Raw genomic sequence first — 72,089 nt, 5'->3', positions numbered from 1 at the left:
AAGAGTTCTTGAGGAAGCAGAACAGCTTTTCTAGAGATTTACCGCCTGGTATGTCGAGAATGACTCTGGCAAAATCGCTGAAGATACTGACTGGTCCCACTGGGGAGGCCAAAGAGAACGAATGGACAGTACTGGATAACACTAGTGTCTTCTCTGCTGACATGAGTTGTTGTTGATGTGGATGTTCGCATCATATTCAGAGGCAGTGCGGCTAACTGTATTGCTAGAAATGTGTACTGTTCGGGCACTGCGAGCAGTACAGTAAGAGGCAAAATGGGCAATGCTGAATTTCGGGTAATCGGACATTAAACACAAACGTGAACTCCAGATCCGCTAGATGGCATTCCCAGTAAGTTTCTATGCTACGAAAATATATGCAGACATGGAGTGTTGCTTGATTCGGCGTAACAGAATAGAAACAGGGGTTCACATGTCTGTGAAGAGTCTGGACCTTCTGGGGAGAAGGCAGTTAACCACTCGATGATATAGATTACGCGGGGTAGTGGATAATGATGTAGGGTCGACAGGTGTAGTGGTATTAGGTATCCAGGTTGGAAGAAAAAGGTTTCCAGGGAAGAGTGGAAGGCTTGCAACATGTAGGAGATGGGTGCTGTTCAGTCCTAGCGTTAGATTTCCTGTACAAAAATCATACTAAAATTGATCAGAGACAGCGCACAGGGGTACACGGTGGGACGTAGTTCCAACTGGTAGAGGCTGCTGCCAATGATGCGCCACTGCAAGATTCGTTCATCAAGTCATTAATGATTGATTCGCATAATAAGGTGCTGCAAGGCACAGGGAATTACTTTATCTGAGTGTGGGAACGGAACTACCTGCAAACATTTAGCGTAGTACGCATTTGTGTCACATCCTTACAGGAAATGGATGGTGGATGAATGGTTCCCTAGGGTGTGGGTAATTCTGGTGTTGATGATATAAGTTTGTCAAAAGGGTTATTAATAGTCAGTTTTGAATTTTTAGACGAAGATGATCTAGACAGGTGAATTTCAGACCCGACCCATGAGCAAATCGCCAGAGCGACTGCGTTATGGTCAAAAGTGGAGCGTTTAGAAGGAGAAGAGAGAGTAGCAATAGAAAAGTTATTATCAGAATTGAGGGACCTATTTAATCCTCGTGGCCCACTGCCAGTAATTCCGGTGACGCAGCACAGAATTCCAACCGAAGATAAATTCAATTGTGTACCGTAAGCTGTGTAGAGTTCCCCTTCATTTACAATCAACAATGGAAGAAATAATTAAACAGCAATTGAACAATGGCATCATTGAGGAAAGTACTAGTCACCATCATCTTGAACTTTCCAGCTCCATGATGGGTCAGTTTTGAACATAAGCCTAACCATCTAGTCCTGTTTTCCCACCATCCTTCTGTTTTCACTGTGGTCCATTCCTCTCCTCTTTTCTCGACACACTGCTCCACACCTTTCAGCCATCCATCCCTTGGTCTTCCTCTTGGTCGTTTCCTTTGCATTTCCATTTTGCGTATCCTTTTAGGAATTCTCTTGACTTCCATTTCCTTCTAAGTGTCCACACAGTCTTAGTCTTGATGTTTCTGTGCTGCTCTGCAAGGGTTCCTTTTTCACTGTTTCACTTACCTTTTGGTTCCTCATCTTAATCTCCCCTTGTTACTTCTATCCTACTTCGGAGGAACTTCATTTCACATGCCTCTAATTTGCTTACACCTCATTTATTCATTAATCATGTTTCAGTTTCAGTTTTGCTGGAACCAATCTGTCTTATTTCCCATTTTCACACAGCTCAGACTTCCATGGTGCATATCCTCTACTCTGCTTATTGTCTCTTTTTCCACTCCCTTCTTTTCTAAAGCTTTCAAGACCAACCTTCTACACGCACTATCAAATGCCTTATCATATCGAGGTTTTCCCCAAATTCAAAGTGGTGCTCCTGCAGCTGCCTCAGTGCAAATATCAGGTTAACAGTTGATCTCCCAGGTCTCAATCCATGCTGTTCTTCTCTCAATTCGTTCTCAATCTCTGTTCAGATTCTGCTCTGCAGTATCTTTTCATATGCTTGGCATAATGTGATAGGTATCAGTGTGAAACCCGTGTAGTTTCTACAATCCTTCCTACTCAGTTTCTTGAATATAGGTACAATTCGTGGCCTTTTCCAGTCTTCTGGCGTATTATTCTCATTCCACACCACCCTCATCACACTATACAGCCACTGTTCCACAACCTCCCCTGCTGTCTTCACCATTTCGACTCTTACTTCGTCCATACCTGGTGCCTTTCCTCATTTCATCTTGTCCAGGGCCATTTCCATTTCTTTCCATGTCAGATCCTCCTCCCTCCCCCTCCACCCTCCATCCCAGAGTTTACCTTTACCTCCCTTAGTCAGTTATCTTCATCTCAAAGTTTATTCAGATTTAGCAACTTCTCAAAGTAGTCCATCCACACGATCTTCAGTTTCTCTTTGTTATTGACCTTTTTCCCATTTCTGTCTGTCACTGTTGCTTTATCTCTCAAACCTTTCCTCCTACTTTTGACCATTATATGTTGCACTTTCTTACTGCTTCTGCTATCTTCCTTCATCATCTTTGTCCATTCTTCGATGCACTTTCTTCCCTCATCATCCACTGTCTTATTTGCCTCTTTCTTCTTTTTCTTATGCTGCTGTCTTCCTAATTCGTTCCTTTTCGTAATCGCTGTTTGAAGGCCTTGTTCTTCCTTCCCTCTTCTCTTTCATTCCACCGTGATGTCTCCTTCCACCGTTTTCTGCCACTTGTCCTGCTGCAAACAGCTACTTCATCTTCTACCACAGCAATTTTAAATTGTCCCCATTCCTCTTCTCCTGTTTTAGCTCATCTACTGGTAACCTTTGCCTTATAATGTTCTGGTATTTTCTCTGCCTCGTGATGACTGGGTGTTGTGTGCTGTCCTTAGGTTAGTTAGGTTGCAGTAGTTCTAAGTTCTAAGGGACTGATGACCATAGATGTTAAGTCCCATAGTGCTCAGAGCCATTTGAACCATTTTCTTTTTTGTTCTGGTATTCTTTCTTGACTTCCTTTTCATTCAGTTTCTCTACTATAATTTTCCTTTCATCGTTCTCTGTCTTCTTCCATGCCTAGTGATTCTCATGCTCATCATCAATAACCAGTGGCCGCTATCCAGTGCCTCTAATGGTAATACCTTTACATCCGTTACAGTCCGTTTTTGTTTCCTAGACATAGAGCATATAATCCACCAAAGATTTCTGCTGTGCTACGTTCCTTTGTGGCTCCCTTCCTTCTGCAACCTTGAGTTATCCATCACTACACCACTCCTACTGTAGAATTCCAGCGATCTTTCCCCTTCTTGATTTCTATTTCCTCTCTTACTACTTGCAGTACATTTTCATACTCTCGTCCTTCACTTCCTACATGTTCATTCAGATCTCCCATGACTATTAACCTTTGCTCATTCAACTTCTTTTGTAGTTCTTCCTCAAAGTCCTCCTTTCATTGTTATGTACAGCCCAATAGAGGAACACACACCAGACTCACTCCCATACCCCTCCTCTTTGTTATTATTGTGGATCACCAATCATTTTAGTGCCATAAATTCATCATATGATACAGTGAAATATAGATTCTGTTCTGATTATAGTTACTTGAGAAGCAGGATGAATGTACATGAATCTGATACCAAATATTACAGAATCCCTGAATTATTTGGTGCCGTGTAGAAACTTTTACACAATAGACCTAAAACTGGATACCACTACCCAGAAGTGGAGCTAGTGATCTCACCAAAGCCTACATTTACAGTTATTTGGGTTCATTACCAGAATCAGAGAATGCCGTTAAACTGTTTCGTTTAAAACACGCACACGCTGCATTTCAACAGTTTCTGGATGTAGTATTAATGGGCTTGAAGCCAAAAAAATCTGTGGTGAAATTCGACGATATTGCTGTGCTTTCAAAATATGTGGAAGAACATGTGCAAACGCTGAAGGAAGTATTTAGAAGGGTACGTTCTGCAAGCATGAACCTCCACATCAATAAGTGTCATTTTGAATTGAAAGAAGTGAATTACTTGGGGCATGTGAATGGCCAGGATGAAGTAAAAATGGATACCAGATGGGTACATGCACCGTGATATTTTCGAACACCACAAACAACTAAGGAGTTAATTATTCATAGGATTAGCTAATTACTGTATGAAGTTTGTTATGGGATTTGGGGATATTGCGCTACCATTCAGACATTTTTTGAAGAATGATTCAAGTTCCAATGGACAGCCGAATGTCAAGCCATGTTTTAAAAATTGAAAGAATTATGAACATTTAGTTACACATTAATTTTTCCAGATCATGAAAAGGAATTTGTTTTATTATATCAAGCCAGCAATCATGTTCTAAGTCAGGGAGTGCAAGGATAGAAACATCCACTGGCTTACACTTCATGGCAGCTGAATAAGACTGGAGAGAATACGCTACCACTGATAAGGAGATATTAAGCTTCATATACGTCTAACATACTTCTGGCATTGTCTGTATGGGAAGAAATTTAGGGTAGGTAACACTCCACTCAGGTTTTTGTTAGGTTTGAAGCATCCATCTAGTAGACTGACATCGCGGGCGTTAAAATGAGAGTAATTTCACTTTTAATTGATTCACAAAGTGGACAAGAAATGTGGTAACACAGACATTCTTAGCAGAAAGATTGAGGTAGTGTAATGAGTGGGTTGTAATGTAGTGGTAAGGCAGAGATCACAAGATTCTGATGTGGGCTGCAAGATATTCACAACACATCTGCAATTTCCATTCATGTCAGTTTGTTATGTAGGACAATGAGGCTATGGGCATCTGCGTGCTGCACTGTGGGATGAAGTATTAAAGGAAGCATATGGTCATGTATTATCTGGGAATGGAGCTCATAGAACCTCAGACTGGAGAGTAGCTGAGCGTTATTGCTTCAACCAAGGACAGAAGAAACAGATGACTGCGTGAGAAACTGTGTGCGACGTGCACAACTTCCAAATTTAAGTCACTGATTAACGCTATATAGACAGCTAAGCAATTCAAAAAGATAAGATTGGATGTTTTAAAACATTTTAGCCAGACAGCGAGAAACTACTACTTTATGACTGTTACAGAACATTTCTCCCAATGTATGGCAATGATCAGTGTTCCGAATCAACAAGCAAACAAGGTAGCACAAGCAGTGTCAAATGATTACCTACTAAAATTCAGTGTTCCAGAGATGATAATCACAGATCAGGACACAAATTTTATGTGAGACATGATGAAGAAGTTATGTCGTTCATGTTTTCATAAACTGGAAACGAACTCATTACATCTACAGGCTAACAGAATGAAGGAATGCATTTATCACACGATCACTAAGAAGCTGAGCTATTACGTTAATAGCCATCATAACAGCCGGAATGCACTCTTCCCATGCAATGGTATCAGCATATAATTCGAAAATACATGATAGTATAGGTCTAGCGCTATATGAGGTAGTGTATGAAAGGAAAAGATCTCCACCATTTGAGGTTGCCGAACCGAAAATGGGGAAACAGAATTTCCCTAAAACGTTGAAGAATGTGTGGTAGCGGGTGAAAAAAAAGGGGACTCTAATATATTTTTAAGTACATTAATTGGATTGCCTTAGCAAAGGGCGTCAGGTTAGCTGTTGAAAGTGTATTTATGGGACTGTATCACAGACAACGAATCTTACAGAGAGGGGAAGAAGGGTGATTGCAGCTTCCTTTCACCATGAAGCATCGGCAGAATCGTATTACAAGAACACAAATAATCAGCTTCAAGTCCAATGTACAGTACAAGTCTATAATAGTCCTGTTATAAACACTGTCCGAAAGCGTCCTTCTTCAATCCGATGCATGATGCGGCTAGAGCTGGTATGGTCAGCTTCATACCCACTCAAACACGTGTTGGAATACCTCTCGATGAAGTCTCGGCTCCTGAACTCCAGAACAGCACACGCGAACTATTCTTCAGAACTGACACAGAAACTGACTGCCAACTAACTAAGTCACTCAGGGCGACTTACAAAACAGCACAAAGTGATACTACAGCTCCGCAATATTGGCTACTTGCACAGAGTGATACCACATGTGTGCTCTATTGGGTGCTAGTGTGGAGTGCTGTCACATCTCCGCACGATTGGCTGCACCTGACAATTGACACTCAACGCATCTCTTGTGGCTAACGGGTGGACTACGCACGGGGGTTTGTGAAGCAGGCTACAACATCCCTCCTCCCTGCTTCACCAAAGGAAAGAGGCGAAGCCTATTCTTCCTCTGTAGCTAATCTGATAGGAGTCCGAGTTCTCCTTCCGCGCTGGCTTCTGCGCTGTCCCAACCAAGCTCCGGTCGTGGCTGCAGCAGTCTTGGACGGTTTTGGTTCTGCATCTCCACCTCCCCTTTCAGGGTAAATGGAATGTTTTCACCTGCAACTGAGAAAGGTGTGTAGTTTCTGGAATGGGAAAAGGTATCATACCATGCACAGTGCTAGTCCACCTGTCTACGATTGGTATCTGTATCTGCGGTCAGTATGGCACACATTCCTTTTACCGCTCTACCGATCGCAGTCCGAGGATACCATGCATACTGTGCCACTCATCTGAAGAGGTTGCCTTCACATCAACGTCGAAATATCGCTTCCTGCATCCAAAATCTTTGAACATGCTTTCTCCCTGTACACAAGATTCAGTGAGGGAACGGAGAGTCTTCATCCTTCTACCATGAAGCATCTCAAACGCGCGAGCTTTAAAAAACTTTGCAATCGAATAAGGTTTCAACATAATATGTGCTTGGTAATCAATGACACTGCCGTGGGTGCTACTAAAAAGTGCTTGTACTTTGCACGGAGTTGTGCGCATTAAACATTCTCGGCGGATATTTGCATTGGATTGGCGGAGTCCTGGTTTGTGAACCTTATTTTCTCGAAAAGATCAAGTACCATGATGTTGGCAGCCACATGAGACTGCGTAACCAGCCGTATTGCTTGCCCTACTTTGTGCCTTTAATGAACAATTAATGTACAGTCGTCTCTGATCGGTTCATCTGATCACTATATCTTGTCAAAGTACCCTGCAATTTGTGTAGACATCTACCAAACTTGTTTTAGTACCACTTTATACAACTTTGTAAATTCTGTTTCTAAGGTCATCGCCAACATTTTCCGTGGCGTCTGTGCGTAATGTGTACCTAACTGGCTGACGTTGTTTCTGCAGACGTAACAAGTTCAATAAAACATTGAACAGCAGATTCTACCGTAGTTGGTCGATTAGGTAATATCTTACCAGCGAATTCTGACTGTGCACCTGGTTTTTTGGGTGGTTTTTCAATTCTGTCTACTAAAGTTTCCTGGAGGTTTGACCGGGGCTTCGAAATGCCGTTTTGAAAACACCATCCGTTCCTGCTTCGTCTGTTCAAACACCTGAATGACTGAAAAACGTTCTTCGAGTTTGGGGTTATTTAATTCAACTAGGTAATTTCGTAAACTGGTGTAGGAGCATGCCCTGACCACCGCATCTGTATAAGAAAGATTACATTCCGGATTTTCACACTTAAACGTCCAGTCCCTGGTGAGAGACTGAAGCATGGACACTCATTCCTTTAAAAATTTGCCCGGGTTTCTTATAAGCTTGGTAAAACCTAAGGTGTGTTGCCGCTACGAGAACTTTACTATCAAAATAATTAGAAAGTTTGTCCTTATTCTCTACACTACCAAAAGCACTCGGGTCACTGCCGGGAAACAACTGTTGCGCCAATCCGAAATGTCTGCTCCTGTAATGGGTATCAGAAAGGTCGTTGGCTAACATTACGTGTTGTGTTGTTAGCCGCGAAGCGTTGCTCCATTCGGGAGATGTAAGTAGTGTAGTTTTCCTTTGTTGGATCAAATGGACGGAAAAAAAGAGGTATCTTCTCGTCTCGCTCTTGCCGGTGGTGCCTTTCAGATACCCATTATAGTAGTTTTTCTGAATGTTGCTAATGCACTGCCGGAAGCGTACGATTTCTGCCATAAGATCAATTTGCTGGGGCATCTGAATTTAAACTAGACACAGATTATAATCCTCAACTAGCATTCCTAAAAAAAGTTCACATGCTAAAAATAAATTTCTGAAACCAAAGATAACACGCCAAAAACGTTCAATAGTTCGTGATACTATCATGTCCAAAACCAGTCAGTCCACACCGTTCTAAATACACCCCGGAGGATGTCACGCTGGTTTGTGTATAGACGATGCCAAAGTACTAATGCACAGATTCGTAGAAGCTCGTACTTCGAAAATCCCCATAGCCATTCTGAAATGTCCGTTTTTATATGCGTATTCCATCAATGTGCCACTAATGTCAGTTTCACTGGGGCGCTACTCCCAGCTTTATATCAGGCATGCCTTCTAAAAACTATCTGCCGGTATAATAACAGTACCGTGTTCCAAAGCCATGCTTTATTTCAAGAACACAAATACTATGCTTCAAATCCGGTGTGCAATGCAAGCTCGTAACATTCTTGTCAGTGGCAAAGTCCAATTTCACAGTGCAATATCTATCCTGTTCTAAACACTGCCGAATGTGTGGCTGGAGCTGTCGTGGTTGGTGAAACTCATTCGAAGACACTTGCTGGAACAACTCTCAGCAAACCGTCTGCTCCTGAATTCCAAAACTGCACTCAAACTCCATGTCATCACACGAGTGGCTACATGTGTCAAGTGACGTGCAGCCCTTGCTGCTGGCAACCTTCGGCAAAGCTGCCGAAATATTGTCGTCCTAGCATAGCCTGGTGCACTTGCAGTCCTGGTTAGTACCCGCGGCTGACAGTTGGACTATGCGAGTACAGGCTTTGTTAGGAGGAAAGGTAGATGCTTTGAGGTGCAATAGTATTAGTGACTCTGAATAAAATAAATCGTATGGAGATATGCCCTATTCCGAATGGTTTTCCAAATATAACACATTTCATATTTTTGTACGTTTTTCTGGACTTACACGAAAGCTGCACGCTCCAGCATAAACGTCTCGCAGTACAAAATTAAACTACATTAAATTGCCTACAATAATGTCCTATTCAATATTCATCGACGCATAATACTTTGCAGAAAGAGAGCACCAGAATACTGCCAATCTCACACGACGCACGTGCTTTGTAACTTAGGTAGTTTTGTAAGCCGGATAGAGGTAGTTTCCTGACTTGATAATCAACGACTGTCCTGTATCATCTCATCGTGTCAGATTCATCCACACTACTGTGGTACGTTGTAAATAATGACGATGTTTTGAATAATGCAGAAACTAAATAACAATCCACATTAAATGTGTTTATCTTGGTAACCGTATGGGATGGGGCTTATGTGGATGTAAAGATTATTGTTCAAGATGGCTGTTACTATCAGCCCTGATTCCCCCTGTATTTAGTGTTTTACTTTTGCAGACCAATCTGCTGTTTGACTTGATTTTGTCTTATGCTATAGTGCACTGATCAGCCTCTTGATGCCAATTGAGGAGCTACTCGACCGAATAGTAGTGGTTCCGGTCAAAGAAAACCATCATAACGACCGGGAGAGCGGTGTGCTGACCACACGCCCTCCTATCGACATCTTCAGCTGAGAATGACACGGCGGTCGGATGGTCCAGATGGGCAACTTGTGGCCTGAAGACGGAGTGCCTACGTGCACTGACGCAAACATAGAAGATTAATGACTTGGTATCTTTAAGCAAGTCTTTTGTTATGACTAGTAAGGTATTGACACGATTTATGACACGTTGAAAACTTTGTAGTTGTTATGTGTAGAGAAGAGAAGAGAATTCAGGGGAATAGTCGCTAACAGCTATATTGCATTTTGAGTATTTTAATTTTTCTGGGTTATTAGGCTTGTTAGTGTAGAGAATTAGAGGATTGCTTTTTTTCGTTTGCCAGTGCACTTTGAGATGGTGTCTGCTGTAAAACGATAGTAGGCAACAATTAACTATCGTAACTCAGTGTAGACGGAGGTAATTCTCCTAGTAGCCTTGATCAGTTAAGATCGGAACCTCGTTACCTGTACGTTAGGTGTGTTGCATACTTTTCGTACGTTATCTCATTTCGATCGCTTTTGCGTAAGCTATCAGTGACTTACCAGGTTCCTCTAGAAACAGGACGCGGCGAGCTGTCTAGAAACCGAGTGAAGATATTTAAAAGGCCGCGTAACCTATGGAATATTTATGCTCTACGTAGTTATCCTCCAGTCTCTTACTTAAAAATAAACATTAATTATAGTAAAATTGAAACTGTCAATGCTTCATAAAGATTTTATTCGAAAATTGTTGATCTGTAACGTGAAACAGGGGATGTTGTAGCAAAAATTAAAAAATCCATGTAGCGCTAGGAGATACAATTTCCCCAAAAAAGATAAAATTAAAAATCACACAACAAAATATGTCAAACGTTACTTCAGAACTTCGTCGAGCTTATATAAAACTGTTTCTGCAATTCATAAACAACCGTCACATTTACCAATAACAAGAGGAAGCTCTTACCTTTGATCCTGATTAAGAACATTCCATTGAATATAAAATAGCAGCAATAATGATATAGATTTTTGTTACGTTTCTGCATGCAAACTGTACTTGCCGTAACAATGGTTACATAAAAGGGGAAAACATACGTGACAAATTGATTTTTCTTACTTATAAAATGAAATTTATATGCTGCAAAGAAATAAAAGATAGAATGAATGAACACTGAACGATGTGTGGTTTTAATCATGCGCAAAACAAGCAAACAAACAAAAACCAAAGAGAAGTCGTTGGTTCCCAGTTACTCTCTTATACATTCATTTATGTTTCCCGCCCCCCCCCCCCCCCGCATCACCCCCCGCATTCCCCCCCCCCCCCCCCAAAAAATGCTACAAATACTCCCGGTAATTCTACCAGTTAACAACGTCATTTATTTAATGCATCAAGACTACCTAACCGTAGTGTGGGTATAGCGCAACGCTTGTGATTAGTAACGTTTTAACCAGTAAACAACGATTTTAATTATTCTGATCAATCTTTTACTGGAAATCAAGTATGAACGAGGGACACTGTAAAAAATTTGATAAATTCGGTAAGGTATAATGAGCTCACTTTAGATCAAACGTCATTATGTCAGTCCAACATTCATTTGTGTTTCCGTTCCTCCCAAAGCTACCAACACAACCGTTAATCCTATCATTCACTATGTAATTTATTTACTGTACCGAAACCACTGAACGGCAGTTTTTGTAGAGTGCAATGATTGTGATTAGTAATGTTTTAAGCATTTAATAAAGATCTGAACCGTTCTCACCAAGGTTTTATTTAACATGAGCTCTGAAAGATGGACACTATTCTGAATTTGAATAATTCGCTAAGGTATAATGAGCTCGCTTTAGGTCAAATATCACCATTACAATCCAATCTATGAAACTCACTGGCATAACTGCACCGAACACAAGGTTATAAATGCATTGAACATCTTGAAGTTCGTTAATTACGTGACACGTTGAGTAGACAGAGCTCTCTACGATTTTTTCGAATCCCAGCTCGACTACAGAGTCCGCAGCTCGCGGTCTAATGGCTAATGTTGCTGCCTCTGGACCACATGGTCCCGGGTTCGATGCCCAGCCGGGTCGGGGATTTTCTCCGCCCTGGGACTGGGTGTTTGTGTTGTCCTCATCATCACTCTGGAAGTGCAGAGACTGGTGGGATTAAGCCGGCAGCAGTAGTATTTAAGGCCTGTTTTACGACCAGCCTCTGTCCTCAGACCGACGTGTCACCATCTGTCATTTGTTGATAGCTTCTCACTTTACGCCATGCGTGGAACCTATTGCCCATCTCACAATCACTAACTTCTGATACTACTGCTTGCTCTGCACTTGAGAGCACCTTTAGTTATAAAGCGCGACTAGCGAAGCCTTTCAGGTTCCCGGCTATTTAGAAAGTAGTGGCAGTTTTTCGCGCCAAGTTTCTGTCGTAAATTGGAGATGGAATCAGTCACGATGTTCGGTTCAAGAGACCCAAAGTAATCTTTACAGTTATTGGAGTATAGGAAGAATGTTACAGTGCCTATGGTCGATCTCCTAATGGTACCTCTAACTGGTGGTACCCACTTCACATATTCATGGTGGTAAACTAACAGCATTGTCCCAGATTTTCCAACGTGTCTCTAATGTTAGGCAGTGCATAAGCATCTTTAATTGTCCGGTGGTATAAATATCTATGACAGTAGCAAATTTGTAAGGTTTACTGCCAACTGAATACCTTCTTGGAACGATGACTACCAGTGCATCGTAAGGCCTAATTCTCTCTTCTATTATTTTCTCAAGAAGCTGCTAATTAATAAATTTCTCCATTGCTGGTTGTAAATGGCGTGGAACTCGGTATGGCTTTTTGTATAAAGGCAGCTCATTCCGAGAGGGAATACTATACTGCAGTCGTGGCACAGCTGGCGATGGCCCTGGTGCATTAAACAATTTCTCGAGTTCCTCTAATAAGTTCTTCATATCCCGCCTATCGTGTACAGAGCGAGGTGGCGCCATGGTTAAGACACTGGACTCACGCTCAGGAGGACGACGGTTCAAATCCGCGTCCAGCCATCCCATTGTAGGTTTTCTGTGATTTCCCTAAATTACTCCAGACAATTTCCGGAATGGTTCCTCTAAAAGCACACGGCCGCTTTCCTTCGCTATCCTTGAAACAATCCGAGCTTGTGCTCCGCGTCTCTAGTGACGTCAGTGTCGATAGGACCTTAATCCCTAATTGTAATTCATTCCCTATCGTGTCCTTCCAAATGCGACACTTTCCTCCTAAACATAAATAAATCGATAGCCTGTACTTTCTTCGAATATTCTACAACGAGATCCCTTTTCAACTCGTCTTCCTCCACCACTTGTAAGTTAGCTATCGGAGAACCTCTTGTAAGCTTCACTTATTCCGGACCAGACTGATGGGCACCACCCAGCTTCCGTCAATTTCCTGTAGATATGAAAAACATCAACATCGTCTCATTTAAGGTAGGGGTGTGAGTGTAGCCCTGATTCCACCTTCATGACGCCTGCGGACATTTTTCGTAAGAGTGCCCTTACATCTTTGATATTTTTGCTTCTTGCAATATCGCTGACTATGAGCCCGACGACCACACCTCTGACATATGGCCTCTGCATTAAAGATTTCTCTCTCTCGGCTTAGTCACTGAGTCAATCGAAGGCAAAGCTGGAACAGTTGCTACTCCCTCGTCCCAAGTTTCCGGTAATTCCACACGCACTTTACACGAAATTCAAGCCGGTACGCCGAGCAAACATGCATCAAGCAGACTTTGCTCCACTTCCTGCAACATGGTCTTCTTGGCGCTGTCATCTTATATCAATTCATACGCATCAATACTGATTTTCCTGATACGATCTACAAAACTTTCTACCCATGTCCCTTGTTTTTGAACTTCACGATTAAGCTATTCTCAATAAAGTCCAGATACATTTTTCCTTCGGTAGCGTTCTACAAACTATCTGTGAAACTCGTCTAAGGACAGAGCATCCCACAACTCCTCATTACACGTTACACAAGTCCTTATATCCCCTTTTAATTTTAATAGAGCCCAACTTAACAGCTGAGCCTAGTTTCCTGATTTTGCTGCTTTATGTGAATTATATATATGAAACATCTAGTCCAGATTTACCTCAAATGTGGCTACCATAGAGGCCGTACTAGCATCAAGGATGGATGGGGATATGCTACGAGAAGATTGCTGCCTACTCTCCTCCCTTAAACGTTCTACTTTCCCATGCAACCTCTCATTATAAGCTTGGAGCTTAGCTACCTGGTCCAACAAATGCCGAATCACCTGGTTTGCCATTCTGCTTAACTGCTACCATGAAAGCGCACAATGTAACCAAACATAAAAGAGAGGAGAGTGGAAAAAGGAATTTTTGCACCGACAGATATTTTGCTTAACTACTACCGTCAAAACGCACAATATAACCAAACATGAAAGAAAGGAGAGGGAAAAAGGAACAGACAATCTGTCCCGAAAAATTTAACGTGTGCACCTTCTTAAATTCCTGCACTGGACACCACTGCTGCTTAATCACTATCACTGCTTCCCGCCGTTGTTCAACCATTTAAACCGTCAAAAGCTCTTTGACAGCGACCGGCTCGAGTAGCCTGAGCAAGGCCCAGCGGAAGACTGCAAAACTCTACAGGGAGAGCGCGGCTGGCGGTATCGGAAATGGTAGGTCATCAGTCCAGGCCTCGGACCATTAGGCTGTGGTAGGGTGCCCTGAGGATAGTCTCGTGTCGGCCGTGGCAGAGTGCTTGCGGCCTAATTGGGAGGCAGTCAGGCAACATTCATTGGTTGGCCACCAGTCTGCGAGGAAGTTAGCTGCATCAATGATAATTTGTCAACCCCACAGTTGAGACTGACATAACTGCTCTGGTAACCCGGGGTTTATGTACAGGCAGAGTGGGCTTGTCAGTGTGGAAGGCCAACTGCGCCATATATTTTTAGTATTGTCGAAATCCGTTGCTAATGTGGAAGACGGTACTGCCACATACAGTAGGGGGCGCTGACACTTATTGAAGGCTGGGTCACTGCCATTAAGGTTATATGCTGTATCGGTTAGCTGCGGCTAACGTCTTTGGTGTGGCACTGTGCCCCTAATTCAGCCTGTGATGTTACATTTCATAGATGACTTTTAACTGGCAAAAGAAAGAAAAACGCAGCACATCCAGTGTTATATTCACAGTTCTGTTCGAAATTAAACGCAACGTTCTTATAATGGAGGCACGATTAGTGAAGCAGAAAAAATTTGATTTTCTGGGACCGAGTGTAGAAGCTATTACCTCACATTCACAATACCTTAAGGAAACTGGATGCAGCTATCATTATGATCAGCACGCAGTCCACGGCCAGCACAGTAATACACTCAGACTTATTTGCTTTGTGTACTTTGTTTACTTTGTGACCTGTGGAATACTGTTTTGCGACAACTAAGTCCTGGGAAAGACATTAGCCAGAAAGCCGTGAATATGTTAGATACTTTGTAGTAGTTCATGAAATTAAGGGAGACCTCTAGATAGCAATTGGTATGTCATAAACTGTTATCACTGTACTATGTAAGATTTTTGTTTGATAATATGTGTTTGTTTGAAAGCAACAGCAGTATATTTTCAGTTACCAGTAAAGGCCATCAGATCTTTGCCTTCTGCTCAAAACTTGACAGCCCTCTGCAACATACTTTTTACTAAACTTACAAGAGATTTAAAAGCAGAAAGGAAAAGGCTGCCAACCGTAGTTGAAGGTGTAACGATATCGTGATTATTATCAATTATGTGAAGTGGGCGAACGTTTCCTAGGTGGCGAGGATACACTCCCACTTGGACGTTGTGGTTTCAGTGCGCCGGTAAGAAAGACAGGAATCCGGCGAACGTGGGGATGGTCGTAGCTAGGTAGTCGGAGTTCAGGAAAAACTCTTTATTATTCATCAAGCTCGAGTGCGCAGCGTGGCATCGATCCACTGTGCATTCGCACCGGTGCAACAGAGACGGTCGTCGCTAATGGACCACTGCATCCGCGTGTCCGAACCGCTTGAACGAGGCTCGAAGCCAATCAGTCGCTTCGCACACGTGGCAGAACTGCACTAATGGGCCCGACAAGCGTTACAATTCATACAGAAACGGAATTTCTGTTTATCTGTCAGTTTTCCATATTTTATATGGGGAAAGTGCATGTTCCATAACTGAGATTCACCAAGTATTACCAGACTGGCAGAGTATGATCATGTATAACGAAAAAGGAAGTGATAATCAAGTAATGAGTGTTACTGAAGGTCAGTGATTTATCTTGGAACTGTAAATTTGCTCGAACTGACACTGAGACATATTTTGGACAGAAAAAATGAAAAAGATTTATGTTAAGGCACGTGACAACAGATTAAAATTGTCGCCTGTGCGTGTCCGAGAAAATATCAAGAGTTGAGTGGAAGACTTTTCTGCACTTCTAAGCCAAGTGAAGTTATTGAAACAATGTCTTACCTACGATTTAAAAGCAAGTGCGCCACCTGTATTGCAGTCCATGACGGAGGGCACCTTACACGAAACTGCAGACATATAACAGATACAGAAATATCGAAGAATTCAGGTCACGAGATTCGGATAATGATATGACGCAAGAAGAAAATTTTATTTTGAATTTAATTTGGAAAGTACTGCTGATAGGGAAATACTACTAATTTTATTTGCCAAAAACTGCAGCGTAAATGATGGTTTATCAGTTCTGCAGGAAGAAGGTTGTGAGTTGAAAATAATATGTCCTTATCATGAAATAAAGACGAATTCCGGAGAAATAACGCACCAGTATCCTCTTTGCATGTGTAGAACTATTTTCTTGAATATCACAACGCCATAGGTTCGAAAATCAAATAAAGTTTCTGATGAACGGTTTGACGGAAAGAGTTGTTCCGAAAACTAATTTAAAAGCAACAAGAAGTACATTCGATTAATATAGGACAGAGAATTGGAGCAATAAATATTGTTGCAGAAAACGTTTTTTTAATTTCTATATTCGATTCGAGTACATTCTAGAAGCACCCACAAATGTCAAGAATCACTGTACTGGAATGTTCTGTAACTGTATATATACCGTATGTGTTCTGGCCGGAGGTAGTTCGCTCCGAGTTCTTGTATGTGAAAGTGCTGAATAAATCTTCGTTAAGTGAAGTTAGTGTTCGTCATTCATCTAATTACACATTCTTCTACGTGACATTATTCTGGTGGAGACGCTGGGTACTGGAACTTGCGATAGCGCACGTTATCCACGATACAGTGGCCATATGCAGCCCTTAGAATTCATCGTCATGGCGTCATTCTCGGATGGGACTTTTTGAAAGCTTCTGAGGCAATTATAGACTGCGGTCGCTCAAAGATTATGCTAGACGAGATGAGATACTGTGGACAGGAAGATGCGCATCCGAGTCTGTGGAGACTATGCGTGCTGGATGAAGTGACCAATCCTGCAGTCAGCGCTACAAAAGGTAACTGTCACGTTTCATGAAATGCATCAACCCATGGATCTTGTAGTGGAATGTAAGAGAACTATACCACTGAAGAATAACTTGGTCATCCCAGCCTCTGTCATCTCCTTTAAGAACGAATTCGGTGAATTACGGATACTTGACTGTCGCAGAGAACCGCAAATTCTTCCAAGACGCAAGTGTGTAGCAAACGATGAGCCGTTAATTGAAGAACAGCTGAGCGTCATAGAAACCTCTCATGCTGAGTCTGTGGGCGGAATTAGCGCTACCACTACGAGACAATATCTTCTAGCTCGACTATCACCAGATCTCACTAAGGAACAACAGAAGAAGCTACTTGCCATTCTTCAAGAGTTCTCTGAATGCTTCAATCCACAGGTGAAGAGCAAATTAGACAAATCGACGGTGAAGTGCCTGTTTAGCACTGGAGACCATTAACCAATAAGCCAGAAAGCACACCGTGTGCCAACAACGGAACGTCGAATAATTCGCGACGAGGTACACAAAACGATAAAGAATGACATCAATCAGCCTTCGTAGAGCCCGTGGTCGCCACCAGTGGTTCTCGTCAGGAAGAAGGATGGCAGTTGGCAGTGTTGTTTATAGGAAGCTTAATAAGATAACTAAAAAGGGCATTTAACCCTTCCACGAATTGACGATACACTAGATTGTCTGAAGGGGCCTAAGTTTTTCTCAACCACGGACATGTACTCGGAATACTGGCAAATCGAAGTAGATGAGGTTGATCGTGAGAAAACTGCATTCATCACCACTGAAGGCCTGTATGAGTTTAAGGTAATGCTGTTTGGTTTGTGTAATGCCCCAGCAACTTTTGATCGGATGATGGATAATCTTCTAAGTCACTTGAAGTGGACGATGTGTCATTGTTATTTAGAAGACATTATAGTGTTCTCAGAGACATTTTATGAACACGTAAAAAGACTGAGGGCCGTTCTTAAGTGTGTCCAACAAGGCGGACTGAAACTTAATCCAAGAAAGTGTCTCATTGGAACAAAATAAATCTGAATACTTGGACACCTTTGTCAAACGAAGATGTGCAGCCAGACTCAGAAAAGGTGAGATCTATAACGGAATTTCCTATTCCTAAAAGTATTAGAGATGTGAGAAGCTTTCTCGGATTATATTCTCATTACCGTCGTTTTATCAAAGGCTTTTGTATCAAACCCAGGCCACTCCAAGAGTTGTTAAACGCCGATGCTAAATTTATCTGAGGGGAGGGGGGCAAGATATCTCAAATTATGCTTCCCTTAAATCGGTCAGAGGATGTGAAAGGACAATTTAAGACAGTTAATGGATTACTTTGCAAGAAGAACTTTGATCCATTTGGGAAGAGGTGTCTACCAGTGATTCCTAAACACACGCGCTTAGATGTTCTACAGAAATTCCATGACACACCTGAGGCCAGACATTTAGGATTTATTAAGACATACGGTAGGATCCGCAAGGGATTTTTCTGGCCAGGTTCATTTAGGAGTGTCCGTCACTATGTGTCGCACTGTCGAGAGTGCCAGAGGATAAAGGCAGTCCTTCAGAAACCACCTGGCCGACTCATACCAATTCCATCAGACTACCTCGTCTGGATCTTCATACCTGTTCGGAAGTTTGGTCTCTCTGAGAACGCCTTTCCTCGGACGATTTCCAACGTCTGCTACTGGAAATAGATGAATTATTGTTTGCATTGATTATTTGGCACGGTATGCCATTACAAAAACGGTGAAAACAGCCGAAGCATTCGATGTTGCCAAATTCATCGTGGAAGACATTGCATTAAAACACAGTGCCCCAAGGAGGTTAATTACGGATCGAGGGACAGTTTTTCAATCGAATCTTGTGACAGAGATCAACCGTCGGTGCCCCATTACTCATCACATGACTGCTGCCTACCATCCGCAAACTAACAGGCTTACTGAACGCCTTAATAAGACCTTGGCCACCGTTTTATCAGAGGAAAGGAGAAGAAATTTTCTTAAAGAAATCTGAAATATAAGAATGATACACCAGAAATTTCAATCAAGTAAGTGTAGTCATTTCATTTCTATTATTGTATCTACATTTGTCCGCAGCTCGTGGTCGTGCGGTAGCGTTCTCGCTTCCCACGCCAGGGTTCCCGGGTTCGATTCCCGGCGGGGTCAGGAATTTTCTCTGCCTCGTGATGACTGGGTGTTGTGTGATGTCCTTAGGTTAGTTAGGTCTAAGTAGTTCTAAGTTCTAGGGGACTGATGACCATAGATGTTAAGTCCCATAGTGCTCAGAGCCATTTGAACCATATCTACATTTGTGGTAAGTATAACGTGTAAACTATGGAGCCCTACACGAATCGGGTTGGGACTGGTCATAGAAACAGGGAAAACAAAAATTATTTCTACATACTTGTAATGAACGTCAAATCTTTGCATGTGCATGATTTTTTAAAATGTTAGTGTTGTAGAATACACTTGGTTTACATTCGCTAATGGCTGTCGGTCACCACACAATTTCGTGGCGTATCATACTAATCCGTCGCTAGAATTTCGTAGGAATGAGAAATAGGTGAACCAGTAGCGAGAATCGATTTAGGGATCTCACGCTAATGAGACAAAGCGCTTGCTCGATCCGTTTGGGAATCAGTGATTACTATTGACCAAACGAAGTTTAAACTTGATTATCTCGAAACTAATTAAGAGTTGCGGCTTCCTATTTACATATTTTCAAGTCCTGGTCGTGTCCTATACACCTTACCAATATGAATGAAATCGGTGTGAGGAAATTCGTGCGGTCCCCCAGTGAGTGGCACTGGTAGAATGGGCGGTGGCCGCAGCCACGGCTCAGCGTTCTTGCAGGCCGGAGTGACTGCGTTTACCACAGCAGTAGAGGAAAGCTTCACTAGATTCCATGGGCATCCTGAAGTCGATGAACCTCGGATCCCGAGGGACGTGGGCGACGGCTTACTGGAGGAGGCTGTCCAATACGACACAGTAGCTTACTGTACTCTGGTGCTTATCTCTTTGGTAACTCCCACTCTCTCTACACTGAGCTTGACTGCTGGCAGGCAATCGGGATTGCGTATCTGCAGTGTTCCCGCACCAAGTTGCTTTGCTGCCTGGGGGCAACTGTATGCACCGCCGACTGACGCAATGCTGCGTCGATGAGTGTTAGCGGAGTCTTGCCACGCGTTGACGTGACGTGCGGGTTTGTGTGCAGGTCCCAACGTCGTCAAACACGTTGTCTTTGTTATAGTAAGTGGATCATGTATCTTGAAATTCGTTGGCGTCCTGCCATTCCGTCCACACTGTAAAAAGGGATTATGTTGATTCAATCACTTCTATTCACTGCAGTAATAATGGAAATCGAAGTAAGTGTTTTTCGCTGAAGTTATCGTTACTAGTAAACGGATCACAAAGCAACACCACTTAGTTGTATGTACACTCCTGGAAATTGAAATAAGAACACCGTGAATTCATTGTCCCAGGAAGGGGAAACTTTATTGACACATTCCTGGGGTCAGATACATCACATGATCACACTGACAGAACCACAGGCACATAGACACAGGCAACAGAGCATGCACAATGTCGGCACTAGTACAGTGTATATCCACCTTTCGCAGCAATGCAGGCTGCTATTCTCCCATGGAGACGATCGTAGAGATGCTGGATGTAGTCCTGTGGAACGGCTTGCCATGCCATTTCCACCTGGCGCCTCAGTTGGACCAGCGTTCGTGCTGGAGGTGCAGACCGCGTGAGACGACGCTTCATCTAGTCCCAAACATGCTCAATGGGGGACAGATCCGGAGATCTTGCTGGCCAGGGTAGTTGACTTACACCTTCTAGAGCACGTTGGGTGGCACGGGATACATGCGGACGTGCATTGTCCTGTTGGAACAGCAAGTTCCCTTGCCGGTCTAGGAATGGTAGAACGATGGGTTCGATGACGGTTTGGATGTACCGTGCACTATTCAGTGTCCCCTCGACGATCACCAGTGGTGTACGGCCAGTGTAGGAGATCGCTCCCCACACCATGATGCCGGGTGTTGGCCCTGTGTGCCTCGGTCGTATGCAGTCCTGATTGTGGCGCTCACCTGCACGGCGCCAAACACGCATACGACCATCATTGGCACCAAGGCAGAAGCGACTCTCATCGCTGAAGACGACACGTCTCCATTCGTCCCTCCATTCACGCCTATCGCGACACCACTGGAGGCGGGCTGCACGATGTTGGGGCGTGAGCGGAAGACGGCCTAACGGTGTGCGGGACCGTAGCCCAGCTTAATGGAGACGGTTGCGAATGGTCCTCGCCGATACCCCAGGAGCAACAGTGTCCCTAATTTGCTGGGAAGTGGCGGTGCGGTCCCCTACGGCACTGCGTAGGATCCTACGGTCTTGGCGTGCATCCGTACGTCGCTGCGGTCCGGTCCCAGGTCGACGGGCACGTGCACCTTCCGCCGACCACTGGCGACAACATCGATGTACTGTGGAGACCTCACGCCCCACGTGTTGAGCAATTCGGCGGTACGTCCACCCGGCCTCCCGCATGCCCACTATACGCCCTCGCTCAAAGTCCGTCAACTGCACATACGGTTCACGTCCACACTGTCGCGGCATGCTACCAGTGTTAAAGACTGCGATGGAGCTCCGTATGCCACGGCAAACTGGCTGACACTGCCGGCGGCGGTGCACAAATGCTGCGCAGCTAGCGCCATTCGACGGCCAACACCGCGGTTCCTGGTGTGTCCGCTGTGCCGTGCGTGTGATCATTGCTTGTACAGCCCTCTCGCAGTGTCCGGAGCAAGTGTGGTGGGTCTGACACACCGGTGTCAATGTGTTCTTTTTTCCATTTCCAGGAGTGTATTTCAAGTCTGCTCGAGTCTGATATTTTTATTGTAAGTGCAATATTTGTTCATGTAAGGGCGTGCAGAGCTTATGTATTTCATCCAGGCACTGTGAATTCAGTTTTCATATTTTTCCCAAATGGTTGGAGGTGAACGGGGAATGGTTGCTACCATCATGCCATGACCAACGTCATCTGTCCTCGATTATTATACACACTTGAAACTTAACTGCATTTTTAAACTGTGAAATTATTATTTTCTTTACTATATTAATCTTTGCATTTTACGTACCTTGTATGAACGGTTTTTAATGTTTTATATGTGTACGTTATATTATACTTCCTTATGTCACTGAAGCATATGTCTAAAACAAACACACTATCATTGGTCTACCATTAAATATATCTATTTGAAACGTTGCAAAAAATACTGCGACTAACAGCTTATGTGGCTATAGTTTTGTTTGGAGACGGGTGATTGCTCCAAGAAAACACTCACATTCTTTGATACTTATTGCTTCAATAGAGATTATTGTTGGCAAATGTGCCTGGTTACCTCAGATTTTATTCATAGCTCACGAAACGCAAACACTCCTGATCTAGCATACATATTTAAATTTTCGAGATGTCAAAATTTTATGTAGGCGTGGACTAGCACTGTACGGGTATAGATGAGGCCATTCGGCAGAATTATTGCAGGTGTCCTTAGCTCTGTGTCCTAAATGTTGGCACTTGATCGAAGTGTAAGGTTTATGCAGAAAGTTAATAATAATAACCTCAATTATTCGATTCTGTTGCTTGTTCTGTTTACCAATAGACAATAATTAGTTATCGCGAGGAAAGTGTAAACAATTAAAATCTAGTGTGCAGAAAACAGATTCATGTACTTCTATGGGTGCACATTAGCCATTTCTACAGGCATCTTTAAAAAAGCTCATTATATGATTGTGGTGAGTGAACTTAGTCACTGGTTTATGATAGCCAAAAATAGTGTTAGCATGTAATATCACTTTAAAAAAATTATGCTATGTAGTGATAGAAGTTCACACGCACATACCATTTTTTTATGGTTGCTGTATAATATTTATGGCGGTACATTCAGCTCCTCTACATGCCATACTAACACTGAACAGTGTGTAGTGTAATTAACTGTTTATTTATATACTGTGCAGCAATCATCAGTATCTCAGCGTGTTTAGGAGTTCCTACGAACTATCTGTGTAACAAACGGTGTTATCGTGTGCGTATGATATTCGTTCCTTTTTGTGGATGGTCGAAGCACTCTATAGCTGCATATTTCCCTCGTTTATGCACCATGCACTGAGCAATGTATAATGGAGCAAATCGTTATTAGTGTAGTAAAATTTATGAAAAAAATTGTTATTTCTTGAATGTAATTGTAACAGACAGTTACAATCTGAAGCAGTATATTACAGGGGGCACATACTCTGCATCAATGTAGGCTATGCCCAGTGAGGGTACATTAAAACTTGTGGGCAGACTCGACCCCATCGTGTGTGCTTTGTAAGGCAACGATCAACAAAACATTGGGAATAGCTGCTTTTTCTTCGAATAACATTGTTAAATCAAAATGGGAGTCGCAGGCTATACTTCTGACTGTTGCGCCACAGAATTCTGCTATTTATGCGACGCAAAAGAAACTGAAGTTACAAAGTTTATAAGATCTATGACACACGTCTTTCAGTTCAGGTTCGTATTGATATGCACAAACTGTTTCTCCTTTCCAAAATTTCACCTTGTGGGTTAGGCTACTGTTAAGTCGTCTCCTAACTCGATGAAATAAAGAATTTAATTTATTGAGTTTTATCCTGTTTTAGTCGCAGGCCATTTGCAGTGAATCAGTTCATAATTACTAGAGAATTTAATTTTCCCTTCTGTACAATTAATTTGTCAGATATTACGAAATATCGCAGCCCGACAAGCCGTTTGCCATTTTACAGAAGAAACTTCCATGCGGCTGCAGCAGTTTCTCAGTGCATTTGATAAATTATGTGCATGATAAGTCGTAAAACAGATTATGTTTTTACAAGTATTTTGTCATTATAAACTTGTATATGCCCTGATTCGTTTCAGTTATTACGTTACTTGTCTGATCTCCTTTCTTGTTTGTGTTGAGAGAGTCATTTGACATTATTATTGTCCTCTTTAGTGAAAGTGCTTTTATATGATAGCCGTTTGTTAAGGGAATGCACATGCAGCACCATCATAACTATATTTACATTAACGATGACTGATAGTCATTCGAAATTAGATCGAAATAAAGTCATTGAATTCGAATAACTTGGCTTCACCTGTATTAGGGATATACTTTATACCTGTTGATGACGTATGAAAATCTTTGCCGGACCAGGACTCGGCTCGGACATCACACTTATCGAGAGCGGTCACCTTACCAGTAGTCTGACCGTGCTCGCCTCCAGGACCGATCCATACCACCATATGTCACACTTTCCACATCACTGTGTCACCCGCGTTAACTGGAAAATCCGGGTTCGGGTCCCGATCCGGCATCCGGCACAAATATTCGTATGTCACCAACTGTTAGAACATCTACACGTAACACAAGTGACGCCAAGTTATTCGCATTCGATGAATTTATTTCTGTATAACTATTTTCTTTATATTTTTCTGGTTTTGAAATGGGTCTGTATTAGCATCCGTTTTATATTATTTCTAGTCACATGCCTTGTTATTTCTTGTTATAGTATCGCAGATGGATCATTTCACGTATAAGTGGGAGAAGAATACGATGAAGTGTTTTTTTTTTTTAATTTAATATCAAATCAGCAAATCCTCCTTTTCCCGTATGCCTAGGTGAACGATTTCAAATGTACTTGCGGAGTCGAGAGAAATTTCATTTTCTCAGAGTGAAGTAATACCAAAGTCAGTGGGTCCATTCCATAGTTGTCCCGTAACATAGCGTGCTACTGACTCAAAGCTTTTCGCTTCTTTGGTTCATTCGATTGGATAGGTCCATGAAACGGCCTCTATGCTAAAAGATGGTGCTCCAACTTCAACGCTTGTCCGTTGGTTGGTTTGTTAAGAAAAACATGTTCCAGCTGCTGACTCGTGAGTATCTCAGTTTTCTGAAACATCGTTACGATTGCTGCCGCTAGTTAAAAATATGGGTTGTGACTTGGGGAGCAACGCGTTTGTATCAGTTTAACAATCAACAATGGTTTTGGTGAAGATCGAGTTTTATTAAAACATGTGCGTATAATGTATGAACTTGTGACTGTGCTTTGTTCCTAGTCCGTATCTGACCATATGTCCTCACCACAACCTTTTTACTCAAGTTCCACGTTTTCCCCTGTATCTAATAACGGACGGCCGTTGGAGTTGAGGCATCATGTTTTAGCAACAGGTCCATTTCATAGAGCTAACGAGTCGAGCGTGGTATTTATTGGAATGTCTAATATCAATTAAATTTCTTGAACATGAGGGGATTCACGGATGTCGCGCTTGTTTCCAGGGGTGTAAATTTCCTCATTCATGTTGTTGATTAATCGCTTTCAGCAATTATCCCACAACATAGGAATTTGATTGCCGTTTGTTTATCATGTTTATCATATCCTCTAGGCTGAGACGGTGCTCTGTGCGGCACTGACCAACATATATAACCGATCCATGGTTTGCTATTATGGAACATTCCAATTTAATTGCGCTAAATGTATACGTGTTATAAAAATGAATGTATGTATGTTCGTATGTATTTGTGTTCCCCTTCTCCTCTTAAACCAATGGACCTATTTCAGCCGAACTTGGTACTCATATACCTTACTGTTAAGCAAAAACCGCTGTGTAGAAAAGAATCCTGCACCTATCAAAAGGGTGAGGGTGGAGGTGAAAAGGGAACGTAGCTCGTGACGTGCGAATTCCAAGGCTTAATACACCTAGTATTTGAGAATGGGAGCACTCAGCGACTTGCAACAAGCTTTACATTTTATGGTACCGTGCGCCGTGGAATTTGAATCCGCGCCAGACGTCATGGACGTCGAAGACCCATAGAGGTCGCTGCACCGTAAGTTATGGCGGCGCGCACCTCCTGGCCCGCTTTTAGTCTGGGGGCGCCACCAGTGGAACACGTGGTCCCAGCGGCCAATAGCGGCGCCCCCGAGAGCGCACTTAAGCGCCGGCCACTCGCACATCAAGGGATCTCCGGCGGTAATCCGGAAGGATACCGCCCTTCGATTGTGCCTGTCCGGTTCTAATCGAAGCGATTGGTCTATTGCAGGTGCCAGCCACCCTGCAGCAGTCCAGCCAGCAGCCAGCAGCGTTTCCAGCCAGCAGCGTTTCCAGCCAGCAGCCAGCAGCCAGCAACGAGCAGTGGTCCCAGCCAGCAGCCAGCAGCGGTTTCTGCCAGCAGCCAGCGTCCGGCGTCCAGCAGCGGTCCCAGCCAGCGTCCAGCAGCGGTCCCAGCCAGCAGCCAGCAGCGGTCCCAGCCAGCAGCGGTCCCAGCCAGCCTCCATCAGCAGCAGCAGCAGCGTCCCCACCAGCCAGGTCGCCTCCCCCGCCAGCAGCGGCCGAGTGGGGCTTCGGCCCCAGTCTCCTTCATCGTTCTCCGTCCCTTTTACTCTGTGTCTCTCGTCGCCCATCCCTCTTTTGCTTCTTTGTCCTGTCCTGTGTTTTTCCCCTTGTTGTAATGTCGACCCCCACCACCACTGCCATCATATACACATCCCCCTCCGCCGCCGCCACCACTATCACGTGGTGTGCCCGATCACCCCCCCCCCTCAGTCCATCCCCCCACTCCTCACTCTCCCATCTCCCTCACTATTTGTCACCCCATCCCCGGCTCCTCCCACCTGCGCCTCCTCTGATCCCTTCCCTCCACTCCCTCCCCCTGCTCCTTCCGTTTCCACAGCCCCCCTCTAGGGTCGTCGCCCGGAGGGCCACGGCCCACGCTCAACTCTCCCCTTCGCCTTCCTCATCATCATCATCGTCATCACCATTGCCTTTGCCATTGCCCTCACCATCTCTGGAGCCGACTCCAGCACCGGGACCTGCCACTACCCGCCACATTCCAGTCGCTCCCATCCCCCACCCCTCCTCCGCCGCCATCAAGCGCCCCAGTGGCACCCCTGCCTACTCTACTCCCAAAAAGGCTCTGCCTCGTCCCCCTTCCCCATCCCATGATGCTATGGATGTCTCGCCGCCTGTCCCTGCCCCTCCCCCTCCTCCTCCTCCACCACTTCCTCCTACCGCTACCTCCTCTCCTGTCCAGATCCCTCCCTTCTTGAGGCCCGGAACCTCAACCTCCTCCTTCGTCAGAGTTTTCCCGGTGCCCCCATCTCCCTCCTCACTCCTCGCCATGATTCGGTCCTCATCTCCTCCACCAGCCCTACCCTCCACACAGATCTCCTTTCCCGCATCCCTGTCACCCACTTTGGCCCTAATGCCTCCCTCACCCCTGCTCCTTCCCTCCCTCCCTCCCACCAACCCCAACCCCCACGTCGCCTGCCGACCCTCACCACCGTGATGACTCGGCTTCATCCGGCGATCACAGAGGAGGAAGTGTTGGGGGAGCTCAAGGCGCATCCCCATCTGGAGGTGCGTGCGGTTCGCCGCATCCATAACTCAGCCGGCCCCACCCGCCTTATGCGGGTCTTTTCCGAACACGCCCCCTCTATAGACCATCTCCTGAAGGAGGGTGCCCTTCTCTTTCACCAATGCTATGAAGTTGACCCTTCCCGTTCCCCTCCTCAATCCTTCTGCTGCCAGAGGGGCTTGCAGTATAATGCACACCCGACATCTGAGTGCCGTGAGGCCCCCACCTGCCTGCACTGTAGGCAAGCCCACTTCTTACGGCAGTGACCCAATGTCCAGACCCCCTCCTCCTGTAATACCTGTAACCTCCCTCATCCTACTTATTCCCAGAAATGTTGGCTCGACCCCCTCCGACCACTCCTGAACTCACCATTCCTGTCCGCCCTCTGGACGCCCCCACCCCTCATGGCAGTTCCCTTCGCCCACCCCCTACCGCTGAGGGCATCATCAGATTCCTCACCATCGTCCTCTAAAATGTTCACCCATTCCAGCGCCCCTACACCCTCCAACAGATATCCCTCACTGCCCGTTCCAATATCCACTTAAAAATGTATGCCACCTACTCCAATAACCAGGCCCATTTCACCTTCTCCCGTCTTGACACCCTTGTCTAAATCCCTGTCATGGCGCGACAGCATCGAATCCTTTTCAACAACACGCGCTCCCTTCCCGCCAACAAGAACCTCTTCCTGCACACCCTTGCTACCCACCGCGTGGATGCCAACCTCCTCAATGAAACCTTCCTCTAGCCCCAACATACCATCCACACATCGCCCTACCTCCTTCACCGCTCCGATAATTCCCTCCCGATTGCGCGTGGCGGAGTTGCCATTGGTCACCACCGCCAGATCCCAGTTTGGCTCCAACCTCTTCTTCCCAACCCCACGAAACACCTGATTCTTAGTCTCTTCTTCCCCGGCCTTACCATCACCTGTGCCACCATCTATGTCCGCCCTAACCCCCCTCTTCCCTTCGACTTCCTCTCCCACGTTGACCGTACCTTCTCCTCCTACATGATCACTGCAGACCTCAACATCCATAGTCGTTCCGCCATCCAGTTACAGTGGTGGCATCGGTTCCTCTCCTCCCTTCAAGACGACCTCATCCCCATTCCCCAGCACACCAATCCTGAATCCAACTCCACTCCCGATGTTATCCTCTCCTCCCCTAACCTCCTTGGCCACATAACGGAGGATGTCCTGGAGTCTATTGGTAGTGACCATCTCCCTGTCACCCTCACTGTTTCAGACGGTCGTCGCCCCCACCCCGACCCTAGTAATGACCCTCCCCCAAAGTACGTCCATGGCTATTCCCGTGCCAACTGGACTGCCTACCGGGATACCCTCTCCACCCACCTACCACCACCCTGACGATGTAACCCATGCCGCCTCCTTTCTCCAGTGGACCTTGTCTGAGGCCGTGGAGGCCCACGTCCCTACTGTCGCCATCCACCCACACCATCCTACCTTACCCCCACAGGCCGTCCTCCTCCTCCGTGAATCCCGCCATCTCCACCGTGCCTTCCTCCACACGTGTGACCCGTACACACTACGACACCACCGGCAACTCCAGCGACACATTCGAAATTTGCTCGCGGCTAAGAAACGCCGGGACTGGCGACAGACATGCACTCGTTTAAATGCTACCCTACCCATCAACTCGTCCAAGTTCTGGTCAGCCTTCCGTCGCCTTACCGGAACTAAACCCTCCCCCTACTATCCTCTTCTCCATGATGATCACCCCTTCCCTGACACCCTTTGTAAGGCCAATCACTTTGCCTCCTACCTCTCCGATGTCTTTTCCATCCCCGATGATCCCCAGTTCGATTACTCCCTCTTCCCGGATGTCTGCGATCGAACCGACACCTCTGTCCCTCCCCTCGCACCTGGTTTCCAGCACTTGGACAACATTGCACACACGGAACTGAATGCCCCTATCACTACACAGGATCTCATTACTACACTCCGAACAAAATGCAACACCGCTCCTGGTCACAATCGTGTCACCTACCGTCACCTTCATGAAGCTCCTGTCTCTTTCCTCTCCACCCTGGACAGGCTCTACAATGTAGTCCTGTCCGCCGGTTAATAGCCCAAGCTGTGGAAAACCTCCCATATCCTGATGTTCCTTAAACCTGGTAAACCGCCATTCGCCGTCTCCTCCTACTGTCCCATCAGCCTTACCTCGGTCTTCAGCAAGGTCCTGGAATGTATCCTCACCTGACGCATCCACCAGCATCTCCACCAGCACCGACTCCTTCCCATTACCCAGTGTGGCTTTCGGCCGTCCTTCTCTTCCGACGACCATCTCCTTCACCTCACACATCTCCTTTCCAAACAGCTTAATTCCCGTCACTCCACAATCTTCCTCTCCCTGGACCACGAACGTGCTTATGACCGCATATGGCATTCCGGACTCCTCTTCAAGCTCCAAACCATCGCCCTTCCCATTAGCTACGTCCGTCTGATTGGCTCCTTTCTCTCCCACCGTCCTTCCTACGTCACCATCCATAACACGGATTCCTACACCTTTTTTCCCTCTGCTGGTGTGCCCCAAGGCTCTATCCCCCTTCTGTACCTTTTGTATACGGCGGACATGCCGCCACCGTCACTCCCCGTCCACCTTCTCCAGATTGCCGATGACACCGCCTTCCTTGCCCTTGCCCCCACCCTGCAGCGCTCCCAACACCTTCTACAGTCCAATCTTGACTGGATCACCGATTGGTGCAACCAGTGGTTGCTCAAGGTCAATCCCTCCAAAACCCAGGCGATCATTGTAGGCAAAACCACCCCTTCCTTCTGCCTCCTTGATTTCTATCTCACCATCTATGGCCGTCCTATCGCCCTCACCCCCACCCTTAAGTACCTTGGCGTCACCCTCGACCGTCGCCTCTCCTGGAACCCCCATCTCCGGACAATCCAAGCAAAGGCATGCTCCCGACTCCGTCTCCTCAAGCTCCTTTCCGGCCGTATGTGGGGTCTGGACCCCTCCACCATGCTCCACACCTATAAATCCCTCATCTGCCATATCCTTTGTTACGCCCATCTGGCCTGGATCTCCGCCCCCCCCCCCCCACCTTTTATAAATCCCTTCAAATCCTTGATCGCCATGCTCTCCGTCTTGCATCCGTCTCCCCTCCCCCACACAGATCCTGTACGATCTCATTCCGTTCCCCCACCTCCTCTTTTTCCTTGAAAAGATACGGATCCTGCACACTTCCCATAAACTTGATCCTCCTCACCCGCTTGTCTTGCCCATCCTCTCCCACCCCCGCCTGCTGCTGCACCTGTATTCCCAAGTCCCACTTGGTCTCCATCTCTCCACTCTCCTTACCCTCTCCCAAGGTGGCTTCCGCCAGCTCCCTCTTCCTGACGATGCCCTCCTCCCCTCCACCTACCCCTCCTACCAACTTTGATCCTCCCTCCCACTTCCTGTGTCTGCTCCTTTGGGCACCCTCCCTCCCTTCTCTCCCCCCTTCCCACCCTCCTCCATCTCTCCCTCGGGCTTCCCCTCCCCTGTCCCTCTACTCATCCTTCCATCTCCTCAGCCATTGGCATCTTTGTTCTCCCGTCTCCCCTCTTCTTCCCCACTTGGCAGGTCCCCAGACTCGCACACGCTATGTGGACATTCGCGCACTGGAGATCATTGCCATTAGTGTCTCATGTGTGTCGTCGTGTTTAGTGTTCAGTCTTCACCATCACACTCCATCGTTCACCAGTGTCATCGGCATCTTCAGTGTTTGTGCTTCGTGTCAACAGTATGTAGTGTGGATTGTCATCGAGTGTGAACGGCTTCATATTTTTTATGTTCATGTGTCTACTGCTTTTTCCCTGCCGTTTTGTTCCAACTCATGTGTCTTCCCTGTTTTATCATTGTACTATCTTTAGCTGAAGAGCGGCGTATTGTGCTGCTGCCAGCCTACCTGTTATACGGGTATTAAAATTACAATAAAGAAAAAAAAAGCACATCAAGTTACGACCTTATTCCGTTCCCCCAGCTCCTCCTTTTCCTCGAACGGATACGGATCCTCTATACCTCCCGCAAACTCGATCCTCCGCACCTGCTGGTCTCACCCATCCTTTCTCGCCCCCGCCCACTGCCGCACCTGTACTTCCATGTCCCACCTGCTCTCCATCTCTCCACACTCCACACCCTTTCCCAAGGTGGCTTCCGCCAACTCCCCCTCCCTGATGATGCCCTCCTCCCCTCCATCTACCCCCCTACCAACTTTGATCCTCCATCCCTCTTCCTGTGTCTGTTTCTTTTGGGCACCCTTTCACCCTTCTCTACCTCTTCCCTCCCTCCTCCCTTTCTCCTGACTCCTCCCCCGGGCCTCCCCTACCCCTGTCCCTCTACTCCTCCTCCCATCTCCTCTGCCATTGGCATCTCTGCTCTCCCCTCTCTCTCCCCCTCACCCCTCTTCCCCTCTTGGCAGGTCCCCAGACTCGCACACATTACGTGGACATTCGCGCACCGGAGATCATCGCCATCAATTTCTCGTGTGTGTGCCGTTGTGTTTGTGTTAGTGTTCACCATCACACTCCTACGTTCACCTGTGCCATCGAATCATCAGTGTTTGTGCGCCGTCCCAACGTGTTTCAGTGTAATTTTCATCGAGAGTGAACAGCTCTGTGTTTTGTATTTTTGTATGTCTACTGTTTTTTTACCCATCACTCTGACTATTATGTATCTTCTTACCGTTTTTTATCATTGGAAAATCGAAGGCTGAAGAGCAGCGTACGATGCTGCTGCCAGCCTACCTATGTATCTGTATAGGTATGAAAATTACAATAAAGGAAAAAAAAAGCACATCAAGTTATCCCTCCTATCAACTCTGATCCTCACTTCCCCTCCTTTCCTCTGTCCCTTTCCCGGGCTCCCTCTCCGCCCCCTTCCACCCTCTTTTTTCCCCACCTCCCCTCTCTCTGCCCCCTTCTCTCCCTCGAGTAGTTTTGCATTTCCCTCCTCTGCCTCCTCTCATTCCTTTTCGCGTCTACCCTGACCCTCTCCCCCTTTATGAGTCCTCTCCCTCGTTGGTTCCCCCCCTTTCGTTTTTTCCTCTCCTCCCTCCTTGTTTTTCCCCGTCCTACAGGTCCCCCCCCCCCATCTGCCTTTGGCTTGGGAGTGTCATCTTTGTGCCGCCATTTTCGTGCCGTGTTTTACAGTGAGTGTTCCGTGTTGTGTCTTTTGGGAAGTGTTGCGAATGGCCATCATACTGTCACTGGGTATGATTTTTTTATCCCTTGCGAACAGAAACCAGACTGTCGCCATGTTTTTTTTAATTGTGTGTCTACTATGTTACTTGTCTGATTCCTGTGTGTTTTATTAACATTGCCAACCCCTTTGCTTTCTGTTTTAACTTTCCGCATTTTCCCGTTATTTTACACTTTAAGTCGCCGTTTTATCGCCTTTTTTCTTGTTTATTTTCTTCTTCCGTTTTTAAAAAAGTCTGTAAGCCGTAGAGCAGCGTACTAAGCTGCTGCTAGCCCGCCCCCTTCGGGGGGAATTGAAAATCAATAAAGAAAAGAAAAAAAAAGCACATCAAGTCCCCCACGTGGATCCTCTATGACCTTATTCCTTTCCCCCATCTGCTCCTATTCCTCTAACATATCCGCATACTCTACACCTCCCGCCGCCTTGATCCCCCTCACCCCCTGGTTGCTCCTCTCCTCTCCTATCCCCACCCCGTGCCACATCTTCACTGTTGTGTCCCCCCTACCTTCCAACTCTCCACCCATCATCTCCTTTCCCAAGGTGGCTTCCATCAACTCCCCCTCCCGGATGATGCCCTCTCTCCCTGCATTTATCCCTCCTATCCACTCTGATCCTCACTCCACCTCCTTTGCTCTGTCCTTTTCCCAGTCTCCCCCCCATTCCATCCTAATTTTTCCCCACCTACCCTCTAGCTGCCCCACTTCTCTCCCCTGAGTTCTTTTGCATTTCCCTCCTCTGCCTGTTCTCATTCCCTCTTGCGTCTGCCCTGCCCCTCTCCCCCCTTATGAGTCCTCTCCCTCCTTTGGTTCCCCCTCCCCCCTTTCGTTTATTCCTCTCCTCTCTCCTTGTTTTCCCCCACATCTGTCCGGTTCTCCCCCCCCCCCCCCCCCCAATCTGCCCTTGGCTAGGGAGTGTCATCTTTGTGCTGACATTTTCGTGCAGTGTTTTACAGTGAGTGTTCAGTGTTGTGTGTCGTTTGGGAAGTGTTGTGAACGGACATCAGCCGGACGGGGTGGCCGAGCGGTTCTAGGCGCCACAGTCTGGAACCGCGCGACCGCTATGGTCGCAGGTTCGAATCCTGCCTCGGGCATGGATGTGTGTGATGTCCTTAGGTTAGTTATGTCTAAGTGGTTCTAAGTTCTAGGGGACTGATGACCTTAGAAGTTAAGTCCCATAGTGCTCAGACCCATTTGAACCATTTGAACGGACATCATACTGTCGCTGGGTGTGATTTTTTATCTCTTGCAAACAGAAACCAGACTGTCGCCATGTTTTTTAATTGTGTGTCTACTATGTTACCTGTCTGATGCCTGTGTATTCTAGTAGCATTGCCAACCCCTTTGCTTTATGTTTTAACCTTCCACAATTTTCCGCTGTTTTACAATTTAAGTCAACGTTATATCGCCTACTTTTATTGTTTCTTTTCTTCTTACATTTTAAAAAGTCTGTAGGCTGAAGAGCAGCGTACTAAGCTGCTGCCAGCCCGCCCCCTTCGGGGGGAATCAAAATTCAATAAAGGAAAAAAAAGCACATGAAGTCAGTCTTATCTCGCTTATGTCGGTTTGCACCTCGCTTGCGCTGGACTGCTTTTCTTCCTGGTTCGTGTACGAGTTTGTTTCCTTGTGACTCTGTTGTTCAGTCTTGTCGTATTCGTTCTGCCCTACGTTGGTCGTGTCTGTCCTTTTCCGTTGTGTTGTTGTTCGCGGGCCTCTCCGCGGGTCCCGCCGCGCCTGTCGTCAGAGCTACCCTGTGACCGTCCTGGTCGCAGTTACAACACATATAATTTCAAACCTTCACTAAATTTTTCCGCACTGGCAACCCGTACAAAATGGTGAAAGGACAGAAGTTTATCGCTTACTACTTTTCAGTTATTCATGCAATAAATGTACCGCATGAAGCATGAACTTGCAATTTATTACTTCCTTATTACTAATTGTATTTGTGACACATGTAGCAGATATTATCAACACATGTCGCTGAACGTACATGGAGTATTACACTGAGGTAAAAAAAGTCATGGGATAGCAATATGTACATACACAGATGGCGGTAATATCGCCTACACAAGGTACAAAATGGTAGTGCATCGGCGGAGTTTTCATTTGCACTCAGGTGATTCATGTGAAAAGGTTTCTGACGACATTATGACCATATGACAGGAATCAAAAAAACTTTGAGCACGGAATGGTAGTTGGAGCTAGGTGCATGGGACATTCCATTTCGAAAATCGTCAAGGAATTCCATATACCGAGACCCACAGGGCCAAGAGTGTGCCGGAATACGAAATTTTAGGCACAGCCTCTCATTAATGACAGCGTAGTGGCCGACGGCCTTCACTTAACGACTAAGACAGGGCTTCACAACATACGTGCTCGCGGAGCAAGCTGTGAGCAGCAAGGCGCGAGCACGGAGCAGCGCGAGCGCGCTACCCCCACTACCGGACCAGAGTGGAGAGTGGGGAGAGTCACGTGGGGCACACAACAGCTGCCGTCAGTCAATGTAAATCCGCGGCCACCTGCAGGAATACCACTCACGAATTATTATTGTGACAAATGAAACAAATACAGGAGAATGTACACGTGCCACATAATTTTGTTGGCTTAGTGTATGCCTCTACATTCGTATTAATTTGTGAACTGTTACACAATAAAAGGTGTCACTGAAGTGTGGGATTCTCTGTTATCTTGTACTTTTTGCCCTTTAAAATTGCGTCTATGTTCGGTGTAATTGTTCTTGTGCATCGTAGGCGCAGCGTGCAGTTTAAATTTCGATCAGACAATGCGTTTCTCAGGCGCGTCTTGTTACATTTCATTGCAGAGAACAGTTATTCACCAACATACATGGAACCGAACATTGATATTATTGTAGCCGCCAGTTTGTGCAAATGAGGAAATCTATCCTGAGGGAAGTGTCTGCAAAATTCCAAAATGTTTTTCTTGTTCTGAAATTTGTCTCTGTATTCTCTGTCACACTGCAGGTCGATAATTTCTAGTTGCAGCTCAGGACGAATCTCTTCAATATTCGCTGAATATGGAGAGCAGAACAGATCAGAATCACTGTCTAGTGCTGTCACATCTTGAAAGCGTTGATCAAATTCTTCCTTAAGGGCAACTAAACTATGTGAATAACGTTCACAGTCTTTGTGAACATCTTGCGTGGATGATAATTTAGGAAAATGAGCTAGATTTCCTGTTTCCAGCTGACTCACCCAAAGCGTCAATTTCATTTTAAAAGCTCGTATTCGATCTATGAAATGAGTAATTAGCAGATCTTTACCTTGTAGTGAAATGTTCAAAGCATTCAGATGGCTAGTTAAATCTGCTAAGAACGCGAGAACACATTTCCATGAAGGCTCTTTCAATTCAGGAACACACATGTTATTTATTTCCATGAACATATTTATCTCATCTAATAGGCAAAAATTCGATTTAATAATTCGCCACGACTAAGCCAGCGGACCTCACTGTAATAAGGCAGGCTACCATACTGGCTTTCTACATCCTCAAGAAAGCTTTTAAATTGTCTGTGTTGTAGCCCATGCTTCCTTATATAATTGGTTGTACGAACAACAACACTCATCACATTTTTTAGAGTGATACTCTTTGCACATAAGTTTTCCTGGTGGATCACACAGTGAACGCCCCTTATTTCATTCGGCACGGTCAGTTTTGGCATTTTCTCTTTCAACAGCGCAACGAAACCTAGTTTTTTCCCTGTCATCGCTGGTGCACCGTCTGTAGACACTGAAACTAAAGAATTCCACGACAATCCTATATTTTCAACACTTTCTTGAACACTACTTAAAATATCACCTCCGGTTGTAGTGTTCTTCATGGCTACTACATCGAGGAGCTCCTTCCTCACCTGAAGATCTCTATTAACACCTCTAATAAATATGGAAAGCTGCGTTGCTCCAGTGGTATCAACACTTTCGTCCAGAGCTAGAGAATACGCCATAAATTTTTACAGATATTTGTAAGCTGGCTCTGGACGTCGTCTGCCATGTCCTGTATGCGACGCATAGTGGTCATATCACATAATGGCACAATCCGAAACTGTTCAACGTGAGATGGACACAAATGTTCCCCTACAACTACCAAACATCTTTTATTAAATCGCCATCAGTGAAGGGGCGCAGGGATTTTGCTAAAAACAAAGCAATTTTTTAGCTCACTCTGAGACCTGCCTCAGTTGATTTTTCTTCGTCATCCAGATCTTCTTCGGATAGCTTCCTTTTAAGTTTAATAACTTCCTGTGCACGATCTGGTCCATCATATTTTCCACTTCCGTAGTCTTTCGCGTGGTACGACATATAATGTCGCTGCAAATTAAATTTCCTAAAAGAATTTAGCGTTTTGTGACATACTAAACATTTTACAACACCATCTTTTTCTGTAAACAGATACAATTCCTCCCAATGGAGGTTGAACTGCGAAAGCAAGGTTGGGGTTACACAACGGCGACTTGACAAGATTCTTAACCGGCGAAGTGACTGTTAGAGCTGATCGTAGTACTTTTAACGTTGCACAGTCGGCGCGAATTCAGTAGGCATGCTGCGGCCCTGTTCAAACGTGCGCGCGCATTTCCCCTCCCTCCCCTCCCTCCCTACTCAGCGACCTTGCACCTGCTCGCGAGCACGTGCCTGAGCAGACGCGAGTACTCGCTCTCAAAACCGGCTAGTTGTTAAGCCCTGGACTAAGAGGAGCGGCTTTTACGCACCGTTGTCAGTGCTAACAGACAAGCAACATCGTGTGAAAAAACCGTAGAAATCAGTGTGTGACGTACTAAGAACATATCCGTTAGGACAAAGCGGCAAGTTTTCGCAATAATGGGCGGTGGCAACAGACGACCGGTACGAGTGCCTTTGCCAACAGAACGACATCGTTTGCAGATTCTCTCCTGGCCTCTTGACCATACCGCTTGGACCCTAAACGACTGAAAAACCGTGACCTGATCAGATGAGTTCCGATTTGAGTTGGTAAGAGCTGATGGTAGTGTTTGAGTGTGGCGCAGACACCACGAGGACATAGACCGAGGTTGTCAACAAGGCACTGTGCAAGCCGGTAGTGCCTCCATAATAGTGTGGGCTGTATTTACATGGAGTGGATTGGGTCCTAGGATGCGTTCGACTACATGGAGACCATTTACAGGTATTCATTGACCTCATGTTCCCAAATAACGATGGAATTCTTATGGATAACAATGCGCAATAACACTGGCGAAAGTGTTTCTACTGCAGGATTTTGTGCACGAACTCACCTCTCGATTATATCTCATAAATGTTCGACTGAATTCATGTCGGACGATCTGGGTGGCCAAACCATTCGCTCGAATTGTTCAGAATGATCTTCAAACAAATCACGAACATGTCCGAAAGAACGGACACCACGCATTCATATAATTGATATGCCTACCTGCGCAATGAATCCACCTTCTCCAGTGCGGATACACAAATATGTACGACCTCCTGTGGGAATCGCATAGTAGCTGACGGTTGTAAAATGGACAGCGACTGCGGAAAGGTGGCGCTCGGTGGGAGGGTGTATTGGGCGTGACGCGCGCCGAGGTAGACCGCGCAGTTGGGATAACGCTGTGTCCCGCATGGTGCAGTCGTTGACGCGCCTGCCTAGCAAGCAGGCGATCCTGGATTCGAATCCCAATCCGGTACACATTTGTACTCTTCGCCGCTAATTCCGCGTAATGTCCCGCTGCATTTGACAGCAGTGATCCCCGTTCAATTTACATATAATGTTTCACAGCTGCGTAGTTTGCGTGGTGTCTGTTCTTTCGGACATGCCTGAAAGAACAGACACAACGAATTCATATAATGCCATCAGTTTTTATTACCCTTGCGTATATAGATGTCGGCTATAAACAGCGATCTTCAGTGCTAAAATACAATGAAATGACAGACGCAGAATTAATTTGTTTTACATAGTACAATAAGTAGAACATCATATAATCCTATAGCAGCTATCCGATTTTATAATTTCCTTGTATTTTAGCTCTGAGGATGGCTATTTATAGCTGAAATTTAGATAGGCAAGAGTAACACAAGCCAACGAAAAATATTTTTTTCAAAAAAAATTATATTCCTTTGATAGCTGATCTTTATAGATTTTTATGAGCTGAATCCAAACCTAGCCTTAGATTTTTATATCACCCATAGTATTCGTACAATATACTTTTTATTATATATTATAAAAATCCTATACTATACGGTAAACGGGGAAATTAATCAAATGCTTTGTTTCAACATAAGCATGGTTTGAATTTCAGTAAGCTACTTAACACAATGATATGTGTTAGTAGAGGTTTCACTTGTCAGCTGGAATTGGTTTGTATTTTACTTCTCTTTTTTCTTTGAAGTTTCTTGTGTAGGTTTTTCTACGATGAGTCGCTTGCTGAACTTCTCGGTGAAGTGACCTACAGTAGTCCCCCAAACATGTTGGTGTTCCAGCGGCGTTGGTAGCGAATTTCCATCACTAGTATTGGATGAATCAATATACAGCCTCCAGTCTTCCTTTTTGTATTCAATACCAAACTCATTCATCAAACCGGGAACGTCTGAGCAGTACACCAAACCTCCTACTTCTTGAAAATAATTCACCACAAATACAACAAAAACTGTCAGCACAGTATTTACAGCCACGAGTACACATTGTACTGAACACATGTACAGGAAACGGAAAAGTGAGGTTAGGTTGACAGTAAACAAAACACCATCTGTTAACACAGAAATAGAATCGACCTTTTCTTACCAGCAAATGTTTTTCAGCAGTGCTACCTACGTCACCTACATTCATTATACCTCCTTTTTAAATTAATTTAACTATATAAAAGCTGTTAAATTCTTTGAAAATCGGTTAATTTAATAAATTTAACTGTAAAATGTGAAGGAATGGTGGGTGATTCAGTTTTTCAAGTATCATATTTGTATTTCCCACTCTAAAAAACATAAGAATAAGGTACTTTCAGCAAAAAAGTTTTTCCATCGTTGGCCTGTGTAATTAAAAGCAACGGGATTGCATTGATCAATTTTTGTAACAAATCATTATTTAAAAATTATCCCATCAATGGGACGGGGTGGTGTTGCATTGGCAAGATGCTAACATCAATACTGACATTGATGCCACACTTACACTACATGCTGCTGGCACACAAGTCTTAGACTCAGTCTGTGGCGTAGTACATAAATTAAATCTGAGATTGGATTCCGTTAGGAAGTTTGAGCTCCACGACAACACACCAAGTATTACAAACATGGGAACCTCCAGAATTGAAGCACAAATGTGAAAGCTTTTTTATTATTGTAAATGTCCGGCCCCGGTAGCTGAGTGGACGACGTGACGGAATGTCAATCCTAAGGTCCCGGATTCGATTCCCGGCTGGGTCGGAGATTTTCTCCGCTCAGGGACTGGGTGTTGTGTTGTCCTAATCATCATCATTTCATCCCCATAGACGCACAGGTCGCCGAAGTGGCGTCAAATCGAAAGACCTGCACCAGGCGAACGGTCTACCCGACGGGGAGCCTTAGCCACACGACATTTCATTTCATTATTGTAAATCGATTGCCGTCACAGAATGATTATCTTCATTGCAAGGCTTAGTCCTGTGGACTCATATAATCATGCAAGCTGATGTAAGATAGGCATGGAGCACTGAGGACAGCCAATAGCGGGATGGCGTGCCGAGTAGGACAGTTAGAGACACGGGCGAGGTGAGCGGAGGTAGCCACCAGCACTGTACAGACAGATAAATAGATTCTGCACTATTCCTGGCAGACAGCTGTGTCTTCTGATAAGGATATTTGCAGCTTTGCAGGAAGGAGAAGTCGAGTGTTAGTTCACTGTCTGCGGAGAGCTTATTTCCACCAGTTTTGAGCTGAGCAGACATTCATTGCTAGGCCTTTCTGTCGTTCACAAGCATAGTAAACTTCTGAATGCTATTTACAGTAAGACTGCGTTATCTAAAATCCCTACCCACTGGAAGTGATGGAATTAATTTCCATTCCTCTCATACCTTTTACCAACGATTGTTTGTGATGTTTGTTAAGTGCATAGCTTTTGGTTACTTGTTCGTGTTGTGCATTCTGACCTTTTGGGTAATAAAGACTTCCGTTACCATGTAGTTAATGTTTGATTTCAGTACTGTGAAGGCCGGGCGGTGTGGCCGAGCGGTTCTAGGCGCTTCAGTCTGGAACCGCGCGACCGCTATGGTCACAGGTTCGAATCCTGTCTTGGGCATGGATGTGTGTGATATCCTTAGGTTAGTTAGGTGTAGTTCTAAATTCTAGGGGACTGATGACCTCAGATGTTAAGTCCCATAGTGCTAAGGGCCATTTGAACCATTATGAAGTAATGTGAAATTTTTGATTCATTATTTTGGATGGGTTCTTTTTTTTGCATTAATTATCGATATTGGTGCGAGTGCACAGATACTTATTGAGAGAGGTCATCTGTAGTTAGCATTATTCTTGCATATAGATCTCATAAGTTTCTAAATGGTGTTTTTTTGTAGCAAAAGTAAATTTGGGACAGGAAGTAGCAATAGGTACATACAGGCTACAATTATAACACCGTACTCAGCACAAGTAGGAGTCTCTGGAAAGATCATATTTTCCAATGTGTATAAAAGAAAAGGTATTGAACTCGAGCTAACTGGTCCACTTACATCTTCTCTTCTAACCAGAGGGTTTTTTAGCTAGTATAGGACAACATCTTCCAAACTCACCAACTTTGTTTGAGGGTAGAGAACATTACAATCAGAAAAAGCGCAGCGTGTGCTCTGTGGCTTCATGAGACAGTGCGCAAGAGAGGCATCTGTATTAATGGTTACGTCATTGTCGCCATGAACCAGAATGTTGCGTGAAATGATGTCTCTCATACCACGACTGTGACATTTCCGTGGGCTCACCGTATACACACATCGCGATTTTTCTACAAGCCTAACGTTGCATGATTTTTACTAACACATATGAAAACAGTGCCCTTGGTGTTCTTCTTCCTGCCTCTGGCGTCTGACAGTGGTCGTATGTAGAGTGAAAGAACACACACGTACATACACACACACACACACACACACACACACACACACACACACACACATGTGGCGATCTTTCCGTAAGCGTTGCATCTCGCCGCCGGCGCATCATTTTGCATGAAAACGCTATCCTTGGTACTACATGCTGCGGTCGTGTACCAGCTGTGCTTAAATTGCTTGCGTTTGTAATTAAATTGTCTGGAACCCACATCGTGCAGTATCGGCTAGTATATATTATATATATCAGAACCTCCTCCTCTTTCTCAGTATACACATAACTGAGATATATTACGAATGACTGCCCTGACATGACGCGGAGACAGGAGCGCAGCGCCTAAAAGAGGAGGAATGAAACTATTTCTATGATAAAATGATAATTACCCATTAAAATATATATTAATAGCGACACTAAATACACATACTAGTCGTTAGAGAACTTTCATGTCAACGCAAATATTGCTGTTTACAAGGACGCCTGTAAACGCATCGTTAGCTTCATCCAGTGATCGTAGTCGAAAATGAACAACATAGTGTCGTTGAAGTAATATTACAGTGGTATCGTCTAAACGAGTATGCTACCTAGGTCGATATTCCATGCAAACGTTCTTTTTCTCTCAGTGATACTAAACCATGCTCATCTTGTCCAGACTAATGGTGACTGTGTCTATGTGTTTCACCATAGCGAACAGTAAATGGTCTGAACGTATTCCTTATAATATTTGACTCTCAAACGTTGAAGACGTTTTTCTGTCTACACTAGCACAACTCTCGAAGGTTTACTTCTACGCACCCTGTAGGACCATTATGAAAGACTTACAGTAGAAGAAGACCGAAAGTAAAGATTTGCATTGCAGGATTATACTGTGAGTTCCTGCTATTACCCATTCATCAGATTGAGGGTTCACTAGAGTACCCAAAGACAATGAAGACATATAACAACTGGAATACTGAGTAGGGCACTCACATCTATGAAACAAAACCTAATGTGTGTGTGTGTGTGTGTGTGTGTGTGTAACTAGTATGGAGGCGGCAGTATCACCCCAACTTTGATATCAAATTTGATATTCAAATAAATTAAATTTCTCAGTTAATTAACCCCACTTCCAAACAAGCCCACCCCCCCTCCCGGTTGACGTCAAGTGTTTTTGTCAGCCTGCGTGTGGCCCCCAGCCCCCTTGCCCCCAACCCACACCCCTCCCACACCTACCCTATTGGCGCGAATTTCGAACTTTGGCGAGGATTTCAAATTTGGATGGGAATTTCTTTGTCCCAGGGCTTTACTGGGTCCCACACGCCCCCCCCCCTCCCCCCCTTTCTGAACCGGAACCGTCGGCAAATTAAAAACGGTTATCGGAAAGACTGGACCCCTCTGGAACAAAAACGAAATTCTGGAGAACGGTCCAGATGGTCTGCAATGTCTTCAGTACAGTGCTTCACTGTGAGAACGTGGCTGGGCGGTCAGTGTTATCGACGCCGACGAAAGCTACACATACAACAGAGCGCGACGCCGGCATCCCTCAGAGCAAAACCGTGATGAATGAGGGCTATTCTGGCTGCAGGTTGTTTGTCTAAAAGGACAGCCACGACTTCCAATGGAACTTGGTCACCACGCTGTTCTGAGTAGTGGAAAGTAACATTTGTATTTGAAATAGCCACATGTCGTATGTTGAAGTTTCAGTTAAAAAAGTAAAACACAATAGCGACGATAATAAATGCCCTCTGTCCATTAAAATAGGCAGAGTCCATTTTATTTTAGTTTATGAGAAAAATCGGTATGGCTTTTACGTTCAACTGCAGAAAACGATTCGTGTCTCATTATACTGCGATATCCAATGAAGTGCTTTGCCGGTAATTCCTGATGATCTGCTGTGACATGTCCACCCTGCGTAAAATGAGGAAAAAATTTTCACTATTTTGATGTAAAAAGTACCCATCACCGCCGAATGTCCTTGTTATTTCAAAACCGTCATCAAAGTAAAGAAAAAGTGAGAATCCAAACTCCGAAGAAAAGACATGTATTAAGCAATTTCTTTCAGCTTGATGTCAAATTACATGACCTGGGAGCGCCTCTCGCGCTCAAACCAGTGTCTGTAAACGAACTGTCAAGCACGCAACATTTCAGACACGTGAAATAACATAAGAGAATACAATGTACCACGCCATTGGCTCACATGTCCGAAAAAATTGTTTTACATCCGAAAACAACAAGTTTTAATTCAAGAGAATGCAGCTGTTTTTCACACAATGGCAGATCCCGTTACACCAGAGGGATGTTATATCATACAAGCTTTTAAAAAACAAGTTATGAGAGCCTGTGTAGATTGAAATTTCGTTAAAAGATGTTGTCCACACGAAAAAAAAAAAAAGAAAAGAAGTGCCTGTCAAGAATCATTCAGTGGTGCCCTAGCCTTCTCTTCCACACACCAGGCGGCACGTCATTGTTACCAAACTGATAGACTAATTAATTAAATTGATCATAAGAGTCACTTTGCATGGCGAGTAATTTTTTTTCAGCAGGAAGATTACACTCACTAGGCTTCTTCACAACAATTTCGAAGTGTAATTATAACTGTGATGCAGTTGTGGCAGCGTGTATTGGCTTCGATTACCTGGGCGGCTGGGTGATTATCGAGCATGCGTCTGTAGCAAACTCTTATGTCAAACAACGATAGATGCTGTCTTCAGCTTGGAGGTAACTCCTGTGTGTCCAACACCAGCATCTCATCAGCTGAACATATTTCCCGCCAAAAAGAATAAAGATAGTACCTCATACCCAGCCTTTTTCCCGCCAGCTTGTAGGTGAAGGGTAGAGTTTGAGTGTGTCTGTCACTAGTTTCGTGTATTGTGAAGTTTTTTTCCAGCAGGGTAACACCAGGTGTATGGTGTTGTCTATTTTTGAGATGTATTGCGATTTTAAGCATTCCTTGTGTAGCGCTGTGCATATAGTTGTGTAAGGGGGCCTGATCTTCATGATTAATTATGTAATTAGGACGTCAGTTTCCCTACCATAATAAATAAAGTACACTAACTTAACCTTCCTCTCCTTCATCTGGGCAGTTTCCATGTGTTGGGGATACACTTGGGCTTTCTGTCCAGAAGGATAAGGGTTCGAGTCCCAGAAAGGACACGGCCATTTTTAATTTCACGTCAGTTCGAAGAGCCGCTGGTGGTACAATTGCGTTGGGGGGGGGGGGGGGTGTGTGCACTTGGGCTTTCAGACCAGGAGGACCAGGGTTCGAGTCCCAGAATGGGCACAGCCATTTTTAATTTCCCAACAGTTCCTGGGTGTGGGTGTGGGGGGGGGGGGGGGCGTGTAGGACGTCAGCACAGCCCTGGGATAAAGAAATTCCCACAAAAATTCGAAATTGCCGCCTAAATTCGAATTCGCGCCAATAGGGTAGGTAGGGGAGGGGAGGAGGGGTGTGGGGAGGGGGGGGGTAAGAGTGCTGGCACCACGTGCAGACTGATGAAAACACATGACGTCATCTGGGAGTGGAGGTAGGCTTGGTCTGAGATGGGGGTAATTAATTGATCAATTGATATCATTTGCATATCAATTTGATATTAAAATTGGGGTGATACGGCCATCTGCCTACTACTTGTGTGTGTCGTGAGTGGGGTACCTCCTCATTACCTGAGACAGGAAACTGTTGAATGTAATTATATTTGAATATCTGAGTATTTGTCAATTCACTGAATCATACAGTCACTAATCAGTATTTATTTTACAGCAATTGAAAGAATAAATGAAATTTGTTTGAGTGCAGGGAGCATTGCAATCGTCGTTCCTACACAAAAATACCACACAAGCTGCTATAACGTCTTCATGCAGATAACTGTGGGTGACCTGTGAAGCCAACGTCGCTGGTAGATGTGGTGCCCATCTGCACATGCACTGTGCTAATAAGGAGCCGCGACTCATGTTACAATATTAATATTTTTATTTAGTTTTATGTACACAAAGAAATTATTTGCCATGGAGTATCATTCTAGACCTGTTTTAGCATGCAAAGTATTCTTTATGTAGACGTGGAGAGAGACGATTGGTTGACAACAGCAGCTGGGGTGCGGATAGGGAGCGACGGACTGCGTGCATACGTATAATCCTACCAGCTCACTTATTCATTAGTACGATCCTACCATGCATGAGAAGGTTTCGTTTGAGTGACTGTGGCTCCAAGTGCGTCAATGTCGGTCTTTCGCCTGACATTGAGTATGACAGGTAGTGGCTGAAATAGGGGATGTGGTACATCGTAAGAAGATGCTACTCACACAAATACAGTGGTACCACTTGTGCAAAAGACTACTGTACATCGAGAGCCAATTAACCGAAGAGTTCAGAACATGTAACATCGACATCAACATTAATATGTTCACCAGCCGTGAACGCCTTAGTGACTTAGTACTAAGTACGAGGGCTATTCGCAAAGTAAGGAACCATAGGTCGCGAAATGGAAACCACAGTGAAAATCAAAACTATTTTATATTCAAAAGTTAGCTACAACCTCCAGCTAGTACTTATCTCCATAGTCACCGATCCGATTTAGACGTTTATCGTAGCGTTGTACCAACTTTCCAATACCCTGGTTATAGAAGGCAGCAGCCAGTGCTTTCCGCCAATTCTCTACGCTGGCCTACAGCTCGTTGTCTGTGCCGAAATGTTGTCTTCATTGCCAGCAGGTCATATGAGGAGAGATGAAACTCATAGGGAGACAATTATGGGCTGTATTGTGGGTAATCAAACATCTCCAATTGAAAATAATGCAGGAGCATCTTCATTGCCCCTGCAGAATGCGGCTGAGAATTGGCTTGAAACGCACGACAGTTATGCAATGTTGGCTGCATAGCTTCAGGCGAGATTTCTCACAAGGCCCTCGTACTTGGCGGGAGAGACTTTTGTTCTAGGTATCTTTATGTGACCCTGTGTGCTCAGAACTAAAAAGGAAGACGTAACGCGATCGACGGGCATACTAGGGACACTGCCCAACACACCCATGCAAAACTTCATAGGATTTTCACTGTGGTTTCCATGTCGTGACCGATCGTTCCTTACTTTCCGAATAACCCTCGTATTTATAGCGTCACAGCACTGAAGCTATTGGACCATGCGACGATGTATATTGTGTTATTAGAACGGCTAACTATTGCCAACATCCGAGAGCTGTGTGATGCAATGTATCTCGCTACCGACCGTATACATCTACTAACTAATGATGTGAAGAGCGTATTCGATAACATCGTACGATATATTCTGCAACATCGTCTGTTCACTGGCGTCGAGCTGGGTGATCATGAGCAAGGTTACATACATGATGAATGCAGAGCGTAAAAAAGGAAATTATTTGATAACTACTCCCATATGGCATGTGGTTTTGATGGAGGGAAAATGAATGTGTATTGAATGTATGTATGTATGAAATACAGCTGTAATAAATCAATTTTTTTACCACAATTTGCCCTATGTGTTTGGTTGCATTATAAATATTTTCATGTTTCCTTGTGGAAACTAATAGTAATTCTTCCAACAAGAAACCCTTACTGCAGCTGAAAACAGATCGCAGCTACGCAGCAATCTCGACACTCCGCTACTTTATTACGCATACTAAGTATCCAGGATGATGACAAAACTGGTCACGTGACAATGACGTATTTTATAGGTGTAATCCAGTTGCATTGCGTAAGATCGTTATTAGTGATATGTATCTACCTACGGTTGTGTTTCCCCTACCTACAAAACTGAGATTTCGGCTGTATCATCTGCGAAAAGAGGCATTAGGTGGTATGCATACGAGTTGGTGGAAGGGGAAAATGCATAAATGATTCGCGCCCGCTTCCATGTCTAGTGTGGATGAGTGAGCACTGTTATCATCTCAACAAGCGAAGAAAGTGGTAAATGTTGGTTGAAATGTACTATATGGACTTCTTACCAAGTCCTTCCTTCAAGATATGAGTGCACCTTAATTAATCTTCAATACAATAATCTCATAAAGAATTATCACACACTATCAATCAACTAGAGGACAGTTCACCTATGACTGTGGTGCTGATTTAGCCTAAATATCTGTTATTTGTTCTAGGGTGTAAATGTCGAGTAAATCCACCAACATTTTCTATCTCTGGAGAATAATTCAGAAATATTATATTGAAAGAATTACTATTGAACTTGGAGTCATTCAGAAGGAGAAATGAAAAACTGTTTTTATTCGTGTTTTTCAGAGCTACAATAAAAAATAGTGAAAAAATCTCATCCGTCCTCTTGTCTGTATCAATTTGTATGCAAAAAGAAAAACGGTAAGAAAACATTGGGACACTGTATTCAAAAGTCTTGACACGATTTGAAAGTCATCATCTACGTGATATATGTATAGTAAATGACAATTTATCAGCAAGGAACGCGATGGGGGGGGGGGGGGGCACATGTACTTATGTCAGTGATTGGTTGCACTGCGTCAATGCCACTGAAGCATTTGGGCTAATCTTTTATGAACGTACATGCGTAAATTCGTGTGACTCTTCTCAGACAGAAGACTGTCAAAATGCTATCTGCAGTTTTTTGTATGCATTCTGTCTCTGCTCCACATTAATTTTGGTAAGTGGTAGCCCCACTAGCTCTATAAGATAACTCGTAACATACTGAAGGAGTGCTCAGACAATACGCGAGCGCGCGCGCACACACACACACACACACACACACACACACACACACACACACACACACACACATGATGAAATCCAATAACGTCGGCATGTATATGGAGATTATCGCAAACTCCACGTTGCGGTTGTAGTGGTTACTCCAAATCCGACAATTCGACTGTTGTTGTTGTTCTGGTCTTCAGTCCTGAGACTGGTTTGATGCAGTTCTCCATACTGCTCTATCCTGTGCATGCTTCTTTATCTCCCAGTACCTACTGCAACCTACATCCTTCTTAATCTGGTTAGTGTAATCATCTCTTGGTCTCCCTCTATGATTTTTACCCTCCACGCTGCCCTGCAGTGCTAAATTGGTGATCCCTTGATGCCTCAGAACATGTCCTACCAAACGATCCCTTCTTCTAGTCAAGTTGTGTCACAAACTCCTCTTCTCCCCATTCAATACCTCCTCATTAGTTATGTGATCTACCCATCTAATCTTCAGTATTCTTCTGCAGCACCATATTTCGAAAGCTTCTATTCTCTTCTTGTCCAAACTACTTACTGTCCACGTTTCACTTCCATACATTTCTATACGCCATACAAATATTTTCAGAAACGACTTCCTGACATTTAAATCTATACTCGATGTTAACAAATTCCTCTTCTTCAGAGACGCTTTCCTTGTCATTGCCAGTCTACATTTTATATCCTCTCCACTTCAACCATCATCAGTTATTTTGCTCCCCAAAGAGCAAAACTCCTTAACTACTTTAAGTGTCTCATTCCGTAATGTACTTCCCTCAGCATCACCCGAGTTAACTCGACTACATTCCATTATCCTCGTTTTGCTTTTGTTGATGTTCACCTGATATCCTCCTTTCAAGACAATGTCCATTTCGTTCAACTGCTCTTCCAAGTCCTTTGCTGTCTCTGACAGAATTACAATGTCATCAGCGAACCTCGAAGTTTTTACTTCTTCTCCATGGATTTTAATACATACTCCGAATTTTTGTCCTGTTTCCTTTATTGCTTGCTCAATATACAAATTGAATAACATCGGGGAGAGTCTCCAATCCTGTCTCACTCCCTTTCCAACCACTGCTTCCCTTTCATGTCCCTCGACTCTTATAACTGCCATTTGGTTTCTGTACAAATTGTAAATAGTCTTACGCTCCCTGTATTTTACCCCTGCCACCTTCAGAATTTGAAAGAGAGTATTCCAGTCAACATTGTCAAAAGCTTTCTCTAAGTCAAACAAATGCTAGAAAAGTAGGTTTGCGTTTTCTTAATCTAGCTTCTAAAATAAGTCGTATGGTCAGTATTGCCTCATGTGTTCCAACATTTCTACGGAATCCAAACTGATCTTCCCCGAGTTCGGCTTCTACCAGTTTTTCCATTCGTCTGTAAAGAATTCGCGTTAGTATTTTGCAGCCGTGACTTATTAAACTGATAGTTCGGTAATTTTCACATCTGTCAACACCTGATTTCTCTGGGATTAGAATTATTATATTCTTCTTGAAGTCTGACGGTATTTCACCGGTCTCATACACTTGGCTCACCAGATGGTAGAGTTTTGTCAGGACTGGCTCTCCCAAGGCTGTCAGTAGTTTTAATGGAATGTTGTCTCCTCCCGGGGCCTTTTTTCAGTGCTCTGTCAAACTCATCACACAGTATCACATCTCCCATTTCATCTTCATCTACATCCCCTTCCATTTCCATAATACTCTCCTCAAGTACATCGCCATTGTATAGAAACTCTATATACTCCTTCCACCTTCTGCTTTCCCTTCTTTGCTTAGGACTGGGTTTCCATCTGAGCTCTTGATGTTCATACAAGTGGTTATCTTTCCTCCAAAGGTCTCTTTAATTTTCCTGTTGGCAGTATCTATCTTACCCTTAGTGATATAAGCCTCTACGTCCTTAGATGTGTCCTCTAGCCATCCCTGCTTAGCCATTTTACACTTCCTGTCGATCTCATTTTTGAGACGTTTGTATTCCATTTTTCGTGCTTCATTTATTGCATTTTTATATTTTCTCCTTTCATCAATTAAATTCAATATTTCTTCTGTTACCCAAGGATTTCTACCAGCCCTCGTCTTTTCACCTGCTTGATCCTCTGCTGCCTCCACTACTTCATCCCTCAAAGTTACCCATTCTTCTTCTGCTGTATTTCTTTCCCCCATTCCTGTCAATTTTTCCCTTATACTCTCCCTGAAATTGGGTACAACCTCTGGTTTAGTCAGTTTATCCAGTTCCCATCTCCTTAAATTCCCACCTTTTTGCAATTTCTTCAGTTTTCATCTACAGTTCATAACCAATAGATTGCGGTCAGAGTCCACATCAGTTCCTGGAAATGTCTTACAATTTAAAACCTGGTTCCTAAATCTCTGGCTTACCATTATATAATCTATCTGAAACCTGTCAGTATCTGCAGACGTCTTCCATTTATACAACCTTCATTTGTGATCCTTGAACCAAGTGATTAAGTTATGCTCTGTGCAAAACTCTTCCAGGCGGCTTCCTCTTTCATCTCTTCCTCCCAATCCATATTCGCCTACTATGTTTCCTTCTCTTCCTTTTCCTGCTATCGAATTCCAGTCACCCATGACTATTAAATTTTCGTCTCCCTTCATTATCTGAATAATTTCTTTTATCTCCTCATACATTTCTTCAATTTCTTCGTCATCTGCAGAGCTAGTTGGATATAAACTTGTACTACCGTAGTAGGCGTGGGCTTCGGGTCTATCTTGGCCACAATAATGCGTTCATTGTTCTGTTTGTGGTAGCTTTCCCGCACTCCTATTTTTTTATTCATTATTTAACCTACTCCTACATTACCCCTATTCGATTTTGTATTTATAACCCTGTATTCACCTGACCAAAAGTCTTGTTCCTCCTGCCACCGAACTTCACTAATTGCCACTATATCTAACTTTAACCTATCCATTTCCCTTTTTAAAATTTCTAACCTACTTGCCCGATTAAGGGATCTGACATTCCACACTTCGATCCGTAGAACGCCAGTTTTCTTTCTCCTGATATCTACGTCCTCCTGAGTAGTCCCCGCCCGGATATCCGAATGGGGGACTATTTTACCTCCGGAATATTTTACCCAAGAGGACGCCATCATCATTCGACTGTATTATCTATGAAAGGAAACATACGAGTTGGTGGAAGAGGGCAAATGTATCAGTGAAACTCGACCTGTTCAGTACCTATCACGGATAAAAGAGAGTTGTTATTATCTTAACTAGCTCCACGTTGTTCACCAACGTCGCAATTCAACAGTTCAACTGTAACGCATATGAAATGACGCATCAGACAGGGCTCCTCATACATGGAACATCAAGGGCGTGCATCGGTCGAATTCGACTTAATTCACCTCAGTTCGGCTTGCATGCTAAAGTCGCTGAGGTGGGGTGCAGAGTGAGCTGATAGACGGCTTATTCGACACTGAAATACGAAGGTTATTAGGAACGTTAAGTCCGACATAGCTCGAAATGGAAACTACGGTGCAAATCCGATGAAGCTTAGCACAGATGTGTTGGGCAGTGTCTCTAGTATGCCGTCGATCGCGACACGTTGCTCTTTCCAGTTCTGAGCGTACAGTGAACACGTAATGATGTTTGGAATACTATATGACCCGCCAACTATGACAGCCCGGTGAGATATTTCGCCTGACGTCACGCAGACCACGTAATGTCACCGTTATGCGTTTCCTACTTCATGAAACTTGTTCGCCGCACTCTGCAGGGGCAATGAAGATGTGCCTGCAGCGTTTTCGTTGGAAAGTTTTTGATCACCCACTGACTCACTCTGAGTTTCATCTTTGATCACATGAAACGCTAGCTACAAAGACAACATTTTGGCACAGACGAGTTGGAGACCAGCGTAGAAATAGTGAAAAGCACAGGCGGTTGCCATCTATAACGGACGCGCAGGGTAGCCGCACGGTCTCAGGTGTCTTGTCACGATCCGCGCGGCTCCCCCCATAGGAGGTTTGAGTCCTCCCTCGGGCATGGGTGTGTGTCTTACCCTTATCGTAAGCTAGTTTAACTTAGATTAAGTAGTGCGTAAGTTTAGGGACCGATGACCTCAGCAGTGTGGTCCCATACGACGTTACCACAAATTTCCAAATTTCCATCTATAACGACGTTATTGGAAAGTTCGTATAACGCTACGACAGACGTCTAAGTCGCAGCGGCGATTATTTAGAGAAGTAGTAGGAAGCTATAGTAAACTGTTGCAAATAAAACATTTCAGATTTTGACAGTGGTTCCCTGTTAGCGACCGATGGGACCTCTCTTTCCGAATAGCATACGTAGACAAGTGCAAATCAGTTACTGGAATATCGGAACGACTTACTCCGAACACATTTCAACTGGAGTGGAAACTGTCTTATTTTTTTGTTAGTTGTGACGATAAAGCGAAATGTCTAAACTGCAGTACAGTAATTTCGTGTGCAGAAAATAGTCTACTGAAAGACACCACAACAAATTTCATTCAGAGAACTATAGGGAAATCATAGGGTACGCAGGAGCGGTAGAATTAAAGAAGTTGCAGACTCTTCCAGAAGAGAATTCAGCGCCCAGAAATGAGTTTTGTCCCAGCATTGTAGCACGTGTATTTTGGTTAAAGGTCCTACTAAACGAAGTGAAGTTTGTTTACGTTCTTCACAAATGTGTATTCGCTTTCGTTCTCGCTTGTATTATTACTAACACAACCATTTTTCACTACTCGTAATTTAGAGCGAAGTACGTGAAGGGTGCTGCGAAAGGAATCTTAGAGCTAATTATAGAGGGGTTTTACGTTTAGCAAGAGCAGGGAAGCCGATTATGGAAGGGCCATTAATAATAAATATCTTTCTGGACGTAGTAGAGTCAGTGAATCATACATTAGCTCCCACACACAGTAGGATACCACTTTCGAGTATGATACTACTTCGGTAAAACAGCGACATTCACGGAAATTTGCATGGACAATTTGCAGCAACAATTAAAAACCTCCTAGCGTACTCTATGGCACTTGATGAGTACTCGGATATTAGCGGCACGGATCAGTTAGCCATTTCTTTTCTTTTTTTTTGCGTTGCGTAGACAACGACCTACATGTAACGGAAGAGCTTCTTGATGTGATTTCGGTGAAGGTCACTGCTACAGGGGCAAAGAGTTTAGAAGCGGTTGAAATGGTAGCTAAAGAAGTAGGACTCACTTGCAGAAAAGATGTTTTCCGTAACCACAGACGGGGGAGCAGCAAATGGTGGTAAAGTAAAAAGGTTTATTGCCCTACTGCGGAAAAATCTTAACTTGACGAATTTTCCTTCCGTTCATTGTTATGCACACCAAGATGGTATTTGTGCAAAACTTTTCGGTCTTCAAGAGAGATGAACATAGTGGTACGTATCGTGAACTTCATTCGTTCTCTCACTCATCGTCATTTCAAGGAACTTCTGATTTCATTTGAACAAGAGTAATGTACCCTATCATGCTGAGGTACCCTGCTCGGGTAAATAAAAGTAATTTCCCGAGTTTTTCAACTGTGCGACACTGTGGCTCAGATTTAGGAGGACAAAGGACGTCTGGAGCCACTTTTACATTATGGCTCACCTAAATGATTTTACTCTGAAACTCCAAAGATAAAATAATCTCATCAACTACATGGACTGCAAAATAAAGGCTTTCCAATGTAGAGTCCAGCTCTTCGAAAACAACCTTTCAGAGAGAAGTATGAAACATTTTCCTGACCTACAAAATCGATGTGTAAATTTTACGTTTAATAAGTGTTTTATTCGAAACGGTACGGTGGTTTTCTTTGACAGCATCTGGCTGAGAAGGGGCTCATTATGAAAAATATGTCGAGCTGCTAAGGTTCCTTGAAAATGACTTACAATGAGTTTAGCGACCGATTCCAGGTAATGTATCTGTATGTCATTAACATAAAAATCAGTCGTTTTTGTTGTAGTATGTATAAGTGTAACATTATATGAAGGACAATAGTGCACAGTACATGTATATTACAGTGAATCGATAATTCTATGTCTCATAGCATGCAAAATTACCAGTGAGATTGCTTCAGAATGAGTGACAAAAAATGTGACGAACTGAGAAATGCCGGCCGGTGTGGCCGAACGGTTCTAGGCGCTTCAGTCTGGAACCGCGCGACTGCTACGGTCGCAGGTTCGAATCCTGCCTCGGGCATGGATGTGTGTGATGTGCTTAGGTTATTTAGGTTTAAGTAGTTCTAAGTTCTAGGGGACTGATAACCTCAGATGTTAAGTCCCACAGTGCTCAGAGCCATTTGAACTGAGAAATTATTTCATCTCTTGCATAAATTGACATGCAGATTACTAATTATATTGGCCCATAGTGAGAGCCAGAAACTGATATCAGTAACTAAGTGAAATAAAAAAGAAGAAGAAGTTATGAAATTATTGATAAGAGAATGGAACGGACTGTTTAGATGAATAAAACATTAAATGACTGCATTTATTCCTGTACTCTTATACACAAAACAAAACAAAAACTTACTAATCTCAGGGCCGATTTGATCTAGGTTGAACATCACTCAGTTATTAAAGGTAATGAGAGGGAAATGAATCATCTCACCATTATCCGTAGTTATTTGTGGATGGTGATGTCGGTGGCAGGCACTATCTCGGGACGGCGTGTCGCCTCGTAGCTGTGCTGCGCTAATCGGCAGCTCTCCTGGGTGTGCCGCGCTTGTGCAGCGAGGCCTCGGAACGGTCTCCTTGTTGATGCGTCGCCGTGTGTTGCCGTAGACGGCACCGTTATCGTGGCGTCGGGAGGTGGATCTTGTCGATGGATGGAAGAGCTCTCATGTTCACTTGATTCCACGCTGTCTCACCGACTATCCTCTTCACCCAATACCCATCTCACAGCTCAACGACTCCTCGAAATTTGTCTTCTCTCTTCACTGCCATCGGCGGAATAAAACTTCAATGCCGCACAGTGACTGCTCGTTGTTTCATGACGACACATCTCAGTGCAGGGTGGAAATTCTTTATGTTGTGTGGGATGGTGTATGACTCGGGAATCGGCGTCTTTCTCAAGATTTCATTGTCAAGGCTGTTACCAGCATTGGTCGCACATTGCTTCGATGTTTTTCTGCATTCATAAGCTACCGTGAAAACAGCCACACAACACCTTGTAACGGCTGTCTCTGTATGAGGCCTGGACGGTCTCATGTTTGTGCCTCGTCTCAGAATCTTCTGGTGTTCGTGATTTATAAGAAACTTCCTTACCGTCCAGAAAACATTTTTTTATGACGATAGTAAAGACATATCGCCTTTTAGTACTTCAAAGTAACTTTTTATATTACTTTAAGTTATAAACATTCGAATTTGTTTTTGTGACAGGCTGAAAATGGTTCAAATGGCTCTGAGCACTATGGGACTTAACTGCGGTGGTCATCAGTCGCCTAGAACTTAGAACTACTTAAACCTAACTAACCTAAGGACATCACACACATTCATGCCCGAAGCAGGATTCGAACCTGCGACCGTAGCAGTCGCGCTGTTCCAGACTGTAGCGCCTAGAACCGCTCTGACCGGCTGTGACAGGAAATCACTAATTCGTACCGAGTACGTGATGTGTTTGTGAAGCCCTTTTTGGCAGCAATTGAAAGTTTCGAGCTAACCGATTTGCAAACCGATGATCGTCGAAAGGATTCATTTTACAACACCAAAAGTTTGCTGTAATGCTACCAGAATTTGTTGAATGAAGAATTTCACAAGATAAACAGAGAAGCAGCGAAGATTATTTCCATGAGTGGCTCCAAATGTGTATGTGAAAGATTTCTTTCTGCTTTGTCACGTACAATTTGAAGTGGAATGATCATATAAAATTAATTGTTGGTAAAGCGGGAACCAGGTTGAGATTCATTCGGAGAGTCCTTAGAAAATGTAGTCCATCAACAAAGGAGGTGGCTTACAAACGACTCGTTCGACCTATACCTGAGTATTGCTCATCAGTGTGGGATCCGTACCAGATCGGGTTGACGGAAGAGATAGAGAAGAACCAAAGAAGAGCAGCGCGTTTCGTCACAGGGTTATTTGGTAACCATGATAGCGTTACGGAAATGTTTAGCAAACTCAAGTGGCAGACTCTGCAAGAGAGGCGCTCTGCATCGCGGTGTAGCTTGCGCGCCAGGTTTCGAGAGGGTGCGTATCTGGATGAGGTATCGAATATATAGCTTCTCCCTACTTATATCTCCCAAGGAGAACACGAATGTAAAATTAGAGAGATTCGAGCGCGCACGGAGGCTTTCAGACAGTCGTTCTCCCCGCGAACCATACGCGACTGGAACAGAAAAGGGAGGCAATGACAGTGGCACGTAAAGTGCCCTCCGCCACACACCGTTGGGTGGCTTTCGGAGTATAAATGTAGATGTAGATGTGCAAGTACTTCTGGTCGTAATTTAAAAAAATGCTGTAAGAATTGCTGTCAGGAGGTCCCTTGTTCCAGATTTTAGTAGCATAATTGCAAATTAAAGAAGAAAATAGAAAATGTAATTTTCTTCTAAAAAAAAATTTGAAGTTACTATTATTGGATCTCTGTTCCACCAAACTAAACTCTCTAGCCACCGAATGTAACCATTTGGCGATGACGAAGAAAACAGAGGTGAAGCCTTGGAAAAGTTCGAGACAGGCGGAGCGAGCGAGGCAAGCGTACGGAGAGAGAGAGAGAGAGAGAGAGAGACAACATTATTGTGCAAAGTTGAGGAGTGGAAGTTTGCACAGTCGTCATTACAGTAAAGCTGTCTTCTGCACTCTGGAGCGCGTGATACACTGGTGCGAACACCTTGAGAGGACGTGCATTAGACTGTGTGCATATGACTTGTTGGTAGGGGGAGAAATGAATCAATAACGCCACCCTCAGAGTAGAGTACATATGCTTTTCTCAGCCTATTTGTAACTTCTCACCCCGAATTCTTCATAAAAATTTGCGATTTACCACGAGCATATAGCACATAGCTGAGGCTCCCAAATAATGTCAATGCTATCGAATACAATGTCCTGTTTCTTCAATCTTTATTTTCTTTTTCCAGATATATTCACACATACATCATGGATGCGTTTTATTAGTGTAGCCCCGACCAAGATGAGCAAAAAGGTTTTTTTTTAATTTGTCCATATCAATGAATGACTGAAAAGTAAATAGTACAATTTGCATATCCTACGACATGTAAAAAAGTTGTTACTTTATGTATTTTCTCCATCAATCCAGGATCTCGTTAAAATGTTATAACACACCAAGAATTTCTGCATTGAGAGCAATACTGAACAGGGAAAAGCTCGAAATGATTTTGAATTTAAATCAGAGAGTCTGCTAATGATCATAATCTACAACTTCATTGCTTAATATAGGGTCTCTATGCCTGTACATTAACCAACGTGCATTAGAATAGATAACACAGTAAATATTTCTGTCTTAAACTCGGTATGAAACAAATAAAAGAAATGCAGATCCGACTTCATTGGCTCTGAAGGAGCCTTTTCATTGCTTCATTAAATAATTAGCCTAGGCATGAGGACCCTTAAACTTTCATGGTTAGAAGAACCATGCTCATTAACAAAACTACACCAGTACGTATGAGAAATGGTAAGTATTCTTATAATTAATTATCAATTAAGGAAAGCACAACAAACTATAACTTTCTAAATAGCAAATGTGCTTTCATAGGTAGTTTTTTGACCTGCTCAGAATTATAATTGGCTGTGAAAATGACAACATAACTTTAAATTCAAGCTCAACCGCTTTCTCATAATAAATTAGGACACTTTGAATTAAATTTATTAGGATAGAATTCCTGTCCAGGATTGTGATTTGGGATAATCATGGGTATAAGATAGAGTTTTTAACAAGACCACGATTATTATTAAAATCTACCAAATTTCACAAATACCTGGTCCATTTACAGAGTGCCTACTATAAACAATTTAGTGGAAGGCTAGTGGCTCTGGTGGCAAAATTTGTAGTGGCTATTAACCTGGCCGCGATGGATGCAATCATACAGTTACTGTTGGCCTCATCCTGTTACATATATTCTTGGCATTGAAATTATATTTATAGTGCCAAAAATCAAGCCATGTAAATGGTATCACCCAGTGCAGGATCTGATGCCCATAAAAGTTGCCGTTAAGCTCTTCTGGCCTAAAAACTCCATGAATATGAGTCACAAAGATCCGCTACTGTTAGCGCGGTGTTTACGACTTCAGTGCTTAGTCCAGACTCCTTACCCGTCACAAAAGACGAGTTGCCACTTGTGCTCCAACCACACCTTTTCCACTCCGCCGTACTACTTCCGTAGCTGCGGGGCTTCCCCACATCTTTTGAATTCAGCCCTATGTTCCCTAACTGTGGATCAAATCATTTACAGTACATTACGTAACAATCATTCCATTAGTTAGTTAAATCCACAAGCATAATTCATACAACATCGTTCAAAAGTTCACATAACTGAAATACGTATATACAGTCAAGAATTTCCATGACAGATATAACACTATACATATGCAATACTACAAATTGACATAAAAATATCGACACAGATACAAAATAGATCAAAAATAGGAGTTACAAGTTCAAGTGCGAGATTTCTCTCCAACTGTCTGGATAACTTTTGTCTCCTTTCTTATTAATTGGGTTAGCTATAGCTGTGGCCCATTCTTCTGGATGTTTTCCTGTTGCCCACATTTTTTGTGAGATAATATGAAAAGATGTCTCAGATGTTTTACCAGCACACTTCCTCATTTCCAGAAACTCTTGACTGTTACCACATGCTTTGTGGCTTCTCATTGCTTTAAGTGCAATTTCAATTTGTTGTACTGTAGGTGAGTTTATATTTTCTAGTTTGATTTTTACCGGGGTGCTTGTACCAATTGTTAAATGCTTTTCGGTTTCATCACAGTTCAAAGGCTTGTTGAATGTTTCTGCCATGATTTCTGCGTTTCCTTGTTATTATGGGCTATTTTTCCATCTTTATTTCTCAGCAATAGTGTGGGAGAGTTGTAATTGGATAATTGCTTATCAAAGTCTTTGAAATACTCTCTGGGATTAGTTTTGGAATTGTTTTCTTCGATGGAGCTCAGTAGATCCTTTTAATATTGCCGAATTATTTTTCTGTTAATTTGAAAGAATTTTTTCTGATATTTTTGAGGTTAGTTGCATTTTTTTCTGTTTTGTGACTTTGAAATTTAGTCCAAGCTTGATATCTTTCCTCATGAATGTCATCGCATTCCTTAGTTCGCCATGTATGTTTTTTTACGTTGATTTACTGGAGCCAGTTCTTCAGCATGTTGTTTTAAAATTGGTATTAGTTCCTCAAGATTTTCAGTTACTGTTGTATTTTTTGTCTTTTCTGATATCTGTCAATTTTTATTAATTTGTGGGAGTCTCACTTTCTTTTATCTGCAATTGCTCTCTGTATATTTTTCCTGAGTGGGGTGAAAGTGATTTTGATTTTGACGAAAGAATGATCTGATTCTGTGTCTGTTCCTCTCAGTATTTCCTCATTTCGAATTTATTTATGAAAGAATTTGTCCATGCAGACATGGTCCAGCTGCCACTCGCCTCCTGTCCAAGCTATATGTTTCCATATCATGAATTTGCTTGGTTTTCTTTTAAAATATGTAGATTTAGAGACGAGACCATGTGTTCTGCAAATTTCAAACACGCTTTGTCCGTTTCTTTGTCCGTTTCCCTTAGTTTTTTTATGTGGAGCCCATTTTCCAGTTATTTCTCTGTACTTCTTTTCCTTTCCAGTTGGACATTAAAATCCCCTATTGATGTCCCTTCATTGTTTTCACTGACTTGATTTATTGTCTGATCCAAAAGATCCCTAAATTATTCTACTTTTAGCATAGCTTTTGTTAGAAAAGTTTTCTGATTGGTAGGGGCAATGTCATTTGTAATAGTTTAGACCTTGTTGGTGGTTTTCAGCGTTAAAGCTGCGATTCGTGGAGTAATACATTTGAAATCAGTTATTCAATCTATCACTTTCAGATTCCCTATGAATTCTGTTCTGAATTATGGGCATTGTTTCATAACTCTTCGTCCTGGTTTTCCATAGTAAATTCTATAACCTTGAGATTCAAATGGTTCTTCTGTTGTATTTCTCATTTCTTTGAGTCCTGCTATTATGATGTTTTATCGGTCCGATTTGTTTGTGAAGTTTTTGAGCTTCCCAGTTCTCAGTAAAAAGTTTATGTTATGTGTTACAATGTATTTAACGTGTTTATGTTTTATTTTGGCATTATTCTCTTGATGAGAGTTGGGTAATTTCAAATGCTCCAATCCATTTGAGTCTCTGGCTACCCACTGATTCCGATCTAGCCTTTTCCTTCCCTGTTTTTCTCTAAAAGATCTTTTCGTGTTTCACTGTCAGAGGCTATCAACCTCAAGTGGAGAGATTTCCGTGTTACAGTTATGGTTGTTAGCCACAGAGTATATTAATCAACCGCCACTAGCATGTGGAACAAACTCTGCTGGGGTACTTCCACTAATATATGGAGCTGTCGTACCCTTGGTGCTAGTTTCGGTCCTGACGGTGTATTTTATTTCCCTGGTACTTACCACATCTGGTGAGCATCCCCCTATCCGCCGCCTGCGGAGGCGCTCGGTAGGAGACTATCCATTCTCCCGAATTATTGTTTTATCGTAGAAATAATTTCATTGCTCTTCACTTAGGCGCTGTGATTCTCTCTCAGCCTCGTGTCAGGGCTGACATTCGAAACACATCTCGGTAACGTGGATATTACGGGAGGGGATGGTTTAGGGAACGGGATTGAGTTACAAAATATTATTACATCTGTTCTACCTTAGGTATGGTTGGACTAGCTGACAATGCAAATAGAGTGCATGATGTTCCGTGGGTTACAAGCAGTCTCATTAAAAATGCAAGCAAGTTTAATGACACAGTCAGCACACGTCCGAAGCGGGCGATGCCGAGTCACCGTCTTGATATGTCCGCAAAATCGTGCACCTTCGGGGCGAGGCAACGCCTACAGAAAAATCGGCACATATGTGTGTGTCTGTGTGTGTGTGTGTGTGTGTGTGTGTGTGTGTGTGTGTGTGTGAGCTCTCTTTCTCTGCGTAAGACAGCTGCCAGACGTCACACGCCGGAAGTGCGACGCCGAGGGCACAGTCTGGATATATGTTCGCAAAAATCGTGCGACGGTAGGGCTGCAGAAAAATCACAAGCCTTATGTGTGAAGAGGCGAGAGAGATGCCGCATTCGTGACATAAGAAGCAACATTTCATGTTATTTTCTGACCGGTATAGGCAATCACATAAGCATCAATACTGGAGCATCTGTTCTGTTCTGTCTCATGATACCACAGAACACTACGACGTTTCTGATTGTAATGCTGTCTACCATCAAACAATTTTGTTGTAAAGTAAGGAGCCTTGATAACTGCTTTGTTATGGAGCCGCTGTGATCCTGTCTCCACCTCATGTCAGGGATGTCATTCATAATACATGTCAAGAAAAAATGTGGCACTTAAAGGTCGTCATGCTATTCCTCGTCAAGATTCAAGACAAAACTGTATCTAACAAAATCAGATAGGTGAATTATGACGATACATGTATGAAAACAAGGAGCTGGCAACAATGTCACGTCGTGCAGTGCATAGGAATGCACAGAGAAACGTGTCTCAGCCCGCGCTACCGTACCAACTGTCATAGCTAACTGAGTGGATTGCTGGGACATTAAACTCGTATCCACCATGGAGCTATGGTTCGAATCTTTCACAAGTTCATGTTTTATTTCTTAGACGCCCGTTTCATACTTCCCGTCCTTTATAAGTAGGACACCACATGGCAGTGGGATCCATTAAATTGCGTGAATGTGTCTACTAATTATTCAGAGCACAGCCATAACTGATCCTGTCAACTTCATGTAGGGCTGCTTCACGAAGGCGTATACAAATGATGAATACGGCGGAATCCTCTTGGTGCAGGGTTCATCATGGAAATAGATTGCTGCTCGTGCGAATGCTGCAAGATAGCCTCAAACGCGCCATTCCGATAAGAGTGTTTTCCGTCTCCTGGAGCAGCACCTTGGGGAAACCGGTAATCTTCGTCCAAAAGTAAGGGCAGAGGTAGTCCAAGGGCTGAACATACTCCAGAGAACACACGATTCTTGAAACTGTTTACCAGTCACTTCGGCGAAGTACCCGGGTATTGCAAGGCGGTTCCATATATCTCAAAGACTGGTTGTTCAGGTGTTGCTCGATGAAGAACTGTATCCATATCATTTCACGTTTCATTACACCTTAACCCAACATCAGCCTTCAGAAGACCGCATTCGACGAATACAGTTTTGTGAACAGTTTTTGCACCAAATGGATGAAAACGAACATTTTATGAATAACGTGATATAGACTGACGGACCTAGCTTCACTCGTGAAGGAATTTTCGACCTCCACAACAGCCATTGTCGGTCAGGAGCCAACCCACATGTCACCGATGAATGTGGCTTTCAGGCACGTTTAGGAATAGACCTGTGGGTTGGAATTGTTGGAGAAGTGCTTTTGGGATCTTACCTATTACTGAACAAGTTGTATGTGCCCTTTGTGTAGACCGTGTCTTTGATATACCTTATCTGACGCATTAGGAAACGTTCCACCTTTTGTTCGACAACAGCTATGGTTTCAGCATGATGGTGCACAGCCACACTGCGAGATGAATGTGCGTAGTTATTAATGTGAAACGTTTGCAGGGAAATGGATATGTTATGAAGGTCCAAGTTCTGGTCTCCACGTTCCTCGGACCCTAATGCACTAAATTTTTATTTGTGGGGTCACTTAAAGAAACATGTTTATAGTACTCCACACATGGATGTACACAACCTAATAGCTTGAGCGCATGCCGCTTCGGCAAAGGTGGGTACAGGTATGCTTTGAACAGCTTCTCTAAAGCGTAGGTACCGGCTCGGTGAAAATATGCCTGGACCTCAAACGGACAGAATCGAATTATTGCTCATAGCAGAGAGGGTAATACAGAAGACTACCTATTTTGTTCCTCATTGGATAGAAACGATGTTACTGTGTCCAGTTTATTTTCTGTTGCTTTATTTGCGTAATGGATGAAACAAAGCGGTCGTTTACTATGTAAGAAGTTGATGTTATGTCTTAAGGCTTAAATACTGGTAACAATAACAAGAAATACGCAAGATGCCCATTCTGGAGGTTGAAGTTGGATGGAATTTGATGCTTTAACCGAACAAAAAAGTTTGGCGCGAATTCGAAACGAATATCAGCGAGCTTGCATACCTACTACCCATTACGCTGACACGTCTCACTGAGCTACTGACACACCTCTGGCACACCCCAGAGATCATGCTACCTGTTGCTGGCTACGCTGCACGCAGCTAAGGCGTTAGCAGAGCGTCGTCTTTTAAATTACAGTTCCATTAAACCTATTGGCCGGGACTAGGTTTTGGTAAAAACACTTTTGTTTTGAATTCAGATGATAAATCGCATACCGACCACCAAGAGAGGGATTTATTTTTTCACCGTAGAAATAATGCTCCGCGGGCTCAAGTTGATGTAATAAAAAATGTGCAGGACTTCAATTTAGGTGCGACGCCACAAAGGCAAACGGCACGTTTTTATGTGACGTGTGTTGCATTACACCAATATGCAAGATATGAGTATAGCTCAAATTTAATGTTATAGTTCGTGATCCAATCAGATTACTTCACACGTGGTTTAATGTTACTTTTAACGCTTAATATCTCGTGTCTTTCCTTGTAGAAGCTATTCTTCATACCATTTTTCGGCAGGAATTCGTATGTTTTTGTCAACCCACCGTGAGAAACTGGGGTGTAAGAAATTTTACTGTTGTTGTTTGACTTCTTACGGTAAATGTATGGGATAAGCTGTATGAATACCTGGTAGTGCACGCTGGCACACAGCGCACTTTGAGGTCCGCGTATGGATTAATGGAGAACTTAATGCTGATCGAAAGTGATATTGACATATTAAATTAGATGTAAATCAACATAACTATCCAGTTTTGAAGCTACCCAGAGTCGAAGCTAGTTGCTGACGCTGGTGCCAGCCAACCTCTACAGGAGTGCCTAATTGCTGTTACATAGACTTAGCACAGAGGAACTATATTCACTTCAAAACTATTCCCCTTCCCGCCGGAGATTCTAGCCCTACCTAGGGCATGGGCGTCTGTGTTGTTCGTAGCGTAAGTTAGTTTACGTCAGTTTAAGTAGTGTGTAAGTCTAAAGCCCCATGACCTCAGCACTTTGGTCCCTTAGGAATTCACAAACATTTTAACATTTTTTCAAAGCTGTTCCCCTAACAAATGGGTTCTACTTGACGGATAAAGCTCAAATTTGTATCGTTGACGGTCGAGGAGAAGTTCTTCAGAAATGTTTCTGTCAAGAAGAAATTTGGTTTTCACAAAGCAGACAACTGTGAGCATTAACACAGCTTACTGAGTTCAGCTTTTGAGAAGACTTAATGTGTAATGGCTCTCTTTAGAATTTTTTAAATAATTTATTCTAACAATATGCAGCTCCAGTAAATAAAACTGAAAATAAGACCATTCAGTGTACTAGTCTGCACCCCTGTTAGAACTGAGAACTCACGCGGCCCTTGCATCATAAGACGTGTGGAACCATTGAGCTCACGAGACACTGCTGATAACTGGCCATTCTTGTCGCAGGATTGGTCTTTGAGCCTAATAACGCGAAGTTAGAGATAAGAACAGTGTTACTTATATGAAATATGGTATTCCTGGAGTCTACAGTTAACTTTTCTGTCTCACTGTTTCATCTTACATGAGGACTATGCAGCATAAGTGATGGAAGTAGAAATGGAATGCCAAGAACCACGTGCTGAAGTAAATGCACTGTCACATGGTTGCCAAATATCGGCAACCATATTGACATATCTTAGATATTCTAGGATCAGCTATGCAGCGAAATGCTTGTCGATCTCGTCTTACACGGACTCTCAGAGGGGTGGCGCGAGCGCCTTTGGTTTTTACGCAGCGTTATCTCCTGATACTTTCTACCGTCGCTTTTCGGTTACATGTTTAATGCATTCGATTAGATTTAACCTAAAATACCTAATTTTTGAACCTTTCCTGTGTGGCAGGGGTTGCTAACGCTGGTGTTGTATAGTTTCAGCGCAGGGATAGCAATAATCGTGGTATCTCTTTCTCTTCATGTAGAATACGTCATGTGAAATATTGAACTATATAATTTTCCATTACGATTACGACGTTTCTAAAATACAAACGAAAAAAGCACTTACTTTGATAGTTTACAACGAAAACTTATTAGAATAGTATAAAATGTAATTGGAAATCAAGCTTCCCCCATACGTCAGAAAACAGTTGAATGTCAAACAATTGGCACCTCTAAATCTGTGACAGAATGCAGTCTTGTGCCACGTAGACATATAATTTCACGACTACCACGAGAATGCAGAGGTATTGTTGGTGTGAATGGAAACTACGTACGCAGTTAACTAATTATTCGACGCCACTCAGTAATAAATTCATATGAGTATTCAGAAAAGACGCTGAAAATTATATTCATCAACACAGAAATTAAACACTAATTGAGGGCCATCTGCAAAATATTGCTTTCATAATGTTTCCGTCTTTATTGTTCCGCAAATGATGAAAAGAGTCCAAATCCATGGCACTAACGGTTCCTTCAAAACTTTCTCCGACGACTTATTTTTTGTGTTCTTGTTTGGTATTCATATAGCAGACACCTATGCCTGCTCTCCCGGTTTCTCGAGGTTTCTCGAGGTTTCCAGTAGGTTTACGAATTGTATTCGAAATCGAATGGCACTTGTGAAACACGCACTTGACTACCCGCAATTTTCATCTTAGCTTACGTAGCTTTGTAAATAAAATACAATAAAATCCTAATTTGCCCAGTGGCATTACTCACTTAAACAGTAACAGAACAAAAATAATCAGCCAGAGTGATCAGTTGACAGCTGTAACACCACAACCAGCAGCTGAGCCAAAGGTAAACCATGATCACTTTCGCAGATTCGTAGTTATCTGTAGCAGTGGCAGTGTCATTCTCCTCATTTGACCGCTGAGAAATATCCTGTGAGATGAATTCATATGTTCTTACGCCGTTAAATCAACTGAAACTCTTGCAGAGTTCTGCCTGCGTCACCGGTATTCACATTGCCCTGGAAACGAGACGCCGACATAAACATGCGTATTCTGTGCGGCAAAACATCAAACATTTGACTCTTCCGTATTCACTGGCCATGTGCGTCAGTACCAAATAGGTACAGGAAAACTCTTGTAAGTGAACGAATAACATTAATAAACGCAACGATAATAAACTATTACTGAATGAAGTTTGCTGCATTACCCAAGGAGGTTGATGTTTAAAAATAAAGGTAAATAAAAATATGGTGATCGTTCAGCTGGTGCAATGCAAAAGTTGTCTTAGCTATTTGTTACTGAATTCCATTTGGGCTGTTTGGAGGGAAAAAATTAAAAAAGTCGATACCCATGGGTAGTCCAACAAGATCTGAACCAGCAACAACTCTTGCCTTAGGTCACGAGTCGAGTATGTCGCTACGGAGCAAACATGACAGTGCTTTGTTTAACCCTTAGTCATTGCTCTGGTGGGAGTTAATGTAGACAGTTCACAAAATGACATACAATACCAGTCAAAATTTAATTGTGGAATGATCTTCCTAGGGTTGAAAATCTACATTTACCGTCTTCATGTCACATAACCAAGACGACTATTCAGATTACTTCATCAGTATGAGAAGAAACTATTACGAGAATTTAGCAGGATCAGTCATCGGCATTCTCGAAAATGACTGAAAGATAACGAGATGCCAAATATTGTCAGAAATACTGTCAAGTCTCAGCCACACTAGCAATACGAAGAACTTAACGGACAGTTCACAGTCTCCTCACTGCTATCCACAGCCTGCTCCACTGAGCCCCAGTGAAGCTGCACTACCAGCCGACGATCTAAGGGACAGCTTCAAACCGACAGCAGATTACACTATTGAAAAATGCAGATCATTTGGACACTTATCCCGTCAGGCATGAGGCGAAAGCTTATTTCTACAAAACTAAAAATGTGTGTAAAACGTCATTTTCCGGAATGTCAAGGAACAGTGAAATATTAGGCACTGTTTGCCTCAGTGGGCTGTATGTATGTCGGGTCTTGTCATACACAACTGTTATATCAGGAATACCACCAAAATGTTGAGATATTGTGGATAATACACTAATCCATCGATGCCAGACAGTAATAAATCAAATTTTGGTTTCACAAGGAGAAATTGCATGAATGAGTACTGGTGCAGAAACAAAAGACAACAAATAGGCAAACGTGCAGTTGTACCCATCCATACGTTTTAAACCTGCAGATCTACCGTATGCAATGCATACTAATAAGCTTGGTTTATGCCGCCTTGTTTGATGCTGAGATGATGAATAAAATACAGATCCATATCACTGACAATTGCTTAACATCTGTTCTTCTCTTGTTTTGTTGGTAATGTAAGTTGGTATTTGCGAATCACACGGCTGTGGGTACTCATGTGAGGTGGCCAGGAGACATGTGAGATGAAGGGTTAGGATTTGTCACTTACTTGTGACGTTTATCAGCTCAATTAAAGTGTTAGTGAAATTATGTGGTAAGATATGCGTTTAATGGCAAAGCTGGATCTGATTCCGAAAGCATCTACTGTTTTAGAGAGTGACCACTTTACAACTATACAGGCAAGGTATTGCTGCTCTCACTGTCTTAAAAGCAACTGAACTGAGATAGCTGGCTCGCAACGTGAAAGGTAAGAGTACCAGTAGCTCATTCATTAAACAACCTTCTCTGAATTAGAAAAATTTACTTTGTTATTTCAACCTCACTTCTTCAGTGGGTCTTATTCAGAATATTTCATGAGGGTTGACAAGAAAAAGCTAGGCCAATTTAGCAGTATCAATCAGTCTCATACCCGCGAATCACTGTTACGACAACAGAGCTGGCAAAACAATGCCTACAGCGTTTTCGTAGCCGGAATGATGCATGCTCGGACCCGGAGAACCAATGTCACGCAAGACAAGGTGCTACATTGGCCTCCTGGAAACATTGCAGGAGTAGCCTTAATTGTCTCCTTTAAGAATACCATCTCACATCACCAACAAAACAAGATAAAGTCTCTGAACAATCTCGAAGGATCTGTCTGTGACAGGAATCTGTATTTTGTTCGTCACCTCGGTGTCAAAGGAGATGGGAGAATTCACGGCAGTAATGGACAAGCTTGTTAGTCTGTATTCCCTATCGCAGATCTGGAGGTGAACCAATTATGTAATGTTATCTCCCACCTTTCAACGTTGATCTTTGAAATTTAAGTAATTTTTTTCATCATCTCGGCATCAAAAGATACGGAATAAGTCACGGAGGTAATTTACAAGCTTGTTAGTCTGCGTTACCTATGATAGATCTTGCGATGAAAAACGTATGAAAGCTGTAAAGATATCTCCATCATTTGAATGTTGATTTTTTTAAATGTAAGTAACAAGGGAAAATGTTCATGAAGAAGGTGGCATGTTTCCGACAAGAACAGAGAAAAAATTTAACTAATATTTGAAAAAAAGGTGTGAACTTCTTTCCTTTCTTCTTGTTACGTAAGACGTTCGGCAAAATACCTTTTCTTTTATCCAAGCTACTGATTGCCATAGGCGCAGATGTCGTTTCAAAGCAGTGAGCTTGAAGACACAAGCCCGTGCTATTGTTAGGTTTCAAGCCCAAGAAACTATCAGCGTAACAATAATAATCATTGGACTTCATTAAGAACATGGATTGCCGGCTCACCTTGTAAGTACTGAAATGGAGAATCGACAGCCCACCTATGGCGTGCGATCGTTGGTTGACCAAAACGACGACTTCTAACGAATTTAAAAGAAATATATAATACTCTTTACCATTGGTGGAGAACAGGAGTAAACGAAGTACTACTAAATAAAGAGATAAATAAATGAAATATAATTTATTATTTCAGAATATCATTTAGATGACGGAAAATTCCGAACATTTAAGTAGAAAGAGTCGAAGAAGAAGAAAGAAAAGACGACTACACGGCTTTAAAATTTTTTATTAGAACAACACCAAAATTAACATAGGTAATAACTATGAAGTTGAAATAAGGTTCGTACTCTTATATAGAGCCTTATCGCTGTCGTCATCTGTTCGCAAATATTTACTTGTTTGGTTATTTCTTTCTCAGAGTCAACCACTGTCTTTCTCATATGTAATATTTCATTTCTACGTTACTCAACGATTTCGGTTTTCAGACCGAAAACGTTTTCGTCCATTTCGTTACTACTAAACGTTCTACCATTTCTAGAATCTTTATGATTTCTAAATCGAACCTTTCGTGCCCACATCGGTATTTATGGTATTTATTTCAAGTTCCATGTCTTTGATTGCAGTACTCAAAACACCTACTTTCTCTTCTGCTTTTTGACCTGTTTACTGATCTCTACGCTCTGTGTTTTCATTTGATTATTGACGCTACTAATACCACTTGCCTGCGTTTTCAGTTGATTCTCAAGACCACTAACTTTTGTTTTGGGTTGGTTATCGAGACCTATAATTTGTGGTTGAATTTGACTCTTAATGCTACTAATTTGTGCTTTACTCTGACCTTTAACTTTTGTAGGCACACATTTGAACAGATCGTTCACGCTTAATGGTTTTTCGCTATCCTGCTCTACTCTGTTCTCATGCTCTGATTCTGCATCATGCGATTCTATCGGTTCTTTCTGTGTTTTTGAACTACTGAACATAGCAATCGATTTATTTACGTAATCATTATCTCCCCCGTCAGCTTCTACATTCATTGCGTCCTTTGATTCACGTTTTGTGACGGGCTCATCATCTGAAACTGATCATTTACATAACGTACGCGTGGTACGCAACGTAAACCAACTGCCGTTCTGTGGTGCTATGTGTGTACTCGTATCATTAACCGCTATCGGGCTCCATGATGATTCACGGTACGCGTTGTACTGTGCTGACTGCACGGCCCCTTCCACCGGAGGTTCGAGTCCTCCCTGGGCATGAGCGTGCGTGTTGTTCTTAGTATAAGTTAGTTTCAGTTAGCTTACGTGGTGTGTAAGTCTAGGGACCGATGACCTATGCAGTTGGGTCCTTTAGAAATTCACACACATTTGAACATTTGAACTTGTACTGTGTCGTTCTGTTCGCTTTCATCTGCTACTGTTTTTGTATCCATTTAATACTGAGTAATAATTACAGTTTACTTCCTAAACTCTCGTAATATGCGCTGTCATTTGTTTTATTCAATTTATTGCAGGTTTGCAACGCAGGGCATTCAGTGCTGAAAATACACTTTTTTCGCGCTTAGTACAACCGTTGTGATCTGTATTTTACTGTATAAGAAGCTAACAATTGTCCTGTCACGGTATCCACGTATAACACTAACTCCTACTATTAAAATAATAATATGTCGATAACATTACCCCTGTGAAAGGATTTTTATTTTGTGACTGTGACGGTGTGAAATTGTAAGGCAACGGACTAATTTTGTTCCCCTAAAGATATCTATTGAAAGTATGGGGTAGCAAAATAAAAGGGGAATCGAAACAAGGTTCTGTTAGCAATCAAGTAAATTTTACATCAACATCTGCATCACACTTCTCTAGGCACCTAATGGTGTGTGGCGGAGGGTACTTTCGGTGCGTGGGAAGAATGATTGTCAGCAAGCCTCTGAATTGTCTCTAATTTCTTGAGTTCTCTCTTCGTGGTCAATACCCTAGATGTATGTGGGGGGGGGGGGGGGGGGGGAAGTTAATATATTATCCGACTTAATATGTTATCTGATTCCTTCTGAAAAGTTGTATCCTGAAATTTCAATAGTAAATCTCTCCGTGATGCAACCCGCCTCTCTTGTAACGCCTGCCAGTGGAGTTTGTTTAGCATCTCCGTAACGCTCGCTCGCCAGCTAAACGAACCCGTGACGAAACGCGCCGCTCTTCGTTCGATCTTCATTATCACCTCTAGCAGACCCACCAGATAGGGATCCCAGGTATACTCAAGAGTCACGCGAACAAGCGCCTTATGAGCCACTTCTTTCGAGGATGAGTGACATTTCCTTAAGTTCCTTCCGATGAATCTGAGTCTGGTGTCTGCTTCTCCCACCATCTGTCTTATATGGCCATTCCACTTAAGGTCGCTCTGGATAGTTACGCCTAGATATTTTGCGGCAGACGCTGTCTCCAGCTGTTTGTCATCAATAGTGTAGCTTTACAGTAGTGGATTTCTTGTCCTATGTATGCGCAATATGTTACATTTATTTATGTTCAGGGTCAACTTCCAGAGTCTGCACCATTCATCAGCTCTCTGCAGGTCGTTCTGCAAATTCTTACTATCTTCTGATCTTGCTACTTTGGTATAGACAACTGCATCACTTGCGAATAGCCTTAAAGAGCATCCGATGCTTTCTACTAGATCATTAATATATATTGTAAACAGCAGCGGTCCTGTCAGACTTCTCTGTGGTACTCCGGATATTACCTTTACATCTATCGATTTAGTTCCGTTAAGAGCGACGTGTCGACTTCTATTTGCAACAAAGCCTTGAATCCAATCGCAGGTCTTCTCCAAGACTCCATAAGCTCGTATTTTTTTTATTAAATGGCAATGCGGGAAGGTGGCAAATGCCTTACTGGCATCATGGAACACGGCATCACCCTGAGCGCCGTTGTCCACTGTGCTGTGGATCT

This window comes from Schistocerca piceifrons, chromosome X, assembly GCF_021461385.2.
Source record: "Schistocerca piceifrons isolate TAMUIC-IGC-003096 chromosome X, iqSchPice1.1, whole genome shotgun sequence".
NCBI lineage: Eukaryota > Metazoa > Arthropoda > Insecta > Orthoptera > Acrididae > Schistocerca > Schistocerca piceifrons.
This window is presented reverse-complemented; position numbering follows the sequence as displayed.